The following is a 61842-nucleotide window of genomic DNA, read 5'->3' on the forward strand; positions in this document are numbered from 1 at the left end:
TATCTTCAGCATAATTTAGTTTCTCAATTATTTTACCATCTCAAGTTGATATCGTTGTTTTAATATTATCTTTTCTTTTCTCGAAAATTTTAAAGCTTCTAATCAGGTGCCAATTCGTTCGTTCTTCAATCGGGAAGGAAAACATGACAATGACATATTCTGCAAAATAATACGTGCAACTATCCGTACTTATTTTCCACTACAAACATCTCGAGGTAAAAAGTATTTTCTTTTGCAATTATTTAAAGTAGACTTAAAGACAAATTCTAGTGATAGGTTTAATTGAACGTATAATTTTTGATGCGTAGTATAAATTTATGTATAAAAAATTATTAAAATATTAAAAATATATAAATATAAACTTATAACTTTAAAAATACTTAGAGTTTGAGTAATGGATGCACATTTGCTCAAAGGTAACTAGATAAGGAACTATTCAGCCAAATTCAAACTTAATTAAAAGAAGATATGATTAAATGAGTTCAAGACATTGGATTTACGTACTTTGATGGACAGTTCTATAAACTCATATAATCATATCTTCTTATAATGAAACTTTGACCAGAAAAAGAGGATCTAATGTGATATCATAAGTTCATTTTGGCCAAGCGTCTTTTTATTCACTTCTTTTCGGTCACAACCACACTCATAGTAATTCTTTTCCCGGATAATAATTAAAACCTACTTTAGTTTTTCGTACGTTTTTTTAGTCCATACCATTTTAATTAGATTGAAACATAGTAATTTCTTTTCTAGTTTTTCTCAAAATTATCCATGAAAAAGTTGTTTGAAAAGCATCATAAACTCAAATTGAATTGTCGTCCAAGAAACGAGATCATCACGTAAATAGATGTCGCGGTAATCCTGCACTGTAAAAAGCTTTTCAAGTCAAGCAGCAAAGTGAGACCACACTCATTAGTTGTGATTCTTTTCCAGGATTCCTGAGTCATGATTTGTTTTGGTCTCTCTTTTTCTGGTCCCCGTATAGATGGACTTGATCAGTTCAATGTAAAAGAGACAATTTAATTTCATTCCTTTTCTTTTAATTTCTGGTTGTAGATGCTAGGAATGCGTTATGGCACTACAAAAAAACAGTCGGTTTTATTACGGGGTTCTAAAGAACACCCAAATTGGATCTAATTACGGGGTCTTATTAACCTTCGCACTAAAAATTAATTTGGGGCGTCTAGAATCTCCGCTAGTTAAAAAAAGGCGCTAACAAGCACAATATTTCCTTCATTATTTTGACCTTTCCCTCTTTTTATTCGGTCTTTTCTTTTAAGCTTGATAAAAAAAGCCCTAAAAAAATCACTCATCTTTCTCACAACTCTCCTTCATTCTAACGATTTAGGGTTAAGAGAAATTCTTTCTCTCTTCTGAAATGGCAAGTTCTCCTTCTCTCTTTAATCTCCCATTATTTGAATTATCATTATTTTAAGTAATTTATCTGTGCGATTTTTATATCCGATTTTAATTCCTCTAAGTTTGATATCTGTGCGATTTTAATTGTGTAATGTGAATTTCAGCAATTGCTTTTGAAGTGTGCTTGTAGCTGAATCTCCTAGCAAAAGGTACAACTCGAATTGGAGCTCTCTGTCCTCTCCTTCCTAATCTGTTGAAAGGTCAAATTAGGGTTTTTATTATGTTTTCGTAATATCCGAATTTCAGTAGTTTCTGTACATGATTTAATTTTGGTTCTCTCTGCTCCAATTTTAGTAGTTTTTGCACGCGATTTGATTTAGGTTATCTCTGTTCCTTTTTTATTATAGAAGAAGGAGGTTTTTTCCTCTACTTCAAAACTCCTGTAATTATTATAGTATTGGGTAGTTAAGCTAGAAAAATTTCTGTTGAAGACAAAACAAGCTGAAAATCTTCTTCTTTTGTCTCTTGCGCTGAAAAATTTGTAATAGCAATGGAAACGAAGGTTTACAATCAATGAAATCAATGATCATCAGAGAATTCGTTAACTGTAACTTATACTGCAAAAATTTATTCTAAGCAAAAGAAGATTTGTTCGTATATTTAACTTACACATTTGCTTATTAAAGTTTTGTTCCAACTATAGTTATATGGTTTATGTACCCACTGCCCAAATACTTGACCAAGGGACAGCCCAGAGATTTGTACAATCAGAGAACATAATTTACATTTGGCATAGTAAATGCTATATAATTTTAGTCTGTGGGGGTTAAACCGCCGGAAAATAACCTCCATTAAATGGTTATGGCGGACTGTAAAAAACTGCCACAAAATGATAGCGGCGAATCTTACAGCTGGGGTTTTGAAGACCGCAGCAACATCAATTAATGAGGGTCGCTGACCGCCGCAAAACGTAAAAATACCCTCCACAAATAGGCTATTTTTTTTTTTGTAGTTATGGTATCATTCACCTACTTAGGTGGGGTTAATACTCCCTCAGTCTGCCTCTTTGTCCATAATATATCACGTAAAGCATCGAGAACCATTTTAAAAGAGTGTCGTACGAAAATTAGAAACTTTAATTACAGTGTGAGATATATATGTAGCCATAAGTGAATCTTTTGTCAAACTAGACAATATATTTAATTCCGTATTTACAGTAATTAAAAGTCAAAAGGTTAGAGTGTCCGACATCGATTGGATTACATGTCATAAATCAGACGTACTCATACAATGGAACTAATTTAATACTAAAATATTGACAAACTAAAATAAATAATGACTTATGAGTTAGAACAATTTAACCATCCAATCAGCTCAGTAAACTATCATGTGTTACTAAAAAAATATTTTCCATAAGAATACTTTAATAGATCATATGTTTGTTTATTTTTTTAAAATTTTCAGTAAACATATATTCACTTATCAAGACTTTATCTATAACTTTAATAAAGTAAGATTGAAATAATATTCATGTAACAAAAAATCTGAAAACCCAACAAAATCCGACAAAACCGAACCAATCCAAACTGATATAGTTGGTTTGATTTTAAAATTCGAACCAATACAGTCCATGCACACCCCTAACCATAAGACATGAAGAAAATATTAAAAAATCAACCATTATATTAATGTTCACACCAACTAAAATATCATGGGGGGGCGATTAACACCTCGTATCTAAAGCTTGGCCTTCTTTATTAGCACTTTTATTTTTTTCAAATTTAGTAAATTATTTGAATGACTATTTAAATCCGGTTGCACAAGTAAACTATTCATACTCCCCAAAAGTTGTGATTTGCACCTAGGAAGGCATATGAAGCCTCTTATCATATGATTATTAATTTTGAAAAACGAAAATAAAAAGAGTAACTCACAATAAGCATTTTTGCCACTGAGCTTCCTACTATTACGACTTTAAGGGAGGAAAATTGGGCCGTCATTACGCGTCTTTCACAAAGCTAGATAGGAAAGAGGCACGTAATTTATTTTTTGGCACCCATTTTTTTTATTTTATTTTGGCACCATTCTAAAACCGTCAATATAAAAAGAACCATATCTCAGATGGCCTGCACGCATTATCTGGCATAGATTATAGCATTCGTTTTGTTGGTTCTTTTTTGGGAAAGAGTTGATGGAACAAATCTTAGTGTTCGAAGATGGTAATATTCGTAGAGAAGAAGGAAATTACAAGAGCGAAACAAGCAACTCTAGGCCACCTTTTACCAGGTAAATTAACCCGTTCAAAACTTGTAATTCTTTCACATTATAAGTTGAAATACAGGTTAATTAATTCAAAGAGCTGGATATATATCTACGTACGTCGATTTTATTATCAACTCCAAGGAAAGAATAAATGAAGTGAGTTGGTGCTTAATTTGGTTAGGCATGCTTGGACAAAAAAGTTTTCATATTCTATATATTAGCGTTATTTATAGTTCGTACGTTAGTGATGACTGATGACTGATGACCTCTGCCATTATTATATTTGTCATGTGTGACCCGCGGTCAGTAGGCATGTGATGCTTCTGATCATATACAACAACAATAACCCAATATAATTTTAATAGTGGAGTTTGAGAAGGGTAGTGTGTACGCAGACTTTATCCCTCTCCTGGGTAGAGAGGCTGTTTCCGATAGACCATCAGCTCCCTCCCTCCAAGAATTTCCCACCTTGCTCTTGGGGTGATTCGAACTCACAATCTCTTGGTTGGAAGTGGAGGGCTCCGGCTACGGCTTTGGTAGTAGTATTGAATATAGCATTATCGTTGACGTTGACTTAAGTCATTTCTCTGGTCTTTTGTTGGTTTCTCTCTTTAATTTTCAGGGTGATAAGGGATGTCGTTTCTCTCTGCAAGCTCCGGCGGATCGTGGCGGCCTTTCTACTAGCTGTGTTTCCGTTTCTGGTGAGTGAGTTAAATTGCTATTAATTCTAGTAACTATGTATTTTCTTTCTTTTTGGTAGCACATCCTTTTACTTTGATTTGGCGTTCAACTATTATTTATATTACTTGCTGACTTTGGTGTGTTTTTTCTTCTTTCACCATTTGTACAAATTTGGTGTAGTTATGTAGGGAATCTACTGCTATTATAACATGTTCATTTTCTTAGGATAATCCCGTTTTGGACTTCGCTTTATGATTTTTTTGTCAGCAAATCATAATTATATGCTTTCGCTAATTTATAACCTTATAACGTTTCCGTAAATGGTATCCCGTTTGCCACCCCTGGTGTAAACGATGACAATGAGGTAATTAGAAGCACAAGAATTCACTTTTCACTTTTTTTTAATGCTTCCTGTGAGCTTTTAGTGGTTTTACTTCTTTGAAGACACCACAATAAAGTTGGTGTCGATCACATCCTCTACCATTTGGGCGAGGACTCTATGCGCACCGGGTAAACCTCATGTGCAATAGCCTGCAAATCACACAGCGTATATAAATCGCACTAGGCAAGTCATGTGCAACAGGCTCAACCCAGAAGGCATTGAGGGTGAATTCGATCCCACTCCAAATCAACTGGACAACCCCGAAGGGTTATGTACGTCGTCAAGTTTATAACATGCTTCATCAGGTTATTTATTCAAGGTTGTAGGAGAGTCTTTATAAGCCCAGACCAAAAAAACATCAAGACAAAAGGCTATTATTTCCTCTTTCAAGATCGAATTCTAGTCTATAGTATCGTGTCCAGGCACGGAATATCCACTTGCCAATTGAGCATCAGACTTATTTGAAGAGTTCGACAGATCTATTCTTAAATAGCAAGTACTAGCCGAAGTTGAAACCCATATAAGAATTGAAACCCATTATAGTTCAAAAGATAAACAGAAGATCCCTTTTTGACCAAGTTGAATTTTGTAATCTTCTAGTGTTTGAATATATACCTGTCACTTCATACCATTATTACCTAACTATTTAATCAACATTTTATCTATCCAGGTGGAGGATGAATTTCACTCTGACCTGGAAATAATTTTGACTGCTCGATACAGGTGAAAAATCATACACTTAATTACCATAGCATCACTGTGTCTATATATATATATATTTTTAAAATAATGTGATAATTTGATATTAATGCCAATATTATGCTGATGCATCGCAGACAGTCTCTCTGTCCTTTCAGAGGTAGGGGTAAGGCTGCGTACATCTTACCCTCCACAGACCCCACTACTGAGTTTGTTGTTGTTATTATGCTGATGCCTATTACAAGGATGAACACTGCTTGCTTCTTGTTATTGGCTTTAAAATTACATTACCTTATGCAATTTCACGTTGTATATGAGGTTAAGCTATTTCAGCATTTTATATATAAAAAAACAGGAATTCCAAGAAGAAAATCCATCCTTGTGAAAGAAGATGTCTACTTTTAAGGTTCTCACACGAGATTGCTCCACTGGTATTTACTGGAGAGTGTATCTTTCCCAAAGAAACCAAATTGGAATTGGTTGATGCTATTACAGGACTCCCTGTGATACATGGACCTCTATCCTCAGCACAAGTTGAAATTTTTCTACTAAAGGAAGATCTTGGTGGTGATGGGGAAGAACTAAATAGTTATATTATGATGCAAAAAAGAGGTGGAAAATCAATGCGCCATAAAAATCCATATCTGAGGTTACAAGGAGGCATTGTTTCTGTTGATGAAATTAGATTCAAACACACTCCAAAGTATATGAGAAAATTGGAAGTGGTAAGGCTAGGAGCAAAGGTTATAGATCTACCTGAAGAAATTAAAGTGAGAGAAGCCCTGACAGGATACTTCACTGTTAAGGATAAACATTTAAGTGAGTACATTATATTGTCTCTAATAAATTAGAAAAATGTGAAGTTTTATAATTTGTAAAGTTTTTGAACTGAAAATATCATGTTCCAGAAAGCAAGAAGCGGTACCCTCCATTACCAACTGATGATATATGGAGACTAGAACAGATTCAACAGAATGGTCCTTTCCATAAACGGTTGACTGAAAATGGTATCAGGACAGTGGAGGATTTCCTAATTGAACTCTACAACAATCCTCAGAGGCTACAACATGTAAGTAATTTTCTTCTAAGAACCTTTACTTCACAAAACTGAAAATGGCCGTATCAAACTCTCATGTTTTAGAAATAATACAATGTCCTAATGGTTTACAATAGCCCCTAAACGCTAGGGCAATGCACCTTAATATCATACAACTGTTGTAATTTTTTTTCCATTTAAGTAAGAAGTACTCATACAATACAAATGATGAGTTTTTAGTTTCCATACCTGCAGATCCTTGGCAAAAGCATGTCTGGTGATCGGTGGAAAATCACTACAAGGCATGCAAAGACATGCAATCTTGATGGAAGAAAGGTCTGTATCTACTATTCATTGATTGTCATGTATTTACTCATCTGTTGGCCATTTCTAATTCCTCCTTTTGATCTTGAACTTATTACAGGCGTCTGCCCACAAGTTAGTGGAAACTGCATTTGCAAACTGGGAAAATTGCATTTCTATTAAACATCACTTATCATCGTCCAAATTTTCCCCATCATCCTGTCCCACGGTTGACGATTGCCAGCATTCAGAGCTTCAAAATACTTCAGTGAGTACTCTTTGACCAAATTATTTTGCTTGCATAACTAATACCCATTACCCTGCAGTGTAAATGTCCGTTTCAATGTGATGAAAAAGAAGGATATATTTCGTGAGCTGATTTAAGCTTTTGTTTTTGCAGAGAAGTATTTCAGCTACTTTGCTAATTTGACAATTTTCTTTAATTTAATGTGCACAGAAGTCACATTTGCCTACTGAAAGTAACCAGTGGGTAGTCAGTGGTGAATGCTCTACTTCTTATGCAATTGCGGAGCAGCATACAAAGTCAGATGGGATGTCACTTGCTTTCACTTCTTCTAGCCATTTTACAACCGATTTTAGTAGTTTGGTGCAAAATGATAAGGATATCCTACATCTGGGATCCTTCAACCAGATCCCATCTATGAATTCGGATTCAGGAGAATATTTGGAGAAAATTGTCAAGTTTCTTAGTTCTGATAATATTCAACTTGATGATTCTCCTTATGTTCACTCAGCTGTCATCCATAAAGAAGGAACAAATTTGAGCAACATGGATCCTGTGGCCTCTATGCGCAAAGGCAAGTCTAAGAAGAGTTGGGCCAAGATATTTAGTGTAACTAAATGGTTCTTACTCATGAAAAGGTTTGTTAAACTTAAAAATCTTCGTATTACCAAGAAGCGGAAATTTTCCTGATCATAAGCATAAGCTAAACAAGAACAACTCGCTCTGTCCCATTTAACTGTTGTGTGGAGATCAGCTAGCTAGGTGAATGAATAATTTTGTGATTTGTATGAATAACTTTAGTTAGTTTGAATTGTTAAAAAAATATTTGTTAATAAAGAACTTAAAAGTTTAAGGATTAAAAGCTTTATAGGACAATAATATTTGTGTGGTTATAAAACTTCTCATTAAGGGTAAAATGAAGAGTTTAAAGTTGAATTATTTTCAATCGTAGAAGTCTATCATTCTTTTTTGAACGGACTAATTAATAAGAAAAATATGACATCTAAAATATGACCGAAAGATCGAATGTCAGTTCAAAATAGGAGAAACATTTTATACAAAGTATCTTTGTACAGTGAAAAATACTAGTACACATTTAAGTGCTCAACTACCATTTATTTGTATGTTCTATATCAAATATATCAAGTGATTTCCTCCTCCCTTCTTTTTTATAGAACTGATTATGTACCGCCGACTGAATGTTCTGATTTTATAGATTCTAACAGTTCTTTTTTTCTTTTTATTTTTTATGGTGAAAAAAGAGTTTCCTGGCATTTCCTTTATTTTATTTCTGATCATCGAGAATCTAAGCCCATCACCATTTTTGCTCAATCCTTTGGGGGTCGTATTCTGTAACGAGCAGGTCGTTTTGAGTATTACAGGCTCGTTCCCTCATTTACTGCTCATTTTGTGTTTTACAGTTGTTATGTGACTTGTTGGGGTAGTTGGTTCGGGTCCAGTGAGGTTTCGGAACGAATTAAGACACTTAGTCTCAAGGATGAAAACTTTCACAGTTTGGGATCAGTTTTGCCGCTTGCATCGTTTGCCTACAATAACAGCTACCAATCGAGCATTCAGATGGCCCCGTATGAGGCTTTGTATGGGAGACGGTGTCGGTCTTCGGTGGGTTGGTTTGAGCCGGGTGAGGCTAGGCTATTCGGTACTGATTTAGTTCATGATGCTTTGGAGAAGGTTAAATTGATTCAGGATCGACTTCACATGGCGCAATCTAGACATAAGAGTTATGCTAACCGGAAGGTTCGCGATGTTGCTTACATGGTAGGAGAAAAGGTACTACTCTGATTTTCTCCTAAGAGGGGTGTTATGAGGTTCGGGAAGAAGGGCAATTTGAGCCCTCAGTATATTGGGCCTTTTGAAATACTTAAAGAATTAGAGAGGTGGCTTATGAACTTGCATTCCCGCCTATCCTATCGGGTGTTCATCTAGTGTTCCATGTATCCATGCTCCGGAAGTATGTCGGAGACCCGTCTCCTGTATTGGACTTCAGTACGGTTCAGTTGGATGGTGATTTGACTTATGATGTGGAGCGGGTGGCTATTTTGAACCGGCATGTTCGAAAGTTGAGGTCAAAGAATATATCTTTAGTGAAAGTGCAGTGGAAAGGCCAGTCAGTCGGAGAAGCTACTTGAGAGACTAAGTGGGAGATTAGGAGCAAATATCCACACCTATTTGAGACTCCAGGTATGATTCTAAACCCGTTCGAGGATGAATGTTTGTTTAAGAGGGGGAAAATGTAACGACCTGGCATGTCGTTTTGATTATTACAGTCTTGTCCCCCATTTACTGCTCATTTTTTGCTTTACAGTTGTTATGTGACTTATTGGGATAGTTGGTTCGGGTCCGGAACGAATTGAGACACTTAATCTATAGGATAAAAACTTAAGTTGAAAAGGTTAATCGGATGTTGATTTATATGTAAACGACTCCATAATAGAGTTTTGATGATTCCAATAGTTACGTATGATGATTTTAGACTTAGGAGTGTGTCTGGATAATTATTTGGAAGTCCGTAGTTGATTTTGGCTTGAAATGGCAAAATTTTACTTTAATTATGGAATTGATTTCTATAATTTGTGTTGAATGTATCGAATTAATTGTGACTAGATTCAAGTCATTCGGGGGTCGACTCGCGAGGCAATGGCTTATTGGAATAGAGAATTTGTATGGATTGAGGTAAGTAACAGTTCTAAATTTGGTCGCGAGGGTATGAAATCCCATAATATGTGTCATATGATTGGTTTTGAGGTGACTCACACGCCAGGTGACATGCGTGTGGGCGTGCACAATAGAAATTGTGATTGGTCAATTCCATTGGATAGTATAGTTGATTTATTTGATGTTACCCGTATATTCTCCATGTATTATAGAAATTGAACTGCAAATCATGTTTAGGCTATGTGTTGGCATTGTATGGACCCACAAAGATCGTGTTACATGTTGAATTATCTGCTAAATTGATGTTTTGCACTCAGTCACTGTTTTACTTCATATTATAGCTCAGTTTTTATTGTTCTTTATTGACACATTATATTATCACTGTTTGGGTTGATTATCATGATTATTGAGAGCCCGAGAGATTGGAGAGATTGATGATTGAGTGAGGCCGAGTGCCTGATTGTGAGGATATTTATGGGAGCAGGTTGCACGCCGCATCATGTTTTATTGATTTATTCCATGATTGGCTTGTTATAGCGCTTGGGCTGAAGGAGCTCCTCCGGAGTCTGTACACCCCCAGTGAGCGCGAGTGCGAGTGTCGAGCGCAAATGCGAGTTTCGAGCGCGAGTGCTGAGTGTCTGAGAGAAATGAGCGATTGTGAGGAATGCGTGACTGTGAGGTTGGAGCGAATGGGAGGACTGAGTGACTGTTACTCTGAGTATGTGCACTTGATTTAATTACTATTGTGCTTCGGCTGGTATATATATATATATATATATATATTTTACTACCATGAAATTTCTGAAAGATTCTATATCATGTTTCAATTGACCTTGATACAAATTAACTATTTTGGTTTTAAATGTCAAACTTGGAAGCATGCCTATTTCTCTGTATTATATTGTTTGTAAAGTGAATTGTACTGTGATGCTCGTCACTATTTTTAGTCCAATATCTAGTTTTGTTACTTATTGATTTGGTTGTACTCACACTATACCTTGCATTTCGTGTGCAGATCTAGGTGCTTCTGGATAATCTACACGAACTTCTGGTTAAGTGCATTGAGTTTTAAAAGTGGAGTAAGCATTTCTTTAAGAAAGCTATACATGGAATGATTATATTTGCCTTCATTAGTTTTTTAGAAGATGTTTATATTAAAATGAATTATGTAGCTATGAGAAAGTTTATTTTTATAACATTCAAATTCATGGTTTAGTTGTAGGAGTATTTTCGTGCATGTAAAGTTGTGGGATTGCAGTAGGATATTGAGTTAAAATAAAGAAATAAAAAAAAGTATTCTATTAAAGTACATGTTAGTGTAGCACACTTTCCCTTCAGATTAAAGATTGGTGAATGGGAAATTGAGGGAAGAAAAGTGGATGGAAAAGTGAGCTCCCTTTTGCTTTGGAAGAGCAAGTGTCTTTCATTAGTGGTGGAAAGAAAAAATGAATGTGCTTATATTGAGAAATCACATCTCTTGGTGTTAAATGGGTTGGAAAGAAAGTAAGTCTCGCGTCATCGTCGTTGTCGCTCGCTCGGCTCGGCTTCGGATGTGGTCAACGATTGATTGATTAATCTTTTTGGACAAAATTTCTTTCAATTATTTATTTAATTAATTAATAAAAAATCAACCTGGAATAACCCAGGACCCGCGACCTGACCCGGTCCGATTCTTTCCCGGATTATTTTAAATCCCTTTTCCTAGAATATTTCAAACGTGAAATGTTCCCACCTGTTCCAACAGCCATGGCTGGTTCTGAAAGGTTGCAAACCTTTTCAGACACAGTACCAGAAAATGGCTATAAATATGGTTTGATCGCAGAATCTTTCCTTACGAAATTTTCTCATCTTCTTCTTCTTCTTCTGCACAAAATTTTTCAATGTGTTTTACAACCATTGAGTGGTTCGCAATTCATCAGAGTTTTTGGCATCAATACACTAGTGAGCTAAATCGATCCTGGGAGGAGAATATTCTAGCACCTCGGGTACTTAAGGAGAATAATTTCCTTAAGAATACACTGTGCATTCAGTGGGCTCGATTTATTCCTTTCAGATATTATTTCGATATTCTGTTATTGCTAACTTTCTGTTTTTGTTTTCTATTTCAGAAATATTACTGTTTCATTATTTATTATAGTAATACAGATCAACCAACAATCCTAAGGAAATTATTTTATTGTAATCAGTATTCTGGTTTTGGAGATTAAAACTTGTGTGGTTTTCTACTCCTTCTGAATTTTTCTATTCTGATTTGAAGATATAAAAACTTCATCAGAGTATTAAAATTCAGAAACGATTTGAAGAACATAAAACTTCATCGTTTTCTGTGAAACAGTATATAAAACTTTTGTTTTTATTTATTAAACGTACTATTTATCGTTAATTACAATATTGTTTACTATTCTATTTTTTGCCATTAATTGAATTCTTTTGTTGTTGACAGTGAGAAATGGCAATTGATAATGAAAATCCTTCTGCGACTGTTGCGGCAACAAAACAAACTGATGATCCACCGGCCGAGAAACCGGGGAAATTTTCTGGAGCCAACTTCAAAGGATGGCAGCAAAGGGTGTTTTTCTGGCTTACCACGCTTGGTATGCAGAAGTTCACCAGTGAAGAACCTTCAGTGTCTGCCGCGGACATACCAGACAACGAGAAATTTATGATTGTTGAGGCATGAAAATATGCTGATTTTTTTGCAAAGGCTATATCCTAAGTGCTTTGGAGGATGACTTGTACAGTGTCTACAGTGCTATGAATACGTCTAAAGTGTTATAGGACGCACTTGAGAAGAAGTACAAGACTGAAGATGCATGCTTGAAGAAGTTTGTGGTTGCCAAGTTTCTAGACTATAAAATAATAGACAACAAAACCTTTGGAACCCAAGTTCAAGAGTTTCAACTTATTTTTCACGATCTTATTGCTGAAGGTATGGTCGTGAATGAAGCATTTCAAGTGGATGCAATGATTGAAAAATTGCCTCATTCGTGGAGAGATTTCAAAAACTATCTTAAGCACAAGCACAAAGAAATGAAGTTGGAAGATCTTGTGATTCGTCTCAAGATTGAGGAAGACAACAAAGCAGCCGAGAAGAAGTCTCGTCAAAATTCAACGATTATGGGAGCTAATATCATTGAGGAGACTACTCCAAAAGGTAAGAAGAGGAAGAGGTCTTCTGGATAGACTAAGGAGCATAACAAGAAAAAGTTCAAGGGCAACTGCTACAATTGCAGAAAAGATGGTCACAAAGCCTCTGATTGTAGTCTCCCGTAAAAGGATAAGAAAAAGGGATAGGCCAACATAATGGAGAAGAATGATGACATTGATGATCTGTGTGCAACGCTTTAAGAATGCAACTTAGTTGGAAATTCGAAGAAATGGTGGATTGACTCTGGAGCCATTCGACATGTTTGTGCTGTCAAAGAAGCATTTGCGACTTACTCTACTGTTGGTCCCGAAGAAGAGCTTTCCATGAAAAGTACTGCAACAACCAAGATTGAAGGTTATGGGAAGATATTCCTGAAGATTACTTCCGTCAAGGTGTTAACGCTCAACAATGTTCTTCATGTTCCTACTATTAGGAAGAATCTAGTTTCTACTTCTTTACTTGTTAAAAATGGATTCAAATGTGTATTTGTATCTGACAAAGTTGTTGTAAGCAAGAATGAAATGTATGTTGGAAAGGGCTACCTCACAGAGGGCCTTTTCAAACTCAATGTAATGGTTTTTGACAGTATAAATAAAATTTTAGCTTCTTCTTATTTATTGGAGTCAAATAATTTATGGCATATTCGTTTAGGATATGTCAATTATAAAACCTTGCTGAAATTAATTAATTTAGAAGTATTGCCAAAATTCGAGTGTAATAAATCAAAATGTCAAATATGTATTGAATCTAAGTTTGTAAAACATCCTTATAAGTCTGTTGAAAGGAATTCAAATCATTTAGACTTAATTCATACTGACATTTGTGATATGAAGTTGACACCATCTCGAGGCGGAAAAAAGTATTTTATAACTTTTATTGACGATTGTACTCGATATTGTTATGTATATTTGTTTAATAGTAAGGATGAAGCAATTGAAGCATTTAAGCAATACAAAAATAAAGTGGAGAATCAATTGAATAAAAAGATCAAAATGATTAGAAGTGATAGGGGTGGAGAATATGAATCTTCATTTGTAGAAATATGTTCTTAATATGGAATTTTTCATCAAACTACTGCCCCTACACACCTCAATCTAGCGGAAAGGAAAAATCGGACATCAAAGAAAATGATGAATTCTTTATTAATAAGTTCCGGGTTACCGCAGAGTTTGTGGGGGGAAAGCTATCCTTAAAACTAACCGAATACTAATAAAGTGCCCCACAGTAAAACGCAATCTATTCCGTATAAAAAATGGAAAGGTAGAAAATCCAACTTGAAATATTTCAAAGTGTGGGGGTGTTTAGCAAAGTTACAAGTACTTTTACTCAAAAGGGTAAAAATCGGACCAAAAACTGTGGATTGCGTTTTCATTGGATATGCTACAAACATTAAAGCATGTCGGTTTTGGTTCATAAATCTGATAATCCCGAAATTCATGTTAATACGGTAACTGAATCAGATAATGCTGAATTCTTTGAAAGAATCTATCTGTATAAAACTGAATGCGAGTCGTTAAGTGAAAAACCTAAACGACCACGGGAAGAACCAAAGGAAAATACTCCAAGTAAAGAAGATCCAAGGCGTAGTAAACGTCAAAGAACATATACTTCCTTTGGACCAGATTTTGTGATATTTTTGCTTGAAAATGAGCCTCAAGCTTTCAAAGAAGCTACGTCATCTCCTGATTCAGCATTTTGAAAAGAGGCACCCAATAGTGGGATTCAATCAATTTTGGATAACCATACATGGGAATTGGTTGATCTTCCTCCAGGAAATAAGCCTTTAGGTTCGAAATGGATCTTTAAAAGGAATATAAAAGATTATGGCACTACTGATAAATATAAGGCAAGACTTATTGTCAAAGGTTATAGACAAAAGGAAGGCCTTGATTACATTGACACTTACTCGCCAGTAACGAGGATAACATCTATTAGGGTGTTAGTGACACTGGTGGCCGTATATGGTCTTGAAATCCATCAAATGGATGTTAAGACAGCTTTCTTAAATGGAGAATTAGAGGAAAAAAATTTATATGGAACAACCTGAGGGTTTTGTGGTTCCATGTAAAGAAAAGAATGTGTGTAAACTTGTTAAGTCTCTTTATGGACTTAAACAAGCACACAAACAATGGCATTAACACAACTTGGTTAAGATTGAACTTAACCAATTCGATAATCCAGCTGCGAAGTCCGCTACCATGTCCTCTATCAAGATGATATGCTGGCGGGCTTCCATCGAGGCACACTATTTGATGTCTCATAAACAAATAAATACTTAGTACTCATAGAAGTCTGCATGTGATTCTCTTTACTCTCTGTTGCTTAATGTATTGTGCAGTGGCACTGTGAACTATGGTGATGTTGACAATTAGTTCTTTTTGATCCATAATAGTAGTCGGCATTGCTAGCAATGCTAACAAGAAGCTGGTTGCCATCCTGCAAAACATTCAAATTATTATGCAGTTATTGGTTCGTGCTTATATTGCTTTTTTATTTATTCGTGTATTACTGTTGTTTATTATGAAACCTCCCACGCTGGTAATAAATAATTGAATCTTTCTTCTAAAGTTTAGAGAGCAGCAGTAAACGAGTTCAATAATATGGATAAAAATAAATTTTATATATATATATATATATATATATATATATATATATATATATATATATATATATATATATATATTCTTAACGGGTTAACAGATTATCCGTTAAGAAAATTGAATAATCCGCCCCCACAAACCGATAAGTCGTTAATAAAAAAAATTTAATTTGTTCCCCGTCCGTTAAACCGTTAACCTGATACCAATAAGCCATTAAGCTTCGGTTTCGGTTTCGGTTCGATTTTCGGTTTCGGTTCGGTTTTGAACACCCCTAGTATAAGTCGATTCAAGGGAATGAAAGTAAAGGCCCATTCTCTAAGCACTCATGAAATCAGGCGGTATTCATGGCTGAAACGAACACAACCCTGAGAACCATAGATGGTTAAGGGTAGATTGTGTGGCTTATGTTGTCTAGGTATACAACAAAGCTCGAAGGTTCAAAGATATCAAATCTACCGATTGACCGAGTATATCCGATATAAGCTCACTACGGAAAGTTTAAAGGGAAACCTACTTATCCAGATGTAATTAATCCTTATATGTAAATCACAGACTCGTCCGTGCATTCCTTTGTCTTATAGCCATTCCCCATTCATGTGAGGGATTGTTAGGATTAAAGATTGGTGAATGGGAAATAGAGGGAAGAAAAGTGGAGGGAAAGTGAGCTCCCTTTTGCTTTGAAAAGAACAAGTGTCCCTAATTGGTGGTGGAAAGAAAAATGAATGTGCTTATATTGAGAAAGCACTTCTCTTGGTATTAAATGGGTTGGAAAGAAAGTAAGCCAAGTGTCGCCGTCGCTCGCTCGCTCGCTCGGCTCGGCTTCGGATTAATCTTTTTAGACAAAATTTCTTAGAATTATTTAATTAATTAATTTAATTTAATAACAAAAATTCAACCCGGAATAACTCAGGACTCGCGACCCGACCCGATCCGGTTCTTTTTCCGGATTATTTTAAATCTTTTTTTCCGGAATATTTCAAACGTGAAATGTTCCCACCTGTTCCAACAGTCATGGCTGGTTCTAAAAGGTTGCAAACCTTTTCGGAAACAGTGCCAGAAAATGGCTATAAATATGGCTTAATCCCAGAATCTTTCCTTACGAAATTTTCCGATCTTCTTCTTCTTCTTCTTCTTCTTCTTCTTCTTCTGCACAAAATTTTGCAATGTGTTTTACAACCATTAAGTAGTTCGCAGTTCATCAGAATTTTTGGCACCAATACACTAGTGAGTTAAATCGATCCCGGGAGGATAATATTCTAGCACCTCGAGTACTTGAGGGGAATAATTTCCTTAAGGACACAGTGTGCATTCAGTGGGCTCAATTTATTCCTTTCAGATATTATTTCGACATCCTGTTGCTGCTAACTTTCTGTTTCTATTTTCTGTTTCAGAAAGATTATTGTTTCGTTATTTATTATAGTAATACAGATTGACTAACACTTCCAAGAGTTGAAGTTTTATTATACATGAAACTCTTGCTACATAAGGGTTCATTTCTTCATTTTGAGCATGTGTAAACTTTTTTTTAGCATAATGTTGTTTTCTTTCTTATTGAATATTAAATGTATATTAGTGTGTTATTTTGTTAAGTTCACTGTCATTGGGATTGACTAGCTACAAGTTTTTGCCAAACTAATTCAAATGATAAGCCAAACAATGCAGAATCTCAATAAATAAGTTTTCTTTTTATTACTAATAAATAAATAGTTAAGTATTTTTTAAAAGTGCTAGGCAAATTTTATGGCATGAGCGCAAGTATATAACTTTATTAAAATACTTCGGTAATACTAGTTTCATCATTTAATGACAACAATAGTAAGAATAAAGCTTTAAGTAGGCCTGATACCAACAAAAGTTTTTTTATATATTGTTTCACTACCACTAGGGTACAAAGAAGCATTTTTCCATAAAATCTAACCTCAAAAGTAGTAGGTTTGATAAAGTTGATTAATTTTGTCTTAACAGATGTTGGGAAGACTCGCTTCGCAATAAGGATATAAACAAAATAGAAAAGTCATGAAGACATGTCTTGACTCAATATTTCTCAAATAAAAGCTTTTAATTAACTCCGAGAAAGCTCCAAGTTCAGGTGCGATAAACGAATTAAGGTCAGAGATACTCATCTTGGTTAGTGTACGCTAGGGTCGGGGATACTCGTCCTAGTTCAAGATTAATAAAGTCATCAACAATAAAGGCGGACATAGGCAAAGCATGAAAAGCAAATAACATAGAGTTTATTGAAAATTAATTCAAGCCAAGTTTAAGTCAATATAGCGACCGTGCTAGAACCACAAGACTCGGGGAATGCCTTACACCTTGTCTCCGGTCAACAGAATTCTTTACCGGACTTTATTTTCGTATACCAATAAAATAGAGTCAAAGCTTACTTTGACTAGGGATTCAACTAAATGGTGACTTGGAACAATGAAAAATCAATTTCAATTTAAATGGAAAAACTCTTTAACTCACAACCATCCATAGGAGTGACACTCAGTAGTGCTACTCTTCCCTCTCGTGTGTACGTGTTATTAGAAAGTACAATTGTAATATATCAATTTTTAGGAACTAAAAGGGGGAAAATCAGCAAATTGATCAGGAGGGCCAAAAAGGCCAAGAGGCAAGAGGGCCAGGGTATGACAACCGTTAGATACCACAATCTTATCTTATGGAGTAGAGAGTGTGAAAGAGAGACAAATATTGTACAAGTAGCTTCTCTACGTGCCAAAAGGTTGATTCCTTTGACAAGTCAAATTCACCTTCAAAATAAAAGGAAACTGGAGCAATGTAAAGTGAGCTCCATTTTGCTTTGGAAGAGCAAGTGCCCCTCATTAGTGATGGAAAGAAAAAATGAATGTGCTTATATTGAGAAAGCACCTCTCTTGATGTTAAATGAGTTGGAAAGAAAGTAAGCTTAGCGCCGTCGTCGTCGTCGCTCGCTCGGCTCGGCTCGGCTTCACCTTCGGATTTGATCAATGATTGATTGATTAATCTTTTTGGACAAAATTTATTTCAATTATTTATTTAATTAATTAACAAAAAATTAACCCGGAATAACCCAAGACCCGCGATCCGACCCGGTCCGATTCTTTTCCGGATTATTTTAAATCCCTTTTCCTAGAATATTTCAAATGTAAAATGTTCCCACCTATTCCAACAGCCATGGATGGTTCTCAAAGGTTGCAAACCTTTTCAGACACAGTACCAGAAAATGGCTATAAATATGGTTTGATCGCAGAATCTTTCCTTACGAAGTTTTCTCATCTTCTTCTTCTTCTTCTGCACAAAATTTTCCAATGTGTTTTACAACCATTGAGTGGTTCGCAATTCATCAGAGTTTTTGGCATCAATACACTAGTGAGTTAAATCGATCCTTGGAGGAGAATATTCTAGCACCTCGGGTACTTAAGGGGAATAATTTCCTTAAGAATACACTGTGCATTCAGTGGGCTCGATTTATTCCTTTCAGATATTATTTCGATATTCTGTTGCTGTTAACTTTCTGTTTCTGTTTTCTGTTTCAGAAAGACTACTGTTTCGATATTTATTATAGTAATACAGATTGACTAACACTTTCAAGAGTTGAAGTTTTATTATACATGAAACTCTTGCTACATAAGGGTTCATTTCTTCATTTGAGCATGTGTAAACTTTTTTTTAGCATAATGTTGTTTTCTTTCTTATTGAATATTAAATGTATATTAGTGTGTTATTTTGTTAAGTTCACTGTCATTGGGATTGACTAGCTACAAGTTTTTGCCAAAATAATTCAAATGATAAGCCAAACAATGCAGAATCTCAATAAATAAGTTTTCTTTTTATTACTAATAAATAAATAGTTAAGTATTTTTTAAAAGTGCTAGGCAAATTTTATGGCATGAGCGCAAGTATATAACTTTATTAAAATACTTCGGTAATACTAGTTTCATCATTTAATGACAACAATAGTAAGAATAAAGCTTTAAGTAGGCCTGATACCAACAAAAGTTTTTTTATATATTGTTTCACTACCACTAGGGTACAAAGAAGCATTTTTCCATAAAATCTAACCTCAAAAGTAGTAGGTTTGATAAAGTTGATTAATTTTGTCTTGACAGATGTTGGGAAGACTCGCTTCGAAATAAAGATATAAACAAAATAGAAAGATCGTGAAGACATGTCTTGACTCAATATTTCTCAAATAAAAGCTTTTAATTAACTCCGAGAAAGCTCCAAGTTCAGGTGCGATAAACGAATTAAGGTCAGAGATACTCATCTTGGTTAGTGTACGCTAGGGTCGGGGATACTCGTCCTAGTTCAAGATTAATAAAGTCATCAACAATAAAGGCGGACATAGGCAAAGCATGAAAAGCAAATAAAATAGAGTTTATTCAAAATTAATCCAAGCCAAGTTTAAGTCAATATAGCGACCGTGCTAGAACCACAAGACTCGGGGAATGCCTTACACCTTGTCTCCGGTCAACAGAATTCTTTACCGGACTTTATTTTCGTAGACCAATAAAATAGAGTCAAAGCTTACTTTGACTAGGGATTCAACTAAATGGTGACTTGGAACAATAAAAAATCAATTTCAATTTAAATGGAAAAACTCTTTAACTCACAACCATCCATAGGATTGACACTCAGTAGTGCTACTCTTCCCTCTCGTGTGTACGTGTTATTAGAAAGTACAATTGTAATATATCAATTTTTAGGAACTAAAAGGGGGGAAATCAGCAAATTGATCAGGAGGGCCAAAAAGGCCAAGAGGCAAGAGGGCCAGGGTATGACAACCGTTAGATACCACAATCTTATCTTATGGAGTAGAGAGTGTGAAAGAGAGACAAATATTGTACAAGTAGCTTCTCTACGTGCCAAAAGGTTGATTCCTTTGACAAGTCAAATTCACCTTCAAAATAAAAGGAAACTGGAGCAACCATAAGACCTGAAGAAAGTATTAAGAAAATCACCCACTATATTAATGTTCACACCAATTAAAATATCATGTACACCTCGTATCAAAAGCTTGGCCTTCTATAATACTATGTTAATAGGTGAAAAGTAGTTTCAAATTATATACAAACTAAATTTGGTAAGAAAAAATATTACTATAAGTTAAAAATTGATTGGGGGACTTCCCCGTAATTGTTTCTATTCAGAATAAACATTGAGCTTCCTACTATTACGAGTTACGACTTAACGGAGGATAACTGAGCCGCCATTACGCGTCTTTCACTAAGCTAGTTAGGAAAGAGGCAAGTTACCATCTTTTGTTTTTGCACCACTCTAAAACCGTCTATATAACAGAACCATAACTCAGGTGGGCTGCACGCATTCTCTCGCATAGACTATAGCATTCGTTTTGTTGGTGGCAAATATTTGATGGAACAAATGTTATTGTTCGAAGATCAAGATGGTAATGGTGGAGAAGGACACAAGAACTCAGATACAGAAAGAAGAAACTCTAGTCCTCCTTTAACCAGGTAAGTAAATTAACCAGTTCAAAACTTCTTCTTTCACATGATTATAAATGGACATGCACACAGGTTATTTAGTTTCTTAGAGCTGGATATATATGTATTTACGTAAATATCATTATCAAATCCAAAGAAATAATTAATGAAGTGATTTGTTAATTACTTCATTTGGTTAGCTGTGTTGAGGAATGTTTGTACTAAAATTATGTTTTCAGATTCTATTAGTGTGTTACTGATTGTTCGTATGTTAGTGACCTTTTACCATTATTAAATTTGTCATGTGTGGCCAGTTGGCATGTGATGCTTCTGCTTTGAGAGTACTGAATATGGCACTATCGTTGACGTTGACTTGAGTCATTTCTGCTCTTTTAATTTACTGGTTTTCCTTTTCTCAGGGCAATAAGGGACGTCGTCTCGCTCTGTAAGCTCCGGCGGATTGTGGTCGCCTTTCTACTGGCTTTGTTTCCATTTCCGGTGAGTTCAATTTAAGCTTCTTAATTTGTAACAACATCTTTTCTTTCTTTTTGGTTGCACAGCTTGTTACTTTGGGCTTCACAGTATTATTTATTTATACTTGGTATCTTAACTTTGGTGTGGTTTTGTTTTTCTTTCACCACTTAAATTTGGTGTATTTATATATGTTGGAAAAATCTTGGTACATGTTCATTTGCTTAGGATAATCCACTTCAGCTTTATGGTTCTATTTTATTGGTTGCAAACAATTAATTATATACTTGAGCTTTTATAACCTAACGTTTCCGTAGATCGTTGGCTTGTTAGTTTTTAGTTGCTTTCTAACCTAAGATTTGATATGTTTCACCCGGAGTTGTGGATCAATTCCAATTTGCTCTCACTAAGATTTAAGATTCGAAAACCAATTAGTGGAGAAAATGAAAGTGTCACCAGTCTAAACACCTATCAAAATGATGATTTGATCTTCTTCTTTTTTCCATTTTTTTTAATTATAAGGGAGGGTGAAATGGTGGATGTTTTGAAAGGCCTCATTCGCTTGAAAACAGTGATAGTTTTGCGTGGACAAAAACTTATACCAACTCTTAGCACATGAGGTGAACGATAGTGCGCAGATCTACGAGTTTGCTGAGTTTTAATGCAACTATATATGGCATTTAATTTATGGTTGGTGGGCATGTGAATTAATTGACAAAGATCTTTTGATATGCGGTTGGAAAGAAATCTTTTCCGGCAGATTTGTAATGAAAGGAATAGGATAATTTTCTTTGTGAAGAAAAGGACATTATATGTAAAGAACAGGAAAAGAAGGGACACTTTCCACATAAAGGATATTTGGTCACTGACTGAATTCGCAAAAAATGAAAGAAAGAAAAAATCACACACGGAATGCAAAGTCTCTGGCTACAGAATCTGACTAACAAAGCTAAACACTGAGATAGACTGACGCCGTTGTCCATCCCTTTCTCAAAAATCCGAGAATATGCATAGTTTCAAAAGGTACGAGTCATTTTCTATTTTCTTTTTAATGCATTTCAGAAAGAACGATTCCTTTTTAAATTTTGAAATAATTTAACTTAAACTTTGAATTTTATTGCTAATGTGAATCTTTCATAGTCATGCAAATATTGTGGCATATCTTAGAACACAAGTTTCAAAAGAATAGTAATTCAATACACAAATATTATGGCTTCATGTTTAGGATCATAAGTTTTAAAAGTCTTAATTTGTGTCCAGTCAAATAGATTAATGTAAACATAGTGAATATATATTTATATCCATGGTGTAAATGATGACAATGAGGTTAGAAGTACAAGAATTTACTTCTATAAAATGCTTCCTGTGAGCTTTTAGTGGATTTTCTTCTATGAAGATACCACAATTTCGCCGTCCAGGCAAATCAAAGTTACTGTTTTTAATGCTCGCTAAACATGCTTTATCAGGAGATTTCTTCTAGGTTGTCCTTAAAGGTTATATTTTACTCTTTTAAGATCGAATTTTAATTTTAGTCTAAGGTTTCGTGTCCAGGCATATATAGAATCCACTAGCCAATTGAGCATCATAACATCTTTGACGAGTTGCATAGATTAATTCTTAAATAGCAAGCACTAGTTTCTGGTGTGATTTTACATAAAGCAATCAAACAGGAGATTGATAATAATGAAACACACGAGTAACGACGCAATTTAATTGGAACTTATAAGAAGTGAAACACACTATAGTTCAGAAGATGAAATAGAGATACCTTTTTTAGTAAAGTTGTATTTTGTAATCTTCTAGTCTTTGAATATATACCTGTCATATTATATCCATACCTAACTATTTAATCAACATTTTATCTATCCAGGTGGAGGATGAATTTCACTCTGACTTGGAAATAATTTTGACTGCTCGATACAGGTGAAAAATCATACACTTAATTATCATAGCACCACTGCGTCTATATATATATATTTTTAAAATAATGTGATAATTTGATATTAATGCCAATATTATGCTGATGCATCGCAGACAGTCTCTCTGTCCTTTCAGAGGTAGGGGTAAGGCTGCGTACATCTTACCCTCCACAGACCCCACTACTGAGTTTGTTGTTGTTATTATGCTGATGCCTATTACAAGGATGAACACTGCTTGCTTCTTGTTATTGGCTTTAAAATTACATTACCTTATGCAATTTCACGTTGTATATGAGGTTAAGCTATTTCAGCATTTTATATATAAAAAAACAGGAATTCCAAGAAGAAAATCCATCCTTGTGAAAGAAGATGTCTACTTTTAAGGTTCTCACACGAGATTGCTCCACTGGTATTTACTGGAGAGTGTATCTTTCCCAAAGAAACCAAATTGGAATTGGTTGATGCTATTACAGGACTCCCTGTGATACATGGACCTCTATCCTCAGCACAAGTTGAAATTTTTCTACTAAAGGAAGATCTTGGTGGTGATGGGGAAGAACTAAATAGTTATATTATGATGCAAAAAAGAGGTGGAAAATCAATGCGCCATAAAAATCCATATCTGAGGTTACAAGGAGGCATTGTTTCTGTTGATGAAATTAGATTCAAACACACTCCAAAGTATATGAGAAAATTGGAAGTGGTAAGGCTAGGAGCAAAGGTTATAGATCTACCTGAAGAAATTAAAGTGAGAGAAGCCCTGACAGGATACTTCACTGTTAAGGATAAACATTTAAGTGAGTACATTATATTGTCTCTAATAAATTAGAAAAATGTGAAGTTTTATAATTTGTAAAGTTTTTGAACTGAAAATATCATGTTCCAGAAAGCAAGAAGCGGTACCCTCCATTACCAACTGATGATATATGGAGACTAGAACAGATTCAACAGAATGGTCCTTTCCATAAACGGTTGACTGAAAATGGTATCAGGACAGTGGAGGATTTCCTAATTGAACTCTACAACAATCCTCAGAGGCTACAACATGTAAGTAATTTTCTTCTAAGAACCTTTACTTCACAAAACTGAAAATGGCCGTATCAAACTCTCATGTTTTAGAAATAATACAATGTCCTAATGGTTTACAATAGCCCCTAAACGCTAGGGCAATGCACCTTAATATCATACAACTGTTGTAATTTTTTTTCCATTTAAGTAAGAAGTACTCATACAATACAAATGATGAGTTTTTAGTTTCCATACCTGCAGATCCTTGGCAAAAGCATGTCTGGTGATCGGTGGAAAATCACTACAAGGCATGCAAAGACATGCAATCTTGATGGAAGAAAGGTCTGTATCTACTATTCATTGATTGTCATGTATTTACTCATCTGTTGGCCATTTCTAATTCCTCCTTTTGATCTTGAACTTATTACAGGCGTCTGCCCACAAGTTAGTGGAAACTGCATTTGCAAACTGGGAAAATTGCATTTCTATTAAACATCACTTATCATCGTCCAAATTTTCCCCATCATCCTGTCCCACGGTTGACGATTGCCAGCATTCAGAGCTTCAAAATACTTCAGTGAGTACTCTTTGACCAAATTATTTTGCTTGCATAACTAATACCCATTACCCTGCAGTGTAAATGTCCGTTTCAATGTGATGAAAAAGAAGGATATATTTCGTGAGCTGATTTAAGCTTTTGTTTTTGCAGAGAAGTATTTCAGCTACTTTGCTAATTTGACAATTTTCTTTAATTTAATGTGCACAGAAGTCACATTTGCCTACTGAAAGTAACCAGTGGGTAGTCAGTGGTGAATGCTCTACTTCTTATGCAATTGCGGAGCAGCATACAAAGTCAGATGGGATGTCACTTGCTTTCACTTCTTCTAGCCATTTTACAACCGATTTTAGTAGTTTGGTGCAAAATGATAAGGATATCCTACATCTGGGATCCTTCAACCAGATCCCATCTATGAATTCGGATTCAGGAGAATATTTGGAGAAAATTGTCAAGTTTCTTAGTTCTGATAATATTCAACTTGATGATTCTCCTTATGTTCACTCAGCTGTCATCCATAAAGAAGGAACAAATTTGAGCAACATGGATCCTGTGGCCTCTATGCGCAAAGGCAAGTCTAAGAAGAGTTGGGCCAAGATATTTAGTGTAACTAAATGGTTCTTACTCATGAAAAGGTTTGTTAAACTTAAAAATCTTCGTATTACCAAGAAGCGGAAATTTTCCTGATCATAAGCATAAGCTAAACAAGAACAACTCGCTCTGTCCCATTTAACTGTTGTGTGGAGATCAGCTAGCTAGGTGAATGAATAATTTTGTGATTTGTATGAATAACTTTAGTTCATGCGTTAACATGAACTATTTGATGAGTTTGAATTGTTAAAAAAATTAATGATTATTTGTTAATAAAGAACTTTTAAGGGTTAAAAGCTTTATAGGACCATAATATTTGTGTGGTTATAAAATTTTTCATTAAGAGTAAAATGAAGAGTTTAAAGTTGAATTATTTTTAATCGTAGAAATGTGTCATTCTTTTTTTAACAGACTAATTAATAAGAAAAGTGTGTCATCTAAATTATGACCGAAAGATCGAATGTCAGTTCAAAATAGGAGGAAAATTTTATGCAAAGTAACGAGGAACATTTTATACAAAGTATCTTTGTACAGTGAAAAATACTAGTACACATTTTAAGTGCTCAACTACCATTTATTTGTATGTTCTATATCAAATATATCAGGTAATTTCCTCCTCCCTTCTTGTTTATAGAACTGATTATGTACCGCCCACTGAATGTTCTGATTTTATAGAGTCTAACAGTTCTTTTTTTCTTTTTATTTTTTATGGTGAAAAAAGAGTTTCCTGGCAGTTCCTTTATTTTATTTCCGATCATCTAGAATCTAAGCCTATCACCATTTTCGCTCTATCCTTTGGGGGTCGTGTTCCCCGTCTTAAAGTAATTTATTTTATTGTCTTGTTGTTAGAATACACTTCTTGGTTCAAGAGGATTTCCAATTGCATAGTACTTTGTTGTGGCACTTCTGCAAAACTTGAAATGCAGATCGTTATTCTATTCTTTCAAAGTCTTTTTAATTTTAACCACTAAATCAATCATATAAACTAACAAAATGAATGAAGAACCTGAAAATAAATTAAAATAGAACAGACGGACAACAACAGACGAATAAAACGAAGAAAATGTGGCTTTAGAAGTTTGTGCATTCGAAAAGAATGGCTGAGGCTTAATCTTTTGAACGTAAGAGAGGCATTAGGTAAGAGGAAAAAGGAAAGAAATAGGTGTAAGTTAAAGCGTTTACCAATGCGGCAATGTATTATCATTCGGTCCTTTTTTAATACTAACAATTTGGCCCAAGCGAAGTTTGTTTTGATGATTGACAAAGGAACTCGAGCATGAACCAGGTCCATATACAGTGTGCAAAGACACGGGCAGATTCGAGCATAAGGGATGCACGTGAAGGAGGTAAGCTTAAGTTGTTATATTTGATATCTCCTGATCGAAAAGATTGCATAAATGATAAGGAGAAGGACTCCTTAGTCGAAGAGAACTTTATCCAAAATAAGAGAGGAGTTAGAAGTTGAAGATAACTAGAACCCGTCCACCAAGGAAGAGTAGCATTAGAACTCAAGTTATTTCTCATTCTACTAACTCTATATATTGCAGGATGTTCTCATTCTACAGGTACGCATAAACGTTGAAATTAAACGTGAGTTGAGAGCAAAATAGCAAGGCATTTTGCAAGCAACTCTTGTGTGATTCAAGTGTGCGAATCTGAAGCCACATGAACTAGATAGAAGAACCAGTTCCAAGCGTCTGTCTTTTATTCTAGTACAATTGTAGTAGGTATTTTCAAGTTGTATCTTTCAGCTTTATATAGAAACAATTGTATTAGGTACTCTGAGTATTCAAGTTAGAGCTAACTTGAAGTTGTCGCAACAGTTAGAGGATGGTTGCCACAACGGGATTAGAGTTAATCCTTAGGTTTACAAAGAGTTTTGTAAATGTTGTTTTGGCTTAGTGATTTAGTGAAGTGTTGGGGAAACTCATACTGAGTAGTAGGTCGTGATTTTTTCACCTTTTGACACTAATAGAAATTCGCTAAAAACCAACCAAAAAAAAACGATCAACGTTGGTCGGTTATGGCCAATTACCGACCAAAACGCGACCATTACGGTGTGGACGGTGTTTTGATGGTCGGAATGGCTTACCGACCAAAGTTGGTCGGTAGTTTAAAACGACCATCTGACAAGTTTAATTACTTATCGACCAACTTTGGTCGGAAATATATTTTATTAATTTAATTTTACCGACAAAAGTTGGTCGGTTTAACTAAATTATGTTTTTTATTAATTATTAAAATTAAAAAAAACCGACCAACTTTGGTCGGTAATTGAAAATATATATTTTTTTTAAAATAATTAAAATTAAACATTACTGACTAACTATGGTCGGTAATCTCAACAGTGCGGGCAAAATACCGACCAAAGTTGGTCGGTAATGTTGAATTCTAGGAATTCAATGTTCATTAACCGACCAACTTTGGTCGGTTTTTCTGGGTTTAATTTTGGCATAAAATGCCTGTTTTGGCACCTACACCACCTGCCAGCATACCAATACACCTAATAACAACAATACAACAACAACAACAACAACAACAACAACAACAACAACCAAAACATTCAATAAATACTTTAAAACTAACAAATTAAAGTTCAATTGAACATAAAAATCCAAAACCAAGTTAAAACTAATTACAATTAGTTCAAAACTGATTCTATTTGTCTAGTTCAAAGTATATAAAAGTCAAGGGGTATTTTCTACAACATCATCATCATCGTCTGATGAACTTTCATTTACAAGACGATATAGAGAATGGTCTTGTGGAGGACGGGAAGCACGATCACGGGGAGGACGGGAGGAACGATCACGTGGAGGTCGACCCTCTGGAGATGACTCACGAGATCGGGGCAACGGAAAAGCTCAACTAGATAGGAGAGTTCTGATCTGAGCTTGCATGCCAAGGAATTGAGCATCTCTAAGCCTTTCTCTTTCCTTGGCCGCTTCTAGCTCTGATGTGAGCTTTGTCACTGTTTCCCGCATAGCGGAGAGGCTCTCCCAATTAAGTTGATCGCCTTGCGAGGAAGTCCCTATTCCTCACATTCCACACTTATAGCGATGGAAGTTTTTAGTAGGAAGCCCGTATACCTTCCCCCATTTTGGACCGCCAATAGACTCCAACCATATTCTTTCAGCATCCTCGTCCGAAGGTTGGGTTGGCTCACCCGATTCACCAGCTGGATGACTACGGATGAATTCCTCCACGTTACTTTGGTAGCGACCCTATATTATTTTAAATTAAATCAGTATTTCAAAATTTTTATAAAAGTAAATTATAATACTTAAAGAAAATTGAAAGCTTACATATGCAGTCGAGGCCCGGTCCTCGACCCACCTATCTTGATCCCCCTCTTTCTTCTTCTTCACAATATGTGTCTCCTTGAATAGCTCATCATGACTCATTGGACGCCCATACTTCTTTTCCTGAAAATAAATTAATTTAGTTAATAAACAGAATAGATATACTTAGAAAAGTAAAATAATTTAAGCAATTACGTACCAATCTTCTTTTTATTGTCCCTAGGCTGATCGCACCTCCAGTGTGCAAGGAGCCTCCCTTATGGATGCGCGAGCTTTCTTTCCTTTTTCGCTCCTCACTAAGAACTCTACGGTAAGCCATTGCCTTTGCAAATCATTCCACAAATTCTCAAGTAACCAGCCAGGCCTCTTGTTCTTCTTTCTAGCATCCAAGAAAGCATCCACCAATCTCTTGCGAGCTTTATGATGAAAATTTGTAGCCACTTCCGCGCTATAGCGGTCTTCCCATACACACTTGCTCTGTATTTCAAAAGTTAAATATTAGATGGAAATATCATAAATATAAATTATTAAACTGTTTAAAAGAACATGTATACCTTAAATTGATTGAAAATTTACTCCTTCAGTGAGAATGGGCAATCAATCCAAGTCGCATAAGGGCCATCATAAAGCTTTCTGATGGCATTGGTGATTATCCTCGTAGTCTTATTAGCCGGCCTGAACCTGCAATTTAACAATAAAAATACATTAATATCTTAGTAAAAATGTTACAAATCAATAGACGCAAAAATAATGAATAACACTTACCCATCACCCTCAGGGACTATGATGATCCTGCCATATCGATCATAATGCACTACCTCGTCATCACCATCCGAAGCATGTGTATCAGAGGCATGTGAAGATGGTGTAGGCGGGTCAGAGCTACTGCCTCGCAGGCGAAGGCCTGCAATAGATGGAGTCGATGATGAAGATGGTTGCGATCCCTGTGACTGCGACATAGCTGGATGCGACCCAAGTGGATGTGATACCGATGGCTGTGACCCGAGTGGCTGTGACATGGATGGATGCGATCCATGTGGCTGTGATATGTAGGGATGTGATCCATGTGGATGTGATGCAGATGGCTGTGAGGCAGCTGGACTGTATGTCGGACGTATAGTCCTATGGCCCTGTGATGGAAGACGGGGTGTCTAAGTGAAGGTGTACGGCTCGTGATGCTGTGGCAGCTCAGTATAGACGTGTGGTGGAGGATAAGACATAGGCATCTCTGAAAAGGGTGGACAAGAGGGAGTATTATTTTCTACCCTCCTCTTTCCCTTTCTACCCTTTTCTCGACCCCGAGAACTAGTAGGGTCATTGTTACCTTGACCCTTGCCTGCCATCTGCATAATATAATACACATTTAGATTGAAACATATAAGAAACTAGCTATAAAATGAGAGTGCTTTAAAAAACCAACTTTTTAATCCTCATCGACGTATTGTTCCTCGTTTGAGAATTCTTCGTCCTCACTTGTTTGAGCTTCATCAGTTGATTCTTCGTCCTCATTTTCTATAATTGTTACTTCATTTATATCAACTTCTTCCAATATGCGTTCAGGATGTTCCAAATCATTTTCTAACTGATCGTCCACTATTTGGTGAACATTGGAGATATCGTTTTGATATGCAATATCTAACACATTCTCGACTTCCACCCTACCTACAGGCTTAGTTTTTATTACAACCCACCAATCGGACTTATTCCGCCGCAATGGATAAGGAGCATAATACACTTGCCTAACGTTATGTGCAATTATGAAAGGATCATAGCGATCATACTCCCTCGTATGATTAACCTCAATTATGTTGTATTGGTTGTGTACTCTTGTACCTCTTGTTGGATTTGGGTCAAACCACTTGCATCTAAAGAGTATCAATTTCTTATATGGCCAACCTGTATATTCTAGTTGTAATATTTCTTTGACCACACCATAATAATCAATATCTCCAACTTGGTTGCCATCACCACCTTGAACCCACACCCCGTTGTTGTTGCTATTTTTATTTTTAGAGCAATCCTCTGTATGAAACTTATAACCATTCACTACGTACTTAGACATTGTTGTGACCTGAAGCCCAGGTCCCCAAGATATATCTTTCAAAAATTGATTTACACCATTATTTGGATTATTTACCTACATAGAGTTAAAAAAATTCATAAGTTAGCACAACTTATGAATCAATTTTTATACATTCACTACATATATATATACACACACACACACACACACACATACACACACACACACACATACTTACAAACTGTTTGAACCACGTATCAAATCTCGTATATACAGCATCATGGCCAAATTGACCCACGAAGTGACTGTGACATATCAAATATTTTTAGTAGTTGCATCAATATGTAGTCACAGTAAATTTTACATTTTGATAACTAATAAATCAATACTTACTTGAGAAATGGTACAACTTCGGGATAATTTAGCAACACATGAAGTGTAGCTGACTTGTACTCCATATCACTCAAACTTCTCTTTCTAACATCCTTAGAATATCGGCCTGGTTGATTGAATATGGACATTGGTGGATATAATGGATCATTCACACATTCGACTGTGTGCCTATTGGGCCTATTCCTAGAACATGGTACGCTACTCTCAAAATAATAAGAACAAAAATGTGCAGTTTCCTTTGCAAGATAGGCTTCGCATATAGATCCTTCAATCTTATTCCTCTGCTTAACAAATTGTTTGCATTTGCCAATTGTCCTACATAATCTCATGTTAGCCAAGAACATTCAAATAAAATAGAATATTACATCAAACTTATAATATTACCTCTCAAAGGGATACATCCATATGCATTGAACATGCCCTTCAAGTCGTGCCTCGTGTACAAGGTGTATTGGAAGGTGTTCCATCACATCAAAGAAACCACATGGGAATATTTTTTCCATCTTACTAGAAATTACACGGATGTTCTGGTCCATCCGAAGTAGGTTTTCTTCCCTTAATGTGGTAGAACACAAGTCTTTAAAAAATAAACTAATCTCTGTGATGGGTTTCCAGATTCTTTCAGGCAAACCACAAAATGCAATAGGCACTAAGGTCTTCATGAAAACATGACAGTCATGACTTTTCAAATGGCTCAACTTCCCTACCTCCATATCTACTTTTTTTCCAAGATTCGACGCATAACCCTCGGACATCTTCAATTTCGTAACCCAATCACAAATTTGTCGTCTTTCCTCCAAAGTGAATGTGTAACTTGCTTTGGGCTTGAACACCTTACCATTGTTTGCTGTCTGCAAGTATAATTCAGGCCGCCTGCAATATTCTTGTAAGTCCATTCTAGCCTTCGGGTTATCTTTTGTCTTGCTTTTAACATCCATCACTGTGTTGAACAAATTATCAAAATAATTCTTCTCAATATGCATGACATCAAGGTTGTGTCGGAGAAGATTATCCTTCTAATAAGACAACTCCCAAAATATACTCTGTTTCGTCCAATTATGATTAACACCATATCCGGGGAATCTATAAGGTGGAGCCTCAGTAACTTTACTGAAGTTCTGGACCCTTTCCCAAATTTCCTCACCTGAAAGTATCGGAGGTGGAGAATCATATTCCACTTTATTCTTTTTGAATGCATTTTTCATCCTTCTAAACTCATGATCATCATGCAAGAATTGACGGTGACAATCAAACCATGATTGCTTTCGGCCATGTTTCAAAGTGAACGCTTTACTATTTTCCATGCAGTAAGGACAAGCTAGCTTCCCAGCAGTCATCCACCCAGACAATATTTCATATGCAGGAAAATCATTAATAGTCCACATTAAATTAGCACGCAAATTGAAATTCTGCTTGGTTGATATGTCATATGTTTCAACACCATCATACCACAATTATTTTAGCTCATCAATCAAAGGTTGCAAATATACATCAATCAAACTTTTCTGATTACGTGGACCGGGGATAATACAATTTAAGAATATATATGGACTAGTCATACACAACTCAGGTGGTAGATTATAAGGTGTAAGAAAGACAGGCCAACATGAATATGGTGTCGCAGATATAGAAAAAGGCGTGAAGCCATCCGCACACAGACCTAACCGAATGTTCCTTGGTTCACCAGCAAAATCTGGATATGTCCTATCAAAGTGCTTCCAAGCTTCTCCATCTGAAGGATGACACATAACACCAGGTGGTCTTCTATTTTCAAAGTGCCATCTCATATGAGGAGCAGAACTCATCGACGCATATAACCTCTTTAACCTAGGTATAAGAGGTAAATAATGCATCGCCTTGACAGCGACCATATTCCCGCTGGAAAGCCTCTTGAAACGAGACTTTTCGCAAAATTTACAACTGTCTAAAGTTGCATCATCTTTATAATATAACATGCAACCATCTTCACAACAATCAATTCTCATTGACGAAAGTCTTAACTTAGAAACCAATCTCTTTGCCTTATAGAAATCACCAGGTAAGTTGATATTAGGGTCAACTAGTTCACTCATAAGGTCAATGAAAGAGTCCATGGCTGCTTGAGAAATATTCCAATTAGATTTGATACTTAGTAATCTAACTACAACAGACAGCTCAGAGTGCGGACTTCCTTCACGTAGTGGACGACTAGCTTCCTCTAACTGTTCATAAAAATATTTTGCGTCATCATTAGGAGTTTGTTCAACATTTTCATTGGGCTCACCCCCGAAGTGCATCCCAAAAGCATCCGCAACCATATCCTGAATTCTAGAATCAAGATTTGTATTCTCCACCGACCCACTACTTTCACCAACAACCATGTTATGAAATATCCCACGGCTACCATCGATCTCTCCATGATTAGTCCACACAAAGTAATTCTCTATAAACCCCTTCCTATAAAGATGAAGCTTAACTTCCTCCGATTTTTTAAACTTCATACAATCGCACCTGACACAAGGGCACCTAATTACTCCTTCACTTTGGTATGGTGGAAGTGACATTGCATGTCTAATAAAGTCATCAACCCCTTCTACAAAATTCTCCCGCAATCCCCGCCGATTAGGATAATTTCTATTGTACATCCAAGTACGATGTTCCATCTATACAAATAAAACAAGAACAAATTAATTTATTCTATAATTATAAATTAATTATATCTTTTTAGTTAATTCAAGATAATTATTTTTTTCTAATTACACCAATTTATATCCTAAAAGTTCAATTCATATCCAAAAGGTCCAATTCATATCTTAAAAGTTCAATTCATATCCTAAAAGTTCAATTCACAAGAACAAATCCTAAAAATTAAAATTTCAATTCATATCCTACGAGTTTAAACATAAACTAACTAAACTAAAGAAATTCAACCCATACCCTAAAAGTTCGATTCACAAGAATAAATTAATTTATTCTACAATTATAAATTAATTATATCTTTTTTAGTTAATTCAAGATAATTATTTTTTCCTAATTACACCAATTTATATCCTAAAAGTTCAATTCATATCCAAAAGGTCCAATTCATATCTTAAAAGTTCAATTCATATCCTAAAAGTTCAATTCACAAGAACAAATCCTAAAAACTAAAATTTCAATTCATATCCTACGAGTTTAAACATAAACTAACTAAACTAAAGAAATTCAACCCATACCCTAAAAGTTCGATTCACAAGAACAAATTAATTTATTCTATAATTATAAATTAATTATATCTTTTTTAGTTAATTCAAGATAATTATTTTTTCCTAATTACACCAATTTATATCCTAAAAGTTCAATTCATATCCAAAAGGTCCAATTCATATCTTAAAAGTTCAATTCATATCCTAAAAGTTCAATTCACAAGAACAAATCCTAAAAACTAAAATTTCAATTCATATCCTATGAGTTTAAACATAAACTAACTAAACTAAAGAAATTCAACCCATACCCTAAAAGTTCGATTCACAAGAATAAATTAATTTATTCTATAATTATAAATTAATTATATCTTTTTTAGTTAATTCAAGATAATTATTTTTTCCTAATTACACCAATTTATATCCTAAAAGTTTAATTCATATCCAAAAGGTCCAATTCATATCTTAAAAGTTCAATTCATATTCTAAAAGTTCAATTCATATCCTAAAAGTTCAATTCACAAGAACAAATCCTAAAAACTAAAATTTCAATTCATATCCTACGAGTTTAAACATAAACTAACTAAACTAAAGAAATTCAACCCATACCCTAAAAGTTCGATTCACAAGAACAAATTAATTTATTCTATAATTATAAATTAATTATATCTTTTTTAGTTAATTCAAGATAATTATTTTTTCCTAATTACACCAATTTATATCCTAAAAGTTCAATTCATATCCAAAAGGTCCAATTCATATCTTAAAAGTTCAATTCATATCCTAAAAGTTCAATTCACAAGAACAAATCCTAAAAACTAAAATTTCAATTCATATCCTATGAGTTTAAACATAAACTAACTAAACTAAAGAAATTCAACCCATACCCTAAAAGTTCGATTCACAAGAATAAATTAATTTATTCTATAATTATAAATTAATTATATCTTTTTTAGTTAATTCAAGATAATTATTTTTTCCTAATTACACCAATTTATATCCTAAAAGTTTAATTCATATCCAAAAGGTCCAATTCATATCTTAAAAGTTCAATTCATATTCTAAAAGTTCAATTCATATCCTAAAAGTTCAATTCACAAGAACAAATCCTAAAAACTAAAATTTCAATTTATATCCTACGAGTTTAAATATAAACTAACTAAACTAAAGAAATTCAACCCATACCCTAAAAGTTCGATTCATAACTAATTGACTAATTAACAAAACTAATTAGTTAATAAAACTAATTAACAAAACTAATTAAAACAAGACCTAAACCCTAATCCTCAATAAAATGCAATGTTCAAATAATTGAAACACTAATCAATTGAAACTAATTCATAACTAATTAACAAAACCTAGAAATAATAAATAAATGGGTTGTAATTCAAACCTAGAATTTTTAGGAGATGGAGAAGGAGAGGGGCGGCAGTGGCAGTGGCAGCGGCGACGGCGACGGCTGGGTGGTGGCAACGCAGGGTGGGGAATGAGATTTATGTGAGGGAAATAGAGAAGGAGAGGGGAAGGTTTTGAGTGAGGGAAATAGAGAAGAGAGGGAAAAATAAGAGAGAAATGGGGGTTTCCCCCGTTTTTCAATTCTCTGATTTCAGAATTACAGACCAAAGTTGGTCGGTAATTTTGGTCAGTACATTAAATGTTGACCGTTTGACCAAAAACCGACCAACTTTGGTCGGTTTTTTTAAAAAAATTAAATTCTTTTTTTTTTGTGTTTTTTTTCTTAAAATATTATAAACTATAAAAAAATATTATAAACTACAAGCATTTATTTTATTTAACTATGCAATTATTATAAATAATTATAAACTATAAGCATAATCTTTATAAATAATTATATTAACTATTTAATTTTAATAAATTATAATAGCATCTATCTAAGTAAATTTTCTAAGTTATAATTAAGTATGTGAGTAATTTCTCTCACACACACATACACTATATTGTAATTGATGCTAATAACTTCTTTTTTCATTCGTTCATCACTAATAATGCATGACATAGATTAATCGATATATAGGTCGAGACGTTTTGATGAATCATCGATTAATATTCATCGATACATCTAAGTAAGTTATAAGTCGATGAATCAATTTACAAATAGATATATTTGATGATAAAGTATATATACTAATTAGTATCTTCCCAAGTCTATCCCTAAAAGAACCCGACCTTGTGGTCCTAGCGCTTCGTGTTCTTATATATATATATATATATATATATATATATATATATATATATATATATATATATATATATATATATATATATATATATATATATATATATATATACACACACACACAAACACACTTCACTGTAATACTTTAACTATATATATAGCTTGTTATAGTATATGTTAGTGTGTATATATATAGCTTGTTAAAGTTTGACCATGTTTGACCTATTAATTTAACTCGTTTACTTAATACTAATAGCTTCTTTCGTTTATTTAATTTGTGATCCATATATATGTCAAAGATGTTTAGTATTAATTCTTTTATTTTTCATTCATTCATCACTAATAATGCATGGCATAGCTAGATTAATCGATATAAGTCGAGACGTTTTGTTTTTACTATTAGTCGATATAGGTCAAACGTTTTGTTTTTAATATTCATCGATGCATCTAAGTAAGTTATAAGTCGATGAATCAATTTACAAATAGCATGTTATATATAGTATATGTTAGTGTATTCATTATTTGTATTACAAAAGTGTTAACGAATTACATTTATATTATTTAGATAGTAAATATAAAAGTAATTCGAAAGTTTGATCAATGTTGACGTAATAACCGACCAACTTTGGTCGGTTATTTTGCAGAAAATAACAATTACCGACCAAAGTTGGTCGGTAAATGCTTCCCCTACATTAACCGACCAACGTTGGTCGGTAATTTTAAATATAAATTCTTAAATATTATAAAATATTTTAAATAATAAAATAATTATTAAAATTTAAAAAATTAGATCCAGATTACCGACCAACGTTGGTCGGTAATCCAAAATTTTCTTGTCTGACCAGCTGGATCAATTCGTTGACCAATTTATCGACCAACGTTGGTCGGTATTTAGTTTTAAAAAAATGTAATTTTTTTTCCCCAGTTTCCGTCCAACCTGAACGGTTTTTGGTCGCTTTTTTGACCAACCAACGTTGGTCGAAAATAGTTGGTCGGTTTTTAGCAGATTTTTAGTAGTGTGAGTCGGGTGTTTTTCACGTAAAAATACTTGTGTTCTTTACTTTCCGCATTTACTATTTTCACAGCAGTAGTATAAGGAACACTTAGAAGAACCATGTCCTTCTATAATCAGTGCACGCAAAAATTGGACACCACACAAATCACCATCCCCCCCTCTTGTGTGGTATTGAAGTACAAAACATCAATTGGTATCAGAGCAGGTTATCTTTGAAGAGGCTAACACCTTAGGAGAAGATTAAGATGAGTGCACCACCTGAAAACTGGGAAGGGCAATCCACTGCTAGGCCACCACTCTTTAATGGCCAGTACTACTCTTGGTGAAAAAATAGGATGAGAGATCACATTATAGGATAGGACTATGAGCTATGTGACATTAATTGTCACCTATGGTCCACTGGCTACCTTGAAGATAAATGCTGAAGGAGTAGAGGTGCCAAAGACAAGAGCGGATTGCACTGCTGAAGACTTGAAGAAATGGGAGAAGAATGCTAAAGCCAAGAAATGGCTTGTTTGTGGACTTGGTCCAGATGAGTACTGCAGAATCCAAAGTTGTACCACTGCTAAGCAAATTTGGGATACTCTGCAAGTGGCTCATGAAGGAACACCTCAGGTGAAGAGATCCAAAGGAACTCTACTGTATTCTCAATATGAGAACTTTACTGTGAAGGAAGGAGAAACCATCCAAGAGATGTACACAAGGTTTACTACTTTGACAAATGAGCTAAAGTCTCTTGGAAGGATTATTCCTGAAGAAGATAGAGTCGAGAAGATACTGACAAGGGTTTTGCCTATCACTTGGAAAAGTAAAATCACTGCCATTCAGGAATCAAAGAATATTGTCACTCTCCCATTGGATGAATTAATTGGAAATCTTACTGCCTATGAACTTAGGAAACAAACCATGAAACTGGATGTACCTAAGAAGGAAATGAGCTTGGCACTCAGAATCACTGAAGGTTCTGATCTAGGAGATGATGAAATGGTTATGATCACCAAGAACGTCAAGAAGTACCTGAGGAGAGGAACCAAGGTTATGGCCGAATGAAGGAACATAAAGAAGGAACATGTTCAACCTAAGAAATTAAGAAACAACAAAGGATCAACCAAGGCTATGGCCGCTGCTTGGGGAGAAAGCTCAGACGATGATGAGGATGAACAAGCACTTATGGAAATCGGAGAATCTGATGAAGAAACTGAGGTAAGTGTAATTCATCTCAAAGACAAAATTAAATTATTGTCTAAAAAAAGGTTGTCTGAGTTACTTCTGGAACTAATTGATGAATCTGAGGATATAAACAATGAAAAGGAACAATTGTCTAAAGAATGTGTGATTTTGAAGGCTAAGTGCAAAAATCTGGAACTTAGGGTTAGTGAAACTGTAAGTGAAAATATTGTGTTGAAGAACCAGGTTCATGCACTTGACTCAACTGTGCTAGAGCTTAGATATGAAAATCTAAAACTGAAATTAGGAACAGGTAAAAAGATAGCTGATCACACACAACTCACTCTAGAAGAAAATATAGGAAAAATAAAATATGAGTTGTATAAAAGGGATGAACAGGTAAGAATCCTAAAGGAGGATCTAAGCAAGGTCAAGCATGAGCTAGACAAAACTTGTAAATGGAACAGGTCCTCCGATGCACTTTTATGGCTACAAGAACACCATAGTAGCAACAGAAGAGGATTTGGCTTTGGGAACCTGGCACCTAAGTGGGATACCAAAAGCAATTACCTCACACTTCCTGAGAACAAGATTTGCACACACTCTGATAAAACAAGGCACTATAAAAGTGAATGCACTGCAAAAGAAAAGGCAAGTCAAAACAACAAAGAATTTGTTCAAGGGAAGAATAGGCTACCAAGTTGGGCTAAAAGAATTTCATTCATCCTTTTGCCTATAGAAAGGGACCCAAACTAGTTTGGGTTCCTAAGACTAACCCCTGATTTCCTATTGTAGGTCCAAGTGAAGGGGAGCAGCCAAATATAGAACATGGATAGTGGCTGCTCAAAGCACATGGCAGGAAGCAAGAACCAGTTCCTTTCACTTGAGGACCTTAAAGGAGGTAATGTCTCTTTTGGAAATGGGAAGAAATGTGAGATCATTGGGGTTGGAAAGGTAGATAAGACCGATTCTCACTCTATTGAGAACGTCTACTTGATAGATAGACTGGAGTGCAGTCTAATAAGTGTATCACAATTATGTGATATAGGTAACATGGTAGCATTCATCTCTACAAAATGCTTTGTGATTAATCTTACCACTGACAAGATAGTTTTGCAGGAAAAAAGAGTGAACAACATATATGTTGTAGATCTGTCCACACTTTCAGATAATGAACTCACTTGCTTAAGTGTGTTGGTTAATGATCCCCTCTTTTGGCACAAGAGACTTAGACATGCTAGTCTAAGTCAACTCAATAAACTACTCTCCAAGGACTTGGTGATAGGGCTGCCTAACATAAAGTTCAAGGAAGATAAAGTTTGTGAGGCATGTGCAAGGGGGAAGCAGGTAAGATCCTCTTTCAAAAGAAAGGAAGTGGTAAGCACCACCAGGACGATGGAACTAGTCTATATGGATCTTTGTGGACCAATAAGAACATTGAGCGGAGGTGATAAGAGATATGTGATGGTGCTTGTTGATGATTACTCTAGGTTTACTTGGACATTTATTTTAACATATAAAGATGAAACATTTGACATGTTCACTTCTTTTGTTAGAAAAACTCAGAAATAACTAGGTAATCAACTTGCATCTCTTAGGTCTGATCATGGTACTAAATTTGAGAATGCTAAATTTGCTGAATTTTGTGATGAGCATGGCATAAATCATAATTTTTCTACTCCTAGGACTCCACAATAAAATGGAGTAGTAGAAAGAAAGAATAGGACATTGGAAGAAATGGCTAGGACTATGCTTCTTTCTAGTAAACTGCCCTATAGTTTCTGGGCAGAAGCTGTGAACATTGCATGTTACATCATAAATAGGTGTATAACTAGATCTCTTGTTGAGAAGACTCCATATGAGTTACTTAAATGGATAAAGCCAAGCATGTCACGTATTAGGGCATTTGGATTCAAGTGTTTTGTGCATAATAATGGTAAAGACTCTCTAGGTAAGTTTGATCCCAGAAGTGATGAGGGAGTATTCTTGGGATATTCTTCACATGGTAAATCTTATAAGATCTATAACAAAAGAACTATGTGTGTAGAAAAAAGTGTACATGTGGTTTTTGATGAAACTAACATTCTTTCTGAGAGACAGGAACATGATGATGAAGCAATTGGGTTGGTAAGAAACTCAAATGAAACCACAGCCCAGACTGAAGCTGCACCAGAGGAAGGAACATGTGATAAACAGGTCCTTCCACCCAGGGTAACTTGATAGGGGGAACTGAACAAAGAGGAAGTGATCCTCAAAACTCGGGGGAACCTGTCCATGAACCTGTTCCTCAGCAACAAAATATTGAAGGAACATCTAGGGGAAACCAATTGGTTGTGAAACTTTACAAGTATCAAAGTTCTTATCCCATTGAGAATATAATTACTGATCCAACCTTTGGAATCAAAACCAGATCTTCATTGAAGAATCTTTGTGTTTTTTATGCTTTCTTATCTCTTATTGAAACTAAAAATATTGCTGAAGCTTTGCAGGATGCAGACTGAGTGAATGCAATGCAAGATGAACTCAACCAATTTGAGAGAAGTCAAGTTTGGCATTTGGTACCAAGACCCAAGGACAGATCGGTAATTGGCACAAAATGGGTCTTCAGAAACAAACTTGATGAAGATGAAACAGTTACAAGGAACAAGGCAAGATTGGTGGTTCAAGGATATAGTCAAGATGAGGGCATAGACTATGATGAGACTTTTGCTCCAGTTGCAAGATTGGAGGCAATTAGACTCCTTATAGCATTTAATGCTTATATGGAATTCACTCTCCACTAGATGGATGCCAAGAGTGCCTTCCTCAATGGCTATCTAAAGGAAGAAGTGTTTGTCAAGAAACCTCTGGGCTTTGAAAGCAAGGAATATCTTGATCATGTGTACAAGCTTGACAAGGCACTTTATGGGCTCAAGCAGGCTCCAAGAGCATGGTATGAAATATTATCAAAATATTTGCTTGAGCATCGCTACAAGAGAGGTAAAATTGACAATACATTATTCCTGAAAGAAAAAGGTAAAGATCTCTTGGTAGTTCAGATATATATCGATGATATAATATTTGGAGCAACTACTAATAAGTTAAGTAAAGAATTTGCTAAACTAATGAAAAGTGAATTTGAAATGAGTATGATGGGTGAGTTTAATTTCTTTTTAGACTTACATATTAAATAAAATTCAAATAGAAATATGATCCATGAGCAGAAGTATGTGAAAGGGTTGCTTAAAAGGTTTAAAATGAAAGATTTCAAAGAAATTGACACTCCTATAGCAATAGCCACAAAATTGGATGTAGATGAACCTGGTTCATCTGTTGATCAGAATTTGTATAGGGGAATGATCGGTTCTTTGTTATAGCTCACTGCTAGCAGACTTGAAATTATTTTCAGTGTAGGCCTTTGTGCTAGATTTCAGGCAAGTCCAAAGGAGTCTCACTTGACTGTTATCAAGAGGATCTTGAGATACCTAAAAGGCACCACTAACCTTTGTCTAAAGTATCCAAAAGGTAGTAATTTCAACTTAGTGGGATATGTTGATGCTGATTATGCATGTTTTCTTCTAGATAAAAAGAGCACCTCAGGTATGGCACACTTTCTTGGCTCATGTCTTGTGTCTTGGGCCACCAAAAAGCAAAATTCGGTGGCCTTATCTATTGCTGAAGATGAGTATGTTGTTGTTGCCTCATGTTGTGCTCAATTGTTGTGTATCAAACAAGAATTAATGGTCTTTGGAATTGATGTAGGTTGTATCCCCATCTTTTGTGACAACACTAGTGTAATTAGTATGACTAAGAACCCAGTTCATCACAAGAGAAATAAGCACATAGATGTTAGACATCATTTTTTAAGGGACAACTATGAGAAGGGTTTTATCACTATGGAATTTTGTGCTACTGACAAGCAAATAACTGACATCTTCACAAAAGGTCTAAGTAGAAATCACTTTGAAAGGAACATGTTAGAATTAGGGATGATTAAGATCACCTAAAAGGAACCAGTTCTAACTCAAAAATATTGGTTAGAGAAATTGTGAACTTTTGTACATAATTTGATTAGATTTTGCTTAGTTTCATACTTTCATCAGTATACTCTTGTTCCATGTGCTAAAATGACTCATTAATCTTAATGATATTATCTCTATTTTCTTGAAAAATTCAGACTTACACAAGAGATTTCTTAGTGAAGAGTCTGGTTCATCAAGATTACTTGGTACATATTCTCCACTCTGCATATTTTGAAATAATTATATTTGGATTATGATCAAGAGGAGAGTCTCATTTAATCCTAACCTCTTTGAGCTTATCCATTACAAAATGAACCTGTTTCATTCAAAAGAGTCCCAAAACGCAATAAGTGCCTAGATTCTAGGGAAAGTCACAAAAGTCTCCTCAAACTGACTCCCAAGTTAATTAGACCTCTGAACTTCTGTAAAGGTAGTTGTTACCCAATTAAACTCCGCCTCATTAAATTGATTAGGCCTTAATTGTTTCTTCAATTCCTAGTTTCCAAGCTGTCAAAATTCTCACTATTTTCTCTCATCTTCCAAACACACAAATACTCATCTTCTCTCATACCTAAACACAGCGATGGAAAATCCTTCTGAGAATCCTTCATCACCACCCAAGGAAACAACTCATACACCATCCATCACACCCTCAATCATACCCACATTTAAGAAAGAAAGGTTCAAGATGCTAGCTCGCAAAGTTGTTGCTGGAAAAGAACAAATCAAGAAAATCAATAAGCAGTTGAGGGCAAGTCAGGGAGTTGAACCCCAAAAATCTGAAGACTCTTTCAAATATGCAACTGAAGGGGAAGAAACATTTTCATCAGAAACAAAGAAGGTAAAATCTTGTCCTAAAGTTATATCTGAAGTAACCTCTGAAGCTACTGCAAATCGGTAAACTAGATTTGTTCTGGTAGGAAAAGTGGCTAGGGTAGAGACTGCTGAGTCTGAGAAAATAGGTGATAAAAATAAAAGGAGAAAAGAAAATGAGAGTGAGGGTGTTCAAGGTGATGTGAGGGGAATGGGATATGGAATGGCTGAATCTTCACCCACCCCTGTTAGTTTGATTGAAGAAGATTGAGTTATGGAAGGAGGGAGTGAGGAATCAACTGGAAAAGAAGAAAATGTGAAAGAAAAAGGGGAAAGTTGGTCTGGAGAAGCTGCTGAGGGGTTGATTAGATTGGGGAAGAAGGTTCAAGAACTTGTTCCATCTGAGCAGGAACCCCTTGAAGACTTACTGAAAAAGGTGTCTGATAGTTACAATCCTAAAAAGAAAAGAAGTTCAGAAGTTAGAGTCTCCGGTACTGTTAGGGAAAACAAGAAAAAAAGGGCTACCTCGTCTATTCATGTAGATACTCCTCTTACAAGAGGGGGAGCTACAAGGAGTCAGAAGAAGCAGAGTGAGGCTGAACTGGAAAAGGCTTTAGAAGAAAGTAAGAGAAAAGTTGCTGCTAAGGGAAAGAAGAAGGTGGTTGAGCCTGTTGAGGCAGTTGAAATTGATGAGATGGACCTGGTTCTTCAGGATAAAAAGGAGGCATAAGAAATGGAGGTTGTGACTCCAAAGGCAAATAAGATCAAGACTTCTACAAAGAAGTCTGTTTCAAAGACAAAGTCTGCAGGGCCATCTACCTTGGTCAAAAGAACCAGGTTTGTCTTGAAGTCCATAAAAGTGAAAATAGTGGAAGAAGAAGAATTGAGTAGGGAAGAAGAAGAAGAATCCGATGCAGAGAAGGACAAGATGGTTAAGTTTGGAAAAAGATCCATCTTGAAAGGTAGACTCCTCGGGAACTTGGAGGAGGAAGGCATGGTGATGCTGCTGGAAAAAATTACAATTGCAAGGTTGGAAGAACATGGTCCTTCATATGGAGGGAAAGCTTGCCAAAACTGAGATTGTAGAGTTCATGGCAAATTGTGAGATCAAGAATGGTAGAGTTACCAGTGTAGTAAAGGGGGTGACAGTGACAAGAAGCTCAAATGGCCAAGTTTAGAGAATCTCCCTACTGCCCTTGCCATTACAAGAAAATTTGGTGACGATGAAGAAGAGCTTGAGCCCAAGGATATATACAAAAGTGAGATGAAGCCACCCCACAAAGTGTTGTTCGAATTTGTTAACAAAGTTGTGCTGCCTGAGCAAGAAATGAGGCACATTGCCACATTCATGGACCTGGTCTTTATGGAATATCTGGACAGTGGGAGGCAAATCAATTGGCCTGGATTCATCATCTAGCTTCTCGATAGAGTTCTGACTGGCACCAAAACTCATGCCATACCCTATGGGTTCATTCTCACGGCTGTACTTGCACACTTTAAGGTACCCAACAAGAAATGGGAAGTTGGTACAAGCAAGGATCATATTGGGGCAAACACTCTAACTGCTTATGACTATGAAGTCCACACCACTTACAAAGAACCTGGTTCATCCAAAAAGGTACATGTGAACAGCAAAGTGCGAACCTTGGTGCAAGAGAATGGGGCTACAAATGTTGAAATTGAAAGGCTGAAGAAGAGGTTGGTAGATGTAGAATCTGAGAGAGATGCTCTCAAAGATGGGCTTGCAGAAGAGAAGTAGAAGAATGATGGCATTCTTCAGGATATGCTGAAACTGCTCCAAGCCAAGAACCAAGAACTTGGTCCTTCCCAGCCTTAAGAACTTTCTAGCCTAGTTAGACCAACCAGTGACTCGGATGGGATTTTTTTTTGTTCATGATCCAATGTTTTATTTCTCTTTATGCTTTGTGGATGACTAAGTATCAATGATAATTAACTTCTTTTGTGCTCTAACTGTTTGTTGATGCTTCTTAGATGGATAATATCATTATATTGATAAATGATGTTTGACTCCATGATTGCATTTGAAGTAGCCCCAATGGCCATGAGTGATTTCTATTAAAATCTGGTTATCTAACATAATTTCTATGCAACTTTTGATGATGCCAAAAGGGGGAAGATAAGTTGTGCTTTTACTTTGGACTATGATATTTATAACCTAATGAACCTGGTCCTTGAAGATTTGTGACTTTAAAATGGAAAGTGTTCTAACATTGTGTTGATGTTAAGCTAAGTTGACACAGGGCCTAGGATTATGAAAAGCACAGAGTTTATCATCATAAAAATGGGGAATTTGTTGGCCCCAAGTGAAGTTTGTTTTGATGATTGACAAAGGAACTCGAGCATGAACCAGGTCCATACACAGTGTGTACAAACACGGGCAGATTCGAGCATAAGAGATGCACGTGAAGGAGATAAGCTTAAGTTGTTATATCTTATATCTCCTGATCGAAAATGTTGCATAAATGATAAGGAGAAGGACTCCTTACTCGAAGAGAACTTTATCCAAGCTAACGGAGGAGTTAGAAGTTGAAGATAACTAGAACTCTTCCACCAAAGAAGAGTATCATTAGAACTCTAAATATTTCACATTCTACTTACTCTATATATTGCAGGATGTTCTCATTCTATAGGTACGCACAAACGCTGAAGTTAAACGTGAGTTGAGAGCAAAATAGCAAGGCATTTTGCAAGCAACTCTTGTGTGATTCAAGTGTGCGAATCTGAAGCTACATGAACCAGATAGAAGAACCAGTTCCAAACGTCTGTCTTTTATTCTAGTTCAATTGTAGTAGGTGTTTTCAAGTTGTACCTTTCAGCTTTATCTAGAAGCAATTGTATTAGGTACTCTGAGTATTCAAGTTAGAGTTAACTTGAAGTTGTCGCAACACTTAGAGGTTGGTTGCCACAATGGGATTAGAGTTAATCCTTAGGTTTACAAAGAGTTTTGTAAATGTTATTTTGGCTTAGTGATTTAGTGAAGTGTTGGGGAAAATCCTATTGAGTAGTAGGTCATGATTTTTTTACCTTTTGAGCCGGGTGTTTTCCACATAAAAATACTTGTGTTCTTTACTTTCCGCATTTACTATTTTCGCAACAGTAGTATAAGGAACACTTAGAAGAATCAGGTCTTTCTATAATCAGTGCACGCGAAAATTGGACATCATCCCCCTCTTGTGTGTCATTGAAGTACAAAACATCAAATCGATATTCACATTTCCGGAGCCGATGGTCCGGATAAGGTTTGTATACATATTATCCTCTTTAAACCCCACTTGTGAGATTATGGTATGTTATTGTTGTTGCTATTCACATTTGACTGATGTGAATATTTTCTTGACAAAGGCAAAGATTACTTTTAGCCCACAGCCAAAACTAATTATATTTGGTAGCCACAAAAGTGTATAAAATTTATACATATATATATATATCAAAAATATATATTTTCGGCTATTATTTTGAGAGCAACTATATACTATATTTTTCCTTCTAATTACAACAAGGTTTTGAAACTATCAATGTAGTAAATTAAAATAATATAAAACGTGAAATTAGCTTGTGAACTCGATCAAAAGCCTAAGGATAAAAAGACCAAATTTTAAGATTGAATTGTACAGAAACAAAATCCAGGGCAACGACGACATAGGTTGTGTAGGAGAGTGTGTTCCTCTCAATTGGGTCGGCTCTTGTTCGTAGGAACACGCCTTCAATGGGACCCACATTCCTTGTCAATCTGTCAAGAAAAGTCTTCACTCCCTATATATATATGTGTGTTGCTTGTTTTTCTACCTATTCACTTTCATAACCCCAATCATAAACTACTTTACATTTGTTCTAACTACTACTTATCCAAAACCTTTTGAGTTTTATACCTTTATACTTTACATGAATGACATAATGTCGAATTCTCAGGATCAGGAATTAGGAACACAGAACAGCAATTCAGAGGATGAGCTGTTAACCTTTTTCTCTTCACCAACGTAAGTCAACTCTCATCTCGTTTACCCTTCAACCATGCAGTGGTGATCATATTTGACAAATAATCTGACTGGCTTTCTGTTTGTGTACTGAATATTCTTACTCAACGTCCTTTTTTCTCTTTCTTTTTTTCCACTGATTAAAAGGATTCTGCTTATTCGCCAATATTTTTTCCCAATAAATTCAAGATTCTTTCTTTATGTGACAGTCGCTTCACCTTAGTGTTTCTTTTTCTTTGTCTGACAATTGCTTCTGCTTCATGTTGCTTCGACAAGTTTCTGGTTTATGTTTTTCTTAATTCTTGCGTTCTTTGTTTTTTGATAATATAGTATGAAGAAATTGCTGGAGGTGATGGTTATCCAGACCTTTGACCGCGTTTTGAAGCCAAAGTTGGAGAATTCGATTCGTAATGTTGTAAGTACAATTCTTGAACTTCTGAGCAGTAAGTGTATATATGATCAATTAGACTTTACTCAAACTTCAAATCTATGAAATTCGCTTTAGTTTATAGTCAGGTTTCATCATAATGATGCTTACATTCTCATAGATGATATCACAACGGATTTTGATCCCTAGCATTTCAATTTACCGAATTTAGTCAAGTTAGTAAAAGATTGACTAGTATCAATTATTATTATTGGGAAAATCATGAAAACTGTCATATGAATCAATGACTTTACAATTACTTGTTACCATTGCTTATTTTCATCTTTTATGGACTGAGGATCTATCGGAAGCAACCTCTCCGCCTTCCCAAGATAGGGGTAGGGGTGAGGTCTACATACACATTACCCCACTTGTGGGAAATCACTGGAGTTTTTGTTATTGTTAATCAATGACTTTACAGATCAGATTTAGAATCATTAAGGTGGCGTTTTGTTCTTCAAACTCTTCAATTTTTCAAAACAAGCGCCACCTAAAACATGAAAGTATTTTAGTGAATATTTCCTATCCGGTGGCTATTGCTCCAGAAAGCATATACTACTTAATTCTTGGGGACTTAGTTGTTATGAAGTTGATGTTCTTCTTGCAAAGACTTCTTCTTAATCTACTTTCTCTATCCAGGTAAAACACGAACTTGAACTGGCAGAGAAGAAGTTTTTGACTGCCAAGGGGTAAGGGACATTCTCTGGTTTTTTCTGTATTCCTATTATCTATTTAGCCAGTGATAGTATCTGATTGTCAATCTCATATCCAGAAACACTGAGAAAGGTATTCAAGCTCCCAAACCAAGAAGCTTGAAGTTAAAGTTCTTGACAAAGGTATCCGACCCTGTACTTACCGGAGTGGAAATTAAAGGAGAAGGAGGTAATGCTATTGAAGTGGCTTTAATTGATGATAATACTGGAGAAATTGTTGAATCTGGACCAGAAGCCTCAGCTAAAGTGGAAATAGTTGTTCTTAAGGGAGAATTTGGAGATGATGATGGATGTAATTGGAGAGCTGAAGAGTTCTGTAGAAATATTGTCAGTGAGAGGAAAGGAAATAAGTCTCTTCTTGCAGAAACTGTACATGTGAGACTCAATAAAGGCGTTGGTTCTATAGATCAGCTCAGATTTACACATTCTTCAATCTATATGAGGACGGGTATGTTCAGGCTAGGTGCAAGAATTGTTGACACTTTCAATAATGTTCAAGTAAAAGAAGCAAGGACTGAATCTTTCACTGTCAAGGATGGGCGCCAGCAATGTAAGTCGCTCTCTATTTACATGATATGAGCAGATAAAGGAGGGTGCTTACAGGAGTCAAAGTTTTGAAAAGAAAATTTTGCTATAGCTTTTGAGGAAATTTTCCTGGTGAAGTTTTTATACTAGACTAGTATCAGAATTCTAGATTACATTTTAGGAGACATATCAGAGTAGGCGCATATTGGAGTTAATCAATATAACCTGGTAACATACATGGTAGCATGGTTAAAACTATGAGAGTAAAGTTGGCTATGAAGTTGAACCTCTAAATGTTGTGACATATTGTGGCCTTGCACTTGGAGATTAGAATCAGACGTAAATGTGATTCACTAAATTTTCTTAGTATTCTCTATATTTCAGTAGTGATGAGGCACAATAGGAAGATAAAGAAACCATCTAACATGTTAGAGTGCATGCTGATTACTGCTGGTTCTATTTGCAGATTATGAGAAGCATGATCCACCATCTCTATATGATGGGGTACATCGGTTAATAAACGTAGGCAGAGGCAGTAAGAAGAACCTCAGGGTTGAAAATGTCAACACAGTAGAGGACTTTCTGATTTTGCTCCTCAAAGACCATGACCGTCTCATATGTGTATTTAGTTTTATCTTTTCTTTTTAAGTTTCATCCTACAGAGTGCTTTCTACCGAGATAAGCATGTTTATTTGTTGCTGAACTGAATGCATCTTTAAGGGCTAATTCTGAAAACTTACTAACTCGTCGATTGGTTACCTAGACCTACTATATGATCATGGCTTATGCTGCCAATTTAACCTTGTATTAGTAGTTAGCATTAAGATTAAAAATCTAAAATCAATTTTTCATTGTAAAGATATGTTTCATCCTCGTTACAACCTAAAGCTAGTACGTATCTATTTGTTGATTTTCAGGTACTTAATCTAAAGCCAAGACAATTGGAGGAGACATTAAGCCATGCTCGAAGATGCATAATTAATGAACGGATGTACTCTTTTATTGACTTTCAAGAAAAGGAAGGTGTGGTTTTTAACATTGTTGGAGAGGTGCTAGGGCTTATTCTGGAGTCCCATTATCTACCTATGCATCAGTTATCTGAAAGTGATAAGGCATGATTTTTGGACCAAAATTCTCTCCATTTCCCTATTTTTCCTTTTGTTGCTCTTATCTCATTTCTATTGCTGTTTTCTTACTATTCTGGAGTGACATTGACAGGCTAAGGCTCAGAGGCTGCTAGTATCTGCATGTGAACATTGGGATCATGTGATACCGGTTGATGATGAGACATCTCTTGTGCAATATCTTTCTCAAAAATCGCCATCAATGAACCCTTTCAATTCTCCAAGTCGAGAGGTTCCTAGCACCAATAACGGTGTTGAGAATTTAAGAATAAGTGATGGACATTGTCATACCTCCAGAGTTGCAAGTGCAGTCAGTCTGAATGGTTGTGGTTCCACCAGTATCAGTAACCTAGATTTCTCTAACTTCCCAATATATAGTCCTACATTCCAAGATATTTTGATTAACGAATTCAACTTTGGGTGTGAAGACTTTGGTTTTGAATCCGATGTTCATCAACCTCATGATGGTTCTGCCCCTATGGTAAAAGCGCAGAGGCGGTGGAGATTGTTGTTCGGTGTCTTAATATTGCTCTGTGCAAAAAGAAGAGCTGCAGCATTAGATATTCAAGTTCTGAAGAAGCGGAAAGTCATTTGATTCTGTGGCTTTAGCCTGTTACTATAGAGTTTGACAGCAGGTCCATTTTTTCTTAGTGATTTTTCTGATTGCTAAAGATTTTTAAGTGCTATAGTAGAAAGAGTTTTGACTACTCTCGTGATATTATCAGTTGGTAGCATACATCTCAGAGCTCTTTATCGAAGCATAACCTTTCCCTGTAGATTCTAGTTACTCCTTCTGCTGCAGTGCTGCTTTTAAGTCTTCAATTTTTAACCTGTAGTACTTCATTTAGCATTTCTCAATTTACTTTAAGAGGGCGTGTTGAAAGTCTAATATAGTTGTATGTTAGCATGTTTAAAGTCTAATACCGTTTTATGTTTGAATGTATTTAGATTCATTTCATATCAAGGTTAATTATATATAATACTATTGATTATTGTCTCATAATTAAGAATCCCAATAATTAAGAGTCTTTATTTCGTGAAATCTAAACTCCTAAATAAGGAGCCCTCTTTTTGTTGCTCGCCACTCAATTCAATACCATATTTTTCTTTTTTAGTCCCTTTTAGAATAAGTTTCTTGATTCTGTAGCCAAAGTTGCTTCATATGATGTTGCCAACAACAAAGGGGGTTGAAATAATACTTGGTGAGACAAGACTTTGTGTTCATACTTGAGCTACATTTTACCAGGTGGAGCTCCAAGAGCCAGTCAAGAAAGGAAAACTAAAGTCGCATGGGGAAGTACTAATTGACTTGTTGAGAAAATAGTCAACAAGTTGCATTGGATAGAACTGCAACAAAAAGAAATGATGGTGTTCATCTGGTAATTTTGTAGAGACGACACAGGTATGATTCTTTTTTATGCTTATCAAAGAAAAATAACTTGTTGCTCTAGTAATATGGAAAGAGTTTAAGCTATAAACACCATCAGTATAAAGAATTTTTTATACTATCAGGTCATTCAATGGATATCTGCAGGTAAAGCCTTCTTAAAATGTTAATCTTAAAAATAAGACAAGTTACCTACTACAACACGTAAAGGTAAACTAGAAATTACTCGATGCTAGTGTATGCCTCTCTCTCTCTCAATAATTTGTTGTAGTATCTATGCTGGTTTTCTTATTTTTCAAGCTACATACAAGGAAAATGAATTTTCATTGAGCACCTCGTTTAAGGTTACTAGTTGAGCTCGAAGTGTAAAAAATTCTCACCATTAGGATATCCTATATCTTCTTTGTATTCATGTAATCAACTTAGTTTTTTTTGTTTAGTTTGTACTAGTTTTCTCTCCTTTTCTTATGTCCTCAACTAGCACTACTTAAAGTTCTTTCCAATGCCACTCTTAACACTTACAAACTGCTTCTATGCCTTCTCAAGTGATGTTCTCATCACACATGTTGGCTGAATTGTCTAACTTGGAGAAATCATACATGTTGCCTTATTTCATTATTTTTCCTTATAGAAGTCCTCTGAATCCTGACAACATAGAAAATTATTGATCGCGGTTAGTTATCTCATCAGAAATGATTTGCTGTACAACTGCACCTGGTTTTTTTATGAGCTATCATTTATGACCATTTCACATGAGGTGTAAAATATAAGCATTACCACAAAAAATTGAACTAAGTGAAGGAGAAGCTTTAGATTGTCATATTTACATGTCTTATCTTTCGGCTTTCTGAAACATGGAACTCTGCATGACTACTGATAGATCTCATTCTAATGCCATGATGAATACTGCAGAAACGAATTACTTTTGGGATTCACTTATTAGCAGAACACATACCATGACGAGGTATGTAGGATTTTCTCAATAACAAGGAGGAGAATCCTCTTCCGATGGTTCCAACATTCTGAAACTCCTAAATTTTGCAAGCCTTATTGTCCTTGCACATTTCCTCCTGTATAGAAAGAAACAACAAAGGCAACATCTTAGTAGTTTGTAGCCCTCCTTATGTATCAAAAACATAGTTCAAACAAAATGCTCCTCCTTATGCTTTATCTATTAAATGTCTTTTGACATAAGTTCAACATTTTAGTCAAAGACAAACTAAATATCTAGTCAGGTTTGTTTTCTGCCAGAAGAGGAAATTTAAGTGTAATATTCCTTTCTCTCCAGATCTTATTCAATTTCCATGTGTCAGACATGAGATTCAAAAATCTAAACTGCATTTTTCTTCAATGCTAACAGGAGGAAAAAGCTGAATGCATAAATAGGTCCAAATATTTATGGATCTGAAGCCAGTACATGATGCAACCGGCATATCAATTGAAAGGCTGAGAAAGGTACTCGTATAATAAATACATTGACTGGCAGGGATAAGAAAAGGGCTTTCTTTGTGATTACGCGTTTAGTTGAAATCCTTTAAATGGTATGAACAGCAATAACTAAGAACTTAGCTTAAAGAAAATGATGACCATATAGGGACACTGTAGTCTTTACCCACCTTATTCTTTCGTGCCAATATAACTTCTTCTAAAGGTGGTCGACCTGTAACAAGAAATACCACTTCAGGAAATTGTTTTAGAGACTGTAAGCTGGGGTTTCTAAAGTGCAAAAATGACGGCATGATAAGATATCACAACAAATGTAATGCCGTTAGAATTCTTTCAATGGAACTAAATTCCTCTAAGTCGACCAAACCATGTACATCACCAAACCTAAGAATATTATCACCAAAACATCTGTAGAGTCTCCCCACATCATAATTACCCATATAAATACCACAACTGAAACACCCCCTTTGAAAATACCTTATTTGAGTCTAAGGTCGTTTCATTCACCTTCTTGATACCAAAATATAAAATCCATAATGGTATACAAAAATGCCACAAGTCTCGACACCATCCGACTTAAATCTCAGATTTTAGCCGCAAACAAATCTGCCAAAAATATCGAATCCATTAGAACTTTCTCAAGAATTACCCCCTTTGTTCAAATCCACATTACACCGCCCAAATGGGCCAAAAGACACGTGCCTCATTAGCACAACAACTCTCAAAGAAGTAACTCTCTATATTGTTAGTCTGTTGGAAAAAACTTTCCTTCTGTCATTCCATGATGGAAAAGTTTTTAAACTGCTTAAAAATTAATTATAAAAACTGAGAAACAAAATACTACTGCATTAAAGATTTCCAAATGATTGAAGGTGGTAACTACTAAAATAGATGTCTAATATCTATGTATGCATGTGATCTATAGGAATACGGGTTCTATAAAGGGGATAGCTCTTTATCTGGAGACTTCTTTATATGGACAGTTGGAAACATAACAATCAAATGGGATTAACCTGTTATCTGAAGACGATACTTTGCCCAGACTCCATACACAGTATCAGCAATAGTTGCAATCTGCAAATCACAATCATTCATGAGAACATGCCAACTGGTGTGGCACAACAATAGAAAGTTAGAATTGAAGAGGACTTACAGGTTCATATTTTGTAATGGCATACACCCATCCTAACCCAACTGCTTCATAGAGTCGTCTAAATGCCTAAACCAGTAATAAAAGAGATGAAACAAATGTAAACTTTCAAATATGAAGGAGAAAATTATAAGTATCAAAATTTGCCAAACCTCAACATTTGTAACCACAGTTCCATCTGATAGTATTGCATGTATTGTTCCCATAACCTAAACAAGTGGTGACAAATCGTCATTGCTTCTTGAAAAATAGAAGGGAGCTCGAGCAATGGATACAGAAGAAAATGCTGAAGAAACACTAGGTGATTTCTTCCTATTTGTTTAAGTCTTAGTGGCAGACTTAGTACATGTGATGGTGGGAGGTAGCAAGTACCCGGTGAATAGTCAAGATGCACAATCTGGCCCGGACAGCAGCGTCATAACAAATTAAAAAAAAAAAAAAAAAAGTTGTGGATAAAACTATGAACTGCTAGGCAATGCATTAGTATAACTAGGTTCTTGCTAGATAATTAAATAGGATGTACTTATAACTAATGAATGGTTTAACTTACACTACATACGAAAGACAGTTAAGGAACATACCGTCTTATAATCAAGGCCTTCATTCTCCTCTGGGCTGTATTCATCAGAACTAATGTCCACAAATTTGATTGTTCCATAACCTTTGTTCCTCTCTTTTAACATGTCAACCTAAGAAAACCATCATCCAATATATAATAGAGCAGCATCTCTTACTAGTAATTCAAAGATTTAAAAGGAGAAGAATTTATTTATTTATTTATTTGTTCATTACCTCACGCATGCATAAGGGACAGTCTCCATCGTAAAGCATCTTAATTTTCCAGTTTTCGTGGCCTTCATTATCCTTCTTTTGTGCGACAGGATCCACATTTGTTTCACTGATTGCTCTAATCGAATATCTTGGTCCTTAGAATTTAAAAAAAAAAAAAAAAAAACACAGAAATTGAAATCAACCCAAGTTTCATCATTACGATCATATAAAGAGTAAAAGAGATTTTTCTCTTAAAGTGAGCAAAATCAAAGTGTTACCATTTTGATTCAGCAGAGGAGGGGTTGAATTGGGTAGAAATTTTGAAGCAAAAACGTGGGATTTGGTTGTGAGATAATGAGGAGGAAGTGAGAGCAGAGCTATGTTGGCTCGTCTTACAACAGGACGCGCTGCCACTCTCAAAGCCATTTGCATATTTCGCCAAACAATTCAGAAAACTGATGACTTTATGAAGAAGAAGTTAATAAGTCCTATGTTTTTGTTCATGTTAACAGCCGCACCTACGTGGCAATTCCACCTTCATTAAATTGATACCATAGAAATTTAATTAAAATGTTTGGGCTTTTATTGGGCTCAGATCAAACCATTTAGGGGTACGATGGAATTGGCCCAATTGCATCTTTGCTTCAAAAGTCTGTTTTATTCTTGGGAATTTGGCACCGTATATCAACTGAGTCTACTAATTGGCTAGAATTAACCCATTTTTCAACTATTGGCATTAAGTAGCCAATAATGTATATCACAATAACAATATGTATATCAAAATATATATCACAATCTTAATTTTCTTTTTTGTGTATATCAAACTTTTATTTTCCTTCTTTGTGTATTTAAAATATGAAATTATAAATATAATTGTCTATCATTTATTGTTGTGTTTAAATCTAAGTGTATAACACAAAAATAATTGTGTTGTTTGTATATCACTATGTATAACATATCAAATAATGTGTATATCAAAAAGTATATCTCAACTTTATTTTCTGTCTTTGTATATATTAAGATGTATATCAATATTTTCTTTTTGTTTTTTGTATATCTCAGTGTACAATATATAATTTCCTGTGGATATACACAAATATATATTGATATACAAGATGAAAATTAGAACTATTTTTTTAATCAAAAAAAAAAAGAGGGAAGAAAAAAATGAAGTTCTGGCCAATGCCAATTTGGTGTGTGTGTGTGTGTGTGGCGGGGGGGGGGGGGGATGTATCGGTTCAACTATCAAAATATTTCAAAAATTATTTTTTTCACTCTAAAAGAGTGATTGGGGGCATGATTACAACACAGAAAAAATATTCTCAGATGTTTGAACTTTGAACTATTAAGTTGATCGAAACCCTATTTCACGAAACACTACATCCATTACAAATTATTTGCATGATTTTCTATTACTGTTTTAGTTGACATCAACAAAGAAATTTTATGGATATGGAGAGAGAGGGAGATGGAACAAGAGAGAGGGGGAGACGAGAGATACAAGTACAAAATCTTCATAATATCCCTAATATATTGGTATTGAGAGGATACAAAATCGTACTTTATGGGATATGGCTATAGAATGCCAAATTCTTTCGGCTTCTTCTGCCAAACTTAATTTAAGGCTAAAATTTTGTCAATTCTTATTATGTGTTGTCACTAATGTCAATTTCTCTTTATTCTTCTTTTTCGAAAATATATCTTTTTCTTTTTTCGTGAAAAGATTATTTGTTTTCCTTTTACATATTACACCGTCTATACTCAAACTAGATTGGCTTTAACTTTTTAAAAATCGAACACTTATAAAAGTTGCATTTGTATACGGTCGAAATAGATTTCGGCCTTAGCACGTTCGATCGAGTTCGAACGACGATTTATCGGAGTAAGATCCTGAGCGTGGAACGAACTAACCTCGAACCCGGAAGGCTGATCCGTGTCGAGGTCGATATCATTATCAAGCTCGAATCAAAATCAAACCATGATGCAGAGTAGATCTATGTTCTGATAATCCAGAAATCAACCAACATTGACCTCGAATCAATTCGAGGGCTCGAACCAAGGTCACGAGTTCGAGCCGAAATCAAGCCCTAACCAAAATCGAGGATTCTAATCAGGATCGAGCTCGCAGACAAAAGCCGTTGCAATCCCACTAGAGAGAATCTTGGCAGAGATTATGGAAAAGCTGACTTATCATGAGTCTCCCACTGAATGTTTATTTTATTATGCTTAGAGCCTAATCCATCCACTATAAAAGGGCTTGGTTACCATTTCTGTAGGACAAGTTTTTTCTGAGGCTTACATTATAATAAAAGTGCTATATCCTTCTACAGTAAAAAATCGCTCTTTCAGACTCCTTAGATTGATTCTATTTGTTGAACCCTAAGATCCATTATTCCTGATAACCTTATCTATTTTGCATTCTCTCCAATCTATATTTATATTTTTATTTATCCTTGCATTTTGTATTAAGTTACGCTACATATCCTCGGAACTGCGTATAAATTCAACTCTATCCATTTTTCGGGTAAACAGTTTGGCGCCCACCGTGGGGCCGAGGATAACAGTGGTCATTTGATACAAATCTAAAAAAATACGCCATTGTGCTTTGCACTTATTTCTGAAAACATCTTGAATTTCGCATCAGCTACGAATAACCACCAATCAAATGGCTTCACCGATCGATTACGAAGTCGGCCTTCAAGATGAAACCAACAACTTGGCACCCGATGCTCGAATCAAAGTACCCGAAATTCGAGCCGAAATACCATTGGATGTCAATTCACAAATAGCTTTGGAGGTGAACCAGCGTTCCGAACCGGAAAGAAACATTCAGGGCGATACTCGATCCGTAGCTCGAGACACCCAAAATGCGGGGGAAATCAGGGCCAGCTTACGTATGATCTTCGAGATGCTACAATCCCAACAAGTAGCGATAGCTCAGCTACAGAGCCAAACTCGTGCACAAAGCAGGCCGGATACCAATCCACTTCGAGAAGTCACCCCCAGAACAGAGCCCGCCATAGTGAAATCTAACAAGCTAGAATCGGGGACTACTCCCGGAATTACTAAATTGCTCGAGGAACTCACAAAACGAGTCGAAGCCAACGACAAGAGGGTGAAAACGTACAATGCCAGGGTCGATCAAATCTCGGGGGCTCCACCGATGATAAAGGGGCTTGATTCGAAAAAAATTCATACAAAAGCCTTTTCCGTCGAGTGCGGCACCAAAGCCAATCCTCAAAAAATTCCGTATGCCCTAAATTCCCAAATATAACGGTACGACCGATCCTAACGAACATGTCACCTCTTACATATATGCCATAAAAGGCAACGATTTGGAGGACGATGAGATCGAATCTGTGTTGTTGAAAAAGTTCGGGGAGACCCTCTCGAAGGGAGCGATGATCTGGTACCACAATTTATCGCCGAATTCCATCGATTCTTTTGCCACGTTAGCAGATTCGTTCGTAAAGTCACATACTGGTGCCATAAAGGTTGCACCGAGGAAATCAGACCTCTTCAAAGTAAAGCAAAGGCAAGATGAAATGCTGAGGGAATTCGTATCCCGATTTCAAATGGAACGCATGGAATTACCCCCGATCACAGACGATTGGGCCGTACAAGCTTTCACCCAAGGGTTGAACGAGCTAAGTTCGACAGCATCACATCGGCTGAAACAAAATTTGATCGAGTATCCAGCGATAATTTGGGCGGATGTACACAACCGATATCAATCGAAAATTAGGGTCGAGGATGATCAGTTGGGAGCTCCGTAAGGACCCGTTTATCAGAACAGGACAGTTATTAAAAACCAAAAGGAGATCGACAGAGAACAAAGGTCGAACAGAGACCGATATCGACCGTACGTCGCAGATCGGGTGAATAACGGTTCAGCACGCAACGCAGTTCGAAACAATCGAAGGATTGATCGAGAACAAAATTCTTGGGGGCTTATGAGTAAGAGCGGCTTCGATAAATATGTCGATCCTATAGAAGCACATCGATTATCAGAATATAACTTCAGCGTTGGTGTATCCGCTCTCGTGTCAGCCATCGGACGCATCAAAGACACTAAATGGCCTCGACCAATACAGACCGATCCTGCCCGAAGAAATCCCAATCAAACATGCGAATATCATGGTACCCATGGCCACAGGACAGAAGATTGCAAGCAACTAAGAGAGGAAATAGCTCACTTATTTAACAAAGGGCACCTTCGGGAATTTCTGAGTGATAGGGCGAAGAACCATTTTAAAAGCAGGAATTTCAGCAAGCAAAACGAGCAAGAAGAACCGTAGTACGTCATCCACATGATCATCGGCGGCATCGATACCCCTCAGGAACCAATGCTTAAACGCACTAAAACATCGATGGTGAGGGAAAAGCGATCTCGGACTCAAGATTACGCACCCATGGGGACTCTGTCCTTTGATGATGAAGATGCAGAGGGGGTCATCCAACCTCATAACGACGCACTGGTAATATCTGTACTCATGAATAAAACTAAAATTAAGCGTGTGTTAATCGATCCAGGTAGCTCGGCCAACATTATTCAATTGAAGGTAGTAGAGCAGCTCGGCCTACAGGATCAGATCGTACCCACAACTCTGGTCCTAAACGGGTTCAATATGGCATGTGAAACCACCAAAGGTGAGATAGTCCTACCAATAAACATGGCCGGAACCATCCAGGAAACAAAGTTTCACGTGAGCGAAGGCGATATGAGATATAACGCCCTTTTCGGAAGGCCATGGATCCACAACATGAGAGTTGTGTCTTCGACCCTATACCAGGCCCTCAAGTTCCCGACGTCGAGAGGTGTCAAAATGGTGTACGGAGGACAACCAGCCGCAAAATAAATATTCACCGTCGACGAAGCTAAACCAATATCCTCACTTTCGCCAATAAAAGGATCGGGCCCGGAAGGAGAACGGGACACCAAATAGCAATCACAGACATCGGCTTCAACCCAGCCAGACAACCAGAAAATCGGAGAGGATGGTGATCAAAGGGTCCCTCGATCTTTCGTGATTCCCGATGACTCCGACGCCACCAAATCAACAATCGAGGAACTAGAGCAAGTCATATTAATCGAGGACTGGCCTGAGCGAAAGGTATACTTGGGAACGGGGTTGAGCCCCGAACTCAGGAAGAAACTCGTTCAATTTCTTATCGATAACATCGATTATTTTACCTGGTCCCATTTAGATATAACAGGGATCCCGCAGGACATAACGACGCATCGGCTAAGTTTGGACCCCAGGTTCAGACCGGTGAAGCAAAAGAGAAGACCCCAGTCCGAGAGAAAGCACGCATTCATAAAGGATGAGGTAACCAAGCTTATCAAAGTAGGGTACATTCGGGAGGTGAAATATCCCGAATGGCTAGCCAACGTAGTTGTAGTCCCTAAAAAGGGAACAAACTTAGAATGTGTGTGGACTATAAGGATTTGAACAAAGCATGCCCCAAATATTCCTTTCCGCTGCCCAACATCGATCGCATGATCGATGCCACGGCCGGCCACGAGATCCTCACTTTTCTCGATGCCTATTCCGGGTATAATCAAATCCAGATGAACCCGGAGGACCAGAAAAAGACTTCATTTGTCACCAAATACGGAACGTATTGTTATAACGTGATGCCCTTCGAGCTAAAAAAACGTAGGGGCTACTTACCAACGCCTAGTAAATAAAATGTTCGAAGAACAAATAGGAAAATCAATGGAAGTTTATATTGATGATATGTTAGTTAAGTCCCTGCGCGCAGAGGACCATTTGACTCATTTGCAGGAAACATTCGACATTTTAAGGAAATACAACATGAAGCTCAACCTCGAGAAATGTGCTTTCGGGGGTCGGTTCGGGCAAGTTCCTCGGCTTCATGGTGTCGCATCGGGGAATAGAGATTAACCCCGAAAAAATCAAGGCCATCGAAGACATCATCGTTGTGGATAGCGTGAAGGCCGTACAAAGGCTAACGGGTCGGATTGCAGCCTTGAGTCGGTTCATCTCAAGATCATCTGACCAAAGTCACAAAATTTTCTCTCTACTCAAAAAGAAGAACGATTTTGCTTGAATCCCGGAGTGCCAACAAGCATTAGAGGAGCTAAAGAGATATCTATCAAGCCCACCACTACTTCACACTCCAAAAACAGACGAGAAACTTTGTTTGTACTTGGCAGTATCGGAAGTCGCCGTAAGCGGTGTCCTAGTTTGAGAAGAGCAAGGTACGCAATTCCTCGTTTATTATACAAGTCGAACCTTAGGAGAAGCGGAAACTAGATATCCGATCCTAGAAAAATTGGCACTTGCGCTAATAAGCGCCTCAAGAAAGTTAAGGCCGTACTTTCAATGTCATCCCATATGTGTATTAACCACTTACCCGCTTCGTAATATTTTGCACAAACCCGAGTTATCAGGCCGACTGGCCAAATGGGCTGTCGAACTCAGTGGGTACGATATCGAATATCAACCCTGCATGTCCATCAAGTCTCAAATTTTAGCAGACTTCGTGGCCAATTTCACGCCAACCCTCGTACCGAAAGTCGAAAAAGAACTGTTGAAATCAGGTACATCATCGGGGGTATGGATCCTTTTTACGGACGGGGCTTCGAACGTAAAAGGGTCGGGGATGGGCATAGTTTTGAAACCACCCACGGGTAGCACTATTAGGCAATCTATTAAAACTATCAAGTTGACTAACAACGAGGCCGAGTATGAAGCCATGATTGCAGGTCTCGAGCTAGCTAGAAACTTGGGAGCAGAAGACATTGAAGCCAATTGCGACTCCTTGCTGGTGGTGAGTCAAGTAAACAAAACCTTCGAAGTTCGAGAAGGAAGAATGCAAAGGTATTTAGATAAACTAC

The 61842-nt window shown here is 36.0% G+C and overlaps 4 protein-coding genes and 1 long non-coding RNA gene across 15 annotated transcripts; 4 read left to right on the forward strand and 1 right to left on the reverse strand.

Moving 5' to 3' along the window:
- Positions 1-1155: 1155 nt before the first annotated feature.
- On the forward strand, positions 1156-2021 carry LOC142180195 (uncharacterized). The gene is made up of 2 exons (XR_012708354.1): positions 1156-1384; positions 1527-2021. It is a non-coding gene; the product is annotated as an uncharacterized LOC142180195 (long non-coding RNA).
- Positions 2022-3506: 1485 nt separating this feature from the next.
- LOC107822830 (uncharacterized) lies at positions 3507-13307 on the forward strand. The gene is made up of 11 exons (XM_075251640.1): positions 3507-3648; positions 4247-4325; positions 5358-5410; positions 5742-6205; positions 6295-6455; positions 6678-6758; positions 6847-6993; positions 7183-7607; positions 8391-9171; positions 9595-9663; positions 10661-13307. The coding sequence occupies exons 1-9, from the start codon at positions 3554-3556 to the stop codon at positions 8770-8772; spliced, it is 1887 nt and encodes a 628-aa protein (XP_075107741.1). The 5' UTR covers positions 3507-3553; the 3' UTR covers positions 8773-9171; positions 9595-9663; positions 10661-13307.
- Positions 13308-20315: 7008 nt separating this feature from the next.
- Positions 20316-25663, forward strand: LOC107822836 (calmodulin-binding protein 60 A). Of its 4 annotated transcripts, none has more exons than XM_075251641.1 (8): positions 20316-20852; positions 21242-21320; positions 23164-23216; positions 23546-24009; positions 24099-24259; positions 24482-24562; positions 24651-24797; positions 24930-25663. In XM_075251641.1, the coding sequence occupies exons 1-8, from the start codon at positions 20752-20754 to the stop codon at positions 24957-24959; spliced, it is 1116 nt and encodes a 371-aa protein (XP_075107742.1). In that variant the 5' UTR covers positions 20316-20751; the 3' UTR covers positions 24960-25663. The 4 variants fall into 4 exon arrangements, with proteins under 4 accessions (XP_075107742.1, XP_016504900.1, XP_016504906.1 ...); XM_016649414.2 differs by having other exon boundaries at positions 24987-25663; XM_016649420.2 differs by having other exon boundaries at positions 20643-20852; positions 24467-24562.
- Positions 25664-47243: 21580 nt separating this feature from the next.
- LOC107759295 (calmodulin-binding protein 60 A) lies at positions 47244-54119 on the forward strand. 3 transcript variants are annotated; one of them, XR_001642154.2, is made up of 10 exons: positions 47244-47437; positions 47765-47849; positions 48501-48550; positions 48634-49124; positions 49566-49720; positions 50017-50211; positions 50318-50858; positions 51470-51625; positions 52971-53065; positions 53982-54119. XR_001642154.2 is itself a non-coding variant. In XM_016577178.2 (7 exons), the coding sequence occupies exons 1-7, from the start codon at positions 47343-47345 to the stop codon at positions 50816-50818; spliced, it is 1572 nt and encodes a 523-aa protein (XP_016432664.2). In that variant the 5' UTR covers positions 47244-47342; the 3' UTR covers positions 50819-51215. The 3 variants fall into 3 exon arrangements, 1 of the variants encoding a protein (XP_016432664.2); XR_001642155.2 differs by lacking the exons at positions 52971-53065; positions 53982-54119 and adding an exon at positions 52523-52661; XM_016577178.2 differs by lacking the exons at positions 51470-51625; positions 52971-53065; positions 53982-54119 and having other exon boundaries at positions 50318-51215.
- Positions 51675-55707, reverse strand: LOC107759296 (uncharacterized protein At5g50100, chloroplastic). 6 transcript variants are annotated; one of them, XR_001642156.2, is made up of 9 exons: positions 55256-55705; positions 54999-55132; positions 54788-54895; positions 54359-54415; positions 54210-54275; positions 54070-54130; positions 53227-53270; positions 52566-52680; positions 51675-52255 (listed from the first exon to the last, which is right to left on the reverse strand). XR_001642156.2 is itself a non-coding variant. In XM_016577179.2 (8 exons), the coding sequence occupies exons 1-8, from the start codon at positions 55407-55409 to the stop codon at positions 52642-52644; spliced, it is 663 nt and encodes a 220-aa protein (XP_016432665.1). In that variant the 5' UTR covers positions 55410-55705; the 3' UTR covers positions 52357-52641. The 6 variants fall into 6 exon arrangements, 2 of the variants coding, with proteins under 2 accessions (XP_016432665.1, XP_016432667.1); XR_012708602.1 differs by lacking the exon at positions 51675-52255 and adding an exon at positions 53564-53662 and having other exon boundaries at positions 52357-52680; positions 55256-55707; XR_012708603.1 differs by lacking the exon at positions 51675-52255 and adding an exon at positions 53534-53662 and having other exon boundaries at positions 52357-52680; positions 55256-55707.
- Between the last annotated feature and the right edge of the window lie 6135 nt (positions 55708-61842).

The sequence above is a fragment of the Nicotiana tabacum genome, chromosome 4, assembly GCF_000715075.1.
Source record: "Nicotiana tabacum cultivar K326 chromosome 4, ASM71507v2, whole genome shotgun sequence".
Taxonomy (NCBI): domain Eukaryota; kingdom Viridiplantae; phylum Streptophyta; class Magnoliopsida; order Solanales; family Solanaceae; genus Nicotiana; species Nicotiana tabacum.

Coding starts and splice junctions, on each gene's coding strand:
- LOC107822830 (XM_075251640.1), top strand. CDS start 3,554: ATGGAACAAATCTTAGTGTTCGAAGATGGTAATATTCGTAGAGAAGAA. Junction 5,411..5,741: donor ATTTTGACTGCTCGATACAG/GTGAAAAATCAT, acceptor ATAAAAAAACAG/GAATTCCAAGAAGAAAATCC. Junction 6,456..6,677: donor ATCCTCAGAGGCTACAACAT/GTAAGTAATTTT, acceptor CCATACCTGCAG/ATCCTTGGCAAAAGCATGTC.
- LOC107822836 (XM_016649407.2), top strand. CDS start 20,752: ATGGAACAAATGTTATTGTTCGAAGATCAAGATGGTAATGGTGGAGAA. Junction 20,853..21,241: donor TCTAGTCCTCCTTTAACCAG/GTAAGTAAATTA, acceptor TCCTTTTCTCAG/GGCAATAAGGGACGTCGTCT. Junction 23,217..23,545: donor ATTTTGACTGCTCGATACAG/GTGAAAAATCAT, acceptor ATAAAAAAACAG/GAATTCCAAGAAGAAAATCC.
- LOC107759295 (XM_016577178.2), top strand. CDS start 47,343: ATGAATGACATAATGTCGAATTCTCAGGATCAGGAATTAGGAACACAG. Junction 47,438..47,764: donor ACCTTTTTCTCTTCACCAAC/GTAAGTCAACTC, acceptor TTGATAATATAG/TATGAAGAAATTGCTGGAGG. Junction 49,721..50,016: donor ACCATGACCGTCTCATATGT/GTATTTAGTTTT, acceptor GTTGATTTTCAG/GTACTTAATCTAAAGCCAAG.
- LOC107759296 (XM_016577179.2), bottom strand. CDS start 55,409: ATGCAAATGGCTTTGAGAGTGGCAGCGCGTCCTGTTGTAAGACGAGCC. Junction 54,131..54,209: donor CCATTACAAAATATGAACCT/GTAAGTCCTCTT, acceptor TGTGATTTGCAG/ATTGCAACTATTGCTGATAC. Junction 53,271..54,069: donor GTATCGTCTTCAGATAACAG/GTTAATCCCATT, acceptor TTCTTGTTACAG/GTCGACCACCTTTAGAAGAA.